Source organism: Lissotriton helveticus, unplaced genomic scaffold, assembly GCF_964261635.1.
Source record: "Lissotriton helveticus unplaced genomic scaffold, aLisHel1.1 SCAFFOLD_693, whole genome shotgun sequence".
In the NCBI taxonomy this organism is placed as follows: Eukaryota; Metazoa; Chordata; class Amphibia; order Caudata; family Salamandridae; genus Lissotriton; species Lissotriton helveticus.
Window position 1 is genome coordinate 276,723 of NW_027611774.1, and position 72,089 is coordinate 348,811.

Consider the following 72,089-nt stretch of genomic DNA (forward strand, 5'->3'; position numbering starts at 1 on the left):
GCCTGATGATCGGGTAGAGTCCTCTTGGACAAGCGTTGCAGTCTTCCTCCTTGTGCTACGGAGAGAGGCACAAGTTACAAACTTGATGTACGTCGGTGCGAGGGTACTTGGCGTGGCACCCAGGACAGAAATAGAATGAAGTCCATTCCATTTGCAGATGCCTGGCCCAAAGCAGCAAGGCCCGACGGTTGCCCACATGGTTTTCTATTGAAAATGGAGAGTTTGTCGATCTATTTGAAACGCGGAGAACAGGGAAACGGGTACTGAAACAATACCGTTGAGGGTAGAGTGGACTGCGGGGAACCCAAAGAGAGGTTTTGGAGCCCAGCAATACACATCCGAACCCGTTTGGGGTAAAAAACAATCTAACAGTGGAGTCGATGCCCATGCGCACTATCACCGAAAGGTGGAGTCAGCTTACCTCGTGACTGGAAAGACTTCTTCAAAGAAAAACAACTTGCAAACATCCGGACCCAACACAAGATGGCAGAAGTATGCAAAGCATGTGCATCTACAGCACACATGCCCCGAACAGAGGATTAATGGCCCCAAATCCCTGCCGTGGTATCTTGTCATGTTGTGGATGAGTGTGCCATTAGATGTGATGTGGCAGGCTATAATGCTTGGTGTGATTTGGTCTTTTTTGACAAGGTGGAGTGCTGAATAGTTAGGCAATTTTTGATTTTCTTTGTTTTTGGGATCGTGTGATATAGTGCGGTACCTACCGTATGATGTAAATAAATGACATTGCTAATATACCATAAGGATGTGGGGTGAGTGTTATTAGGGCCGAAGCCTTGCTGATTATATGCAGAATAACAGGTCTGGGAGGTCACTACTGTCTAGAGCAGGTTAGCAGCTGCACAGGCCTTGGGCATTGATCCTATTGAGGATAATATGTGGCGGGCCACTGGTGACTGGAGCGGGCTAGCAACAACGCTAGCCTCTGGTATTCATTACAGGCAGGGTAACAATACATGTCAATATTGACTGGAACTGGTTGGCAGTAGAATTGACCTCTGGTTTTGTAGATTAGCAGAATTTAATGTACAGGGGTCACTACTGACTGGAGTTACTAAGCAGGATAATAGGTCTCAGGGGGCCAATACTGACTGAAGCTGGTTAGTATGATCACTAGTCCCAAGGTGCTACTAATGACTCAGGTTGGCTAGAATGATAACAGGTCCCAGGGGCCAGTACTAACAGGAGCTGGCTAGTAGGCTTACATACAGGCCCGAGGGGCCACTACTGACTGGAGCTGGCTAAAAGAACAACAGGCCCAAGGGTGGTGGGGTGCGAGTGGCACCAGTGACCGGAGTTGGCTAGAAGCATTGACGACCTTTGGTATTGATTAAATGCAGGATTACCGGTCACAGGAGGCACCGCTGAATACAGCTGGATAGCAGCAGTGGTGGCCTCTAGGAAGAAGGAATTGAGAAAGCATAACTGGATATACTGGTTTCTTTAATACCGATAATTGGTTACACATGAATGCCACAACGTGCATTGATATATTACATTACCAAATTACAATATTCTTATATTAATTTGATGTGACTGTTCGCCTTAATATGCCTGCAAAGTTACATGAATCTATTAGGGCCCAGAACCATTTTATTTACTGATGTCCATCTGCACACTTTCCTGCATCTTGTAGTAAATTGAATATTGACAAACAAGTGTTATTTTCAGAAACAGTGAATTCTGCAGCTTGTCTGTGTATCTTTTATCTGCACCTCGCGGACTCCTCACATTCCTCTCGAGAGAAGATCCTGCCTCCTACTCATTAGTGTCGTTTCAGTAACTGTTTCTATCACGTGTTCATGTTTCATTGACTTGTATTAGGAGAAAAGTGTATAAAATACATTGTGTAGCATTAGCATTATATACCCCAACTTGCTTTAGGGTGGATGCTCTCGTCCATTGCAAAGACAATTGTCACTTGTTAGTTTGCTTGGCCTTTTGGTATTTTTGCATTACATTTATGATAGATTTGTTGGCTTCCCGGTGTGTTGTGTTTTATTTTACATAGGACAAGAGATGACGAGGAAAATGACAGTCTAGTATACACATTCTTCATATAAATCAACTCACAGTATACTGTTCTGGAGGTTCAGTCCTACAGACATTATCTCTAACTGAACGCAGGCACCCTAAGTAGCATGTGCTTTTCAAACCAGTTGCCTCTCTGATGCGGCGTCCTCGCTATTGGATAAGTCAATATGTCCTGAATTTTAGGAGGGTTACCGTATCTAGTGCACCCTGTTAGGCAGTGCTCACCTGTGGTAGTAAGATGTTAATAGGCACCTTATCACCTATGCACGGTGCAGGGCTTTGAGTTACAGAGCTCCTCACGCTGTGGAGAAGATTAGGTCACATTACCCATTATCCCATATTTGGTCCTGGTGAAATGCCAACAGATTGCTCCATGACTACACAAGGCATGAAAAAGGTTGACCTGAAGTATAGACCCCAGCTTACCAGCAGGTCCAAAGGTGATCGACACTATGACACAGTGATAGGGGCCATTAGTTCCTCAATTTCTCTGCCACTGTTTTTAATCTCAACATGGACCAGGAAGATCACATTAACTATATTGTGGCAACTGGTCGATAGTTGAACTTATATTTAGACTTTCACCAATCTCACATCTTATGACACAATATCCTCTGTCCTGCTATGCTCATCCGGCGTACTTAATAAAAGATCTACGACAAAGTGCCCTCTTGTGGTGCCCGCCAGGCATTGTAGCGTCGGCCTGGTGAGGAGTATAGCCCAATGATGAAGCATGTCACCTTCAGGTGAGTGAACGCAACGTGTCTTAAAAGCACATGCTTCCTAGGGTGTCTGCGTTCAGTTACAGATGACTCTGGGACTGAACCTCCGGAACAGTATACTGTGATTTGACTGTTTTATTTTAACAAATGTATATAGCAGATATTGCCCCTTCCTTGTTTCACAAACATGATCGGATACCTGCCTCGGAGCGCACTTCTTACAGACGAGTATGGGGTTATCATGTTGCTGCTACAAGCACCTTACCTTTGCGAGTTATCGGGAACGATGCAGGGGGCAGACGCAAACCAGCCACACGTGGAGATCAATGACAAGTACTGAAGAATTAACAGAGCCTCCAAGCTGGTGACCATTACTTAATTGACCCTGAAAATAAAAGACGTATTTAGTATTCTGGTGACTCATGACCATAAAAACAAACGTTATAAATTCAATATTATGTCAAATACTTAAAAAATGGAACTGGATGTGCTGAATCGATGTTGCCCCAGGTCATGCGTGACACCTTCCACCACTATTGCTTATGGGACTTGTAGTTTTGTTTTTCTCATTAAAAGGATGGGTTCTAAAGTCCCAGTGTTCTAAGCGATGTTAGTTAAAATCAGAGGCCTGAGTGAGGGTGAAGCATGACACTGCTCTGCTTAGCAGTGAGATGAATGACAGTTCCCCAGCCCTTCCATTCTCTGACAGACAGAGGCTCGTCAGACGTTCCTATTTTATTGTAACGAGAAAGAAACTTTCATTGCAGCTTCTGTCAACTGAAGAGATAAAAAGCCTGGACGTGTTTCATTAACTACTGACAAACATGAACAATCAAGAACATGTGTTTCTGGAAAACTATCAAGCACCCAATCAGAATCAGCCGCCCTTCACACCCAGGAATTCTTGAGGCTTTGGAGAGGGTGAATTGCACGTGGTATAAGAGGAACATTACATGACTCAAAGCTCACTTCTCAGGGATGTACTGAACTGCCAGCCTCATGGCACACTTAGCCAGCTCTTCACCTCCTCCTCCTCAAACTGTTGACCAGCTATCAGGGCAAATGAGCCTGCAGCAAAGCATCGCTGGCTTGGTTCCACACCGGACCAGGCAATGCGGTCAACTCCATACTCCTCCAACTCAGCATGCTCTCTGGTCGAGGCAGTCCTAACCCCACATGGATGTTCCCCATCACAGCTATTTTAATGGTACTAAGTTATGTTTCTGCTAAATGTAGGAGTCAAAAAGTGAAAGATTTTACTAGGAAGTACTGAAAGAGAAATCATGAAGTTTTTCAATATTTCTGAGTCTGCCACAGTACACAGGAGCATTATTTCCTACAGCAGCAAATCGTGTATGTGCCCTGTAGAAAGCTTGTTTGAATGAAACATGGAATTTATTGCAGCCTACAATTCATGCAACAACATAGAGTGCAAGATAACTTGTGTTATTATTCCAGCAGAACGAAATGCCATTCCTAATGTGTACGTCATTTTAAAGACAAACCCAGAAAAATGTGTGGTCAGTGTTGTTCTTCTGCCTGTTAAAAGACAATCTCCATTAATGTGTCAGTAATTAAAACACTATGAGAAACCCTACTCTATGGCAGGGTGCTGCCTGCCACTATATTGCAGGTTACTTCCAACATAATCTGATTTATACATACATACTCCAGGGTTCTGCCAGCTATCGGGTCTGCACACAGCAGTCTGGAGCCACTCAGGAAGGAGGTAAGCTCTTCATTTCATCTTAAGCCCTTAGGTTACATTCACAGCCTGATGGGTCCGGAGAACTTTATCCTCGCTCTAACTGCGCCGACGTAGCCCAACATAGTCTGTGTTGTGTGCTGGGTGATGACTGGCATCTTATTATCGTTGGCAGATGGATGAAGCTCTGATAAGAGCTACTACAAGAAGAGCAGAGAAACAGGACCACAGAGTGATAACTGCCCAGAAGCTGAAGAAAGAACTATGGAACAGCAAACCTCCTACACCCTGGAGATTCTCCAGAGTAAGCAAATGATGGTAATGAAATGCAAATTGCAGCATTAAGGTCACTGTAACACTGGGCAGGGGACGGGAGGAAAAGAACCGGATAATGTTGAGTGGTGGCGTAGTGAACTGACGTCCTCCCCCTCTCTGCCTCATTATCAGCATGACTGGAACAGGGGAGAAGCCTGTTCCTGGGAACTAGCCGACGAATTGGATGACGGCCCTTTAACTGGAAGACACACGAGTACGCAGCTCCGCCCCCTGATGACGGCGCGGGATTCCTAGTGGGTAAAAACGCGGAAGAATATGTCCTGGCGTGCGACGTCACCGACCGAGGATCGAGAGTGGGAGAGTGGCCCGGAGCAGCAGAGAACGGAGCTTTTGGAGGCGAACCAGAGGACGACAGGAGTAAGCCAGGAGGCGACTGGATCCATGAATCGCTTTGCCACACTCCCGAGGGAGGAGTGTGGCTACAACAGGAACGGTGGCATTTGGCGGGCAGGGTAGGAAGACGGGGTTCTTCTAAACCGTAGCCGCGTGTGTGCCAGAATATCTGCCCAACCTTTCTTTGTCCTCACCGTGTAAATATACCCCTCCTCACCAGTTATCACGCCTCTGCACCCTCGCACCCTCGCACATTTAATAAAGTGTTTAGCACCTTAGCACGGGTGTCCCCTGCACTTGTCCGGTTCCCTGTGGGAGAGTCCAGATAGAGTACATATCCTGACGATCTGTACCTGTTTCTTTTCCCTGGCGGAGTCCAACTAGGAGTTAGGAAGAACGGAAAATCCCCTGAAGTCTGCTTCTTAACCATCTGGAAACAAGACCATAACCAGACGCTAACACGGACCCGAGAGCTTTTCAGAGAGACACCTTGACAACCCGACATAAAAAGACGTTTTCCAAAATAAAACCTTACCTACCCCGAACTGGTCTTAGGTCTCTTCTTGATCCCACGCCACAACTGGTGTCAGAAGTGGGATATCCCCCTTCCATCCCACAACAGAAGATGGACCAAATCATACAACACCTTATAAAGGGACAAGAAAAGTTAGAATGGGCGCTAGAAAGACAAATGACGTCGGCTCAAGCAGACAGGGAAGTTTTCAAGAACACCATTACAACCCAAATTGAAGGCTTAAATAAGGCGGTCCAACAACCCAGTGCTTTACCCGGTGGGAAACGAAGAGCCACCCCGACGCATCCCTCGGGAGTATCATTACAAAAATACAACGCAGGGGAGGATCCAGATGCCTTTCTGACTAACTTTGAAAGAGCAGCCCAGGCCTGTGGTTGGGAAGAAGAAAAATGGCCCTTCTTTCTGGCCCCATTGTTAACCGGGGAAGCTCAGGCTGCATACCAGGTGGCCAATGCCAGAGGGAATACGCCATATCAAGAGATCAAAGAAATAATCCTGGACCACTTAGGATTAGATTCAGAGGCCTATCGTGTATGGTTCAGGAAAGAAAAAGGAATTCCTGGTGAAAACCCCAAGACTCTATATCTCTGGTTAAAAATGACAGCCGATAAGTGGCTGAAACCCGAGAGCAGGTCCAAAGAAGAGATAATGACTAGTATATACTTGGAACAGTTTCTGGAAGCGTTACCATACGGAAGCCAACGTTGGCTTAAGCAACATTCTGGCTTCACTGCCCAACAAGCCGTAGAGATGGCCACCAATTGTTCCCGAGCGCAGCCTAGGTCGTTCCCTTGGGACCAAGAAAAAACTACAAAGATGTCCGCAGTACCAAAACCCGAGAGGAAGTTCAAAGTCGGCCCAGAGCAGCCAAAAGTGAAACCCATAAGAAAGGAACCAGTTTTCAAAGGCCCCCAGTGCTTCGAGTGCGGCGAATGGGGCCATATCGCTAGACTGTGTCCCAGAAGAAAGGCCCCTGAAGAACCAATGGAGGTGGGGTACATACCTAAGGCCGTAATGGACACCGCTGAGATGGGACCATCGTTCTATGTAAGGGTAACGGAAAATCAACGACAAATAAGGGCGCTGTTGGATTCAGGATGCAGGCAGTCCGTGATCTAAAAGAAACTAGTGCTACCCCAACAGCTCACTGCAAAAGGACATTCCTATGCCCTGGTCCTAGTGGACTACACAACTAGGTTTCCGGAGGCCTTTCCCTTAAGAATCCCCAATGCTAAGAACATAGCCGAGAAATTGATAGGGGGAGCGTTTCAAGTGATACGGGGGCACCTACCTGGAACTCTTGCTGCCACTTCGCCCCATAGCTTTCTTCTTGGGTTCCCCTCACCGCCGCAACCTTCAAAACCTCAGCGCGGCCGCCGAGCAGGGCGAGAACCACAATACCCAGGATCCTCGGCTCCAGGAAGCCGACCGAGGACACGCCCACAACGTGCTGAAAAGACCGAGAGCCTTCCCGCGACGTGGGAGTGCCGGGAGAAGCCCGGGAGTGCCGGGAGAAGCCCGGGACAAGGGCGGGGCAGTCTGGGCAGTCTAGGCAGTCTGGGCAGTCTGGGCAGAACGAGGCAGGGCAGGGCCACCCCCCTGAAAAGTAAGACTTTTACGATTATATGGCATATTGTATTACAGTTCATGTTTTTCAACTCTATTAAGGAAGTACATGTAACGTTATAGATTTTGGACCTTGTGTACATAGTCATACCTAGACGTGGTCTAAAAGATACAAGCCTTCCAGGGATCAGTACTTGGTTGCTATTGATGGCAAAGTCCAAAGGAACTATGGATAACTATCTAGTCAAAATGGGGAGTAAAATCAACAACGACAGAAGGAAATCACTGGGACGGGACAATATGCCTGGGATACCAAATACTCCCATTGATGACTGTAGTGATCTAAACCCAGCCCCCTTCTCTTCCACTGATGTCACTATTGATGCCCCTATAGTGGAAACCCCTGATATGCTTGTGGTTGATCAGGACATAACAGACGAGGATTCACCAGATAAATCTATGGATGCTTCAATACGACGCTCACCACCTAAGAGAGCGGTGAGGAAATGTAGGAAAATAACAACTAAGCGGGGAGGAACACATCATAAGAAAATGCCCGACATAGCGCAGAAGAGTACTGTTGGCCACAAAGAGACTATGACTATGACTATGATTACAAATAGTGGCACTAATACGGACTCTGATCTTTTGGACCTTATTGCTAAGATGCTTGAGGCTAAATTAGAATCTACTGTCAAGCCTCTAGTGGCAAAAATAGATGTCTTGACAGCTGAAGTATCTAGATTAGGTGGCCTTTTAAACCAGCTATCCAACGCTGACAGCCCAAAATTGAGGGTAAAGGATGTTCAACCAGCTAATGCTGCACATAAGATACAGGTGGGAAGGGCAAGTGCGGCCGAACATAGGGAGATGAGCCAATTGGATGGCCAGTGTACACAGATCAAAACGGCTCCAGTAACCATAGGGGGCCTACCGATCCCAGTAAAGAAAATCCGCCCAATTAATCTCCCACCAGATGGTGAACCATATGTGGTCGTACTCTCCAATGTCCCACCTCTAGACCCTATAGAGTCCATTTCCTGCCAGGAATCTCACGATTCACTTAAACATAAAACTGTCTCCTGGCTGAACAAGAATTGTGGATTTCCGATAAACTACTCGGACCAGATATTGACAACTAGACGGGTTCCGTGGATCGGAAATGCCAGGAAAACCTGTAGGGGTGATTGTGTCATCATTAATTTTAGGAACCCACAGCATGTTGCGACTGTGCTTCTTAGAGCAGCATCTTTGAGGCAGAGTGAGAATAGTGTGGGCGTGCACCCTTTGGAATACTTTTATAGCCATCTAGCTAAGGTCCCTCAATATAACACACCATCTAGGCCTTTTAGCTTTGACAAAAGTCCAGTCTTTGAGATAACAACGCACAACAGGTATCAGGCACTGAGTGCGTTGGATCAGAATGATTGACTTGCATTGACCGAGAGCTCTGGGTTGGGACCACCTTTAATTACACAAGTAGATAAACCTAATACAATTAATTTAGAGCTCGAGTTTGCACAGATAGTAATGCCCTTATTGAATCATGATGATAAGTCTGTATTAGGCTGTATTCCAATGGCTTTAGCAAGGGAAACGTTTCTTAATTGTGCTAGTGATAATATTGGTACCTTAGGAAAGGCCAGTACATGTCGTATTGATAGGACTGTGTCTGAGAGACCAATTTCCAGAAACACCTCACTGGAAGTACTAAATATCGCATCCGTTTCACTGGATGATAATTCCACACAAGAGGAACTACTGAATGTATCCCTATCTGGTCCCAAAGATAATTTATCAGTAAGACTAATATCATGGAACATAGCAGGGCTAGCTAGGAATCTTCGTGATCTAGTTTGGTGTACCTACATTGAGGACTACGATATTATCCTCCATCTAGAGACCTGGACTCTAGAAACCCCCCACAGACTTGGGTACAAAACCTTCTATTGTGACGCAATTCCCTCAGTAAGAGGGAGGGCGTCAGGGGGTCTGGTGATATGGGTTAGAATAAATTTAGAAATAGAAATTACCCCATTGATAACCCATTCCCCTGATCTACTGGGGTTAAAAGTGGTGACAAGGGAAAAAGAAATTCTATATTTAATAAACATTTACAATAGGCCGTACCCAGTAAATAAAGAATCTACGGTTATAGAACATCTAGATTCCCTCTTAGATTCTCTAGGTCCAAATGCCCAAGTAGTAGTAGGAGGGGATTTTAATTGCAAATATGAACCTGTGTTGGGCTTTGACAACTTAATTGAAGAACAAGATATGGCTAATGATATTCCAAATCTGGATTCTACTGGGTCTGTTAAATGTACTGTAGCTGTAACCCAAATTTTGCAGTTGACAATAGGTCATGATCTTAGGGCATGTAATGGCCGCTTGCAGTCCGATAGACCAGCAGCCCCAACATTTCTTAAAGGCAACTGTAAGTCACATATAGACTTTATATTGGTCTCCTTGAGTCTATGGTATTTACTCATTGATCTCAAAATAGATGTTAGGACAGAGAGTGACCATCTTCCACTCCAATTATGGCTACATCCTCAACCGTTTTTAGTTAAACAGGACGAATAGGTTACAACAAATAGTTCACTTGGAGAGTTGCAGATAACTAACAATAGACGTGCACTGAGATGGCCTTATATCCTAGCTAAGGATGAGACAATGTTAAATATTTATAATACCTTTCCCGACACTATTGGGTCGTGTAAGGAGCCCCTAATAGGCAGCCAGGGTGTTCTAGATCTACATTATAAATTGGTTGACGCTTTAATTCCCTTTCTGAGCAAAAATTGCAAAAGGGACAAGAACCCAAGCGAAGGCCATCTACAGTTGGCTAACCCTTGGTATAATAAAGAATGCCGTTTAGCGAAGCACCATCTGATCCAGACTGTCAAATCTAAAAACTTCCATTCTATAAAAGAAAGTAGACATGCATATAATAAAATCTTGACTCAGGAGAAAAAAGCATGGGATGATGCCCTATGGGACGACTTACTAACAGCAGCCAAATTGAGAGATCAGGGTACCTTTTGGAGTTTAATAGCCAAAGGCAACAGAAAGGGTAGATCATCCAAGGATCTTTACGTAGACGAACAAACTTGGTGCGACCATTTTACCAAACTCTATTCCTATGATGAACAGGGGTCGCCCTTACATAATAAAGAGAGTAATCTAGAATTGAGTATTACACCACTATGTTTTAGTAGAGAGGAAACTACCCAGGCACTACAAGCAATCAAAGTGGGTAAAGCCCCAGGACCGGACAAGATTCCTGGAGATTTACTTAAACATGATGTAGAAGTATGGGGGCCATACATTCATTTTCTATGTAATTCTATAGTGGCTGGAACACCAATCCCCGACAGTTGGAAAGGGGCAGAAATTTTAACGATTTTCAAAAAAGGGGATCGTTATGATCCGGGCAATTACCGCCCAATTAGTTTAATTGACCTTTTATAGAAGGTTTTTGCCAGGCACATTTTAAATAGACTCACAGAATGGATGGAGGGGACGCAGATATTGTCTAAATTCCAAGCAGGGTTTAGACCAAAAACTAGTACATTGGACCAAGTGTTCAGGTTCACGTGCATTTGCTGGAAGTATATCAATATAAGAAAGGGCAGTTTGTACTTGGCATTTATAGACTTGAGGGCTGCCTTCGATCTCGTTCCACGGAATCTTCTGTGGGTCACATTAAGAGATATGGGGGTCCTCGGCGAGCTACTTAAAGAACTTATTAGATTACACACAGGGAATTATGCCAAAGTTAGATGGGGGAAGGGAGGTGAACTTTCAAAGCCCATTCTGGTGAGTCGTGGCGTGCGTCAAGGCTGTGTGCTGGCGCCCACGCTCTTCTCACTATATGTTAATGATATACCTGTTTACCTAAGGGACTGTGATCATGACTCCCCGAAGCTAGGAGATGAGGTGATTACGGCATTACTTTTTGCCGATGATACAATTCTCATCCACAGACTCCGAGGGGTCTTCAAAACCTGGTGAATTCATTTTATGGTTACTGTGTAAAGAAGGGGTTAGAAATAAACTCATCTAAAACAAAATATATGTCCATAAATCCGCAAAAGTCCTTTAGAAAGAATTTGGTTCTAAATAACCAAAAATTGGAATATGTGGGGAGCTTTAATTACTTAGGCATTATGTTGGATAGTAATCTCTCATGGAAGGGACATCTAGCAAAGAGTGAGCTATCTTTTAAGCAGAATTCGATGCCCATCCTAAAAGTGCACGGAGCTAGTTATTCTAAAGCCATTACACCGGCACTTGAAGTATTTAAGGCAAAGGCCCAATCAGCGGCACTTTACGGTGCCGAGGTTTGGGGACATCATTGTAAACGCAATTTTGAAAAGGAAGAGAACCATTTTTTGCGTAGATTACTTAAACTACCAACTAGAACTCCCTTAGTTCCAATGCTTTTAGATTTGGATCTTAAAAGGACGGATTATCAAGCAGCTCTTAGACCTTTGCTGTACTGGATAAGATTGTGGACAACCCCGGAGTTGTGTAACTATAAAAGTGGTCTGATAGAAATTATTCAGATTGATGAATACAAGAAAATCGCCTGGCTAAAACATGTTTCCCTTTGGTGTACCAGGTTAGGGCTGTCCCATTTTTGGGACGAACCCCAGAATATGACACCGGTGTGTAAAAAGCTCCTTAAGTCAACTTACTAGTCCAACGTCAATGATGAGCTATTTCATAGCCCATCTACTGGCATATTGACCCAGGAATTTATGATTATAATAGATAATGCTGCATTCGAACCATTTATAGATGAAATAGGACCACCAATAGCAAAAACCTTATATTTGCAATTTAGATATGGGGTATTACAGATAAATGCTAAAACATGCAATTGGGGAGGTAACAACGATAATGGCCTCTGTTCCCTTTGCTCATTAAAGGCAAAGGAAGATGATGTCCATTTACTGCTTTTTTGTCCAGCATATAAATCACCTAGGTACCGCTGGATTAGACCCCTTTGTAAAAACATGGGTGTCAGATCATACAAAGAGGCAGAGCGCATCATTAAGTCTAATACCTCACAACTGGTTGTCTTTTGCATAAGTAGGTTTCTGTTTAATGTGTATCTCATCAGGAAACGGCTTGGATACAAGCTGTAATGTAACAATGGCGTACATAGCCACCCAGTATTAGCCAATGCAGAATGCACTGAGTTCATCCCTTGCAAGACGTGTGGTTCTAGTGGTTTTAAAGGTTTCAAATTTTGGTTTTTAGTCTGGCTTTTTAATCGTGGAGAAAACCTTTTTTACTTAAATTATTTAGATTTTTAACGTAGTATTGTGAATTTACCCGTTTTGAATTAATTGTTACCTAGTCCCATTTTTACCAACTGCCATCTGTGTATGTCATAAATTGTTGATGAGAGCGCTGCAAATAATTGTCTGTAAATGTTTTTTATGTCTGTAAATGTTTTTTTCTTGTCCGTGTACTCTTGCTTTTATGGCTATATTAGCCGAAATAAAGTTGAACTGAACTGATAGAATTATTCTCGAGGGTGGGATTTCCAAAGGAAATCTTAACAGACCAGGGGACCCCGTTCGTCTCCAGACTGATGAAGGAAGTCTGTAAATTGCTAGATTTGTCTCACATAAAAACCTCAGCCTACCACCCCCAAATAGATGGGTTGGTAGAAAGGTACAACAGGACCTTGAAAACAACCCTAAAAAAATGCTCTCCATTGAACACACAGACTGGGACCAAGTCCTACCGTTAGCACTATATGTACTGAGGGCCCAGGTACAAAGTAGTTTAGGTTGCTCAGCCTTATAACTGCTGTACGGCCGACAACACCACAAACAGAAAACCCTACTACAGTATACTCAACAGCTGTAGTACTAGCTCAGCAAACAGAGAGATTTGGCATACTCTTCCTTAGAAAATAGCCAGAACAGGCAAAAGAAATATTATGACAAAGGCAAGAAATGGAGAACCCTAGAAAAGGGAGACTGGGTTTTAGTGTTGTTACCCTCCTCCACTAATAAATTCAGGAGTGAATGGCTGGGTCCCTATCCCATAGTAGACACCATAGGGAGAACCACTTACAGGGTCCAGATCTCCCCTTCGAGGAGGCAGACCTTTCACATCAAGCTATTGAAAAAATGGATAGGTCCGATACCCAAGGTAGCTCAATTCGGAATCCCTACTGGGTCAGAGCAGAGCACCTTAGAACAACTGCCTGTTAATGAAGAACTTACATACGCCCAGAAAACTGAGCTCCAAAACACCTTACATCCTTTCTCTGCAATGTTTTCGGACCTGCCAGGATGAACACATTTGATAGAGCACAAAATAGAAACGGAACCAGGGAAATGTGTTAAACAAAAACCCTACAGGGTGCCGGCAGCATGACGACAGGATATAAAAAGGGAAGTACAGGACATGCTCAAGTTGGGAGTTATCCGTCCATCAAGAAGTATCTGGTCGTCCCCTATTGTAATGATTCCTAAACCGGACGGGACGACCCGGTTCTGTATGGACATTAGAGCTTTAAATAACATTTCCTCCTTTGATGCCTATCCCATTCCCCGGGTGGGTGATTTAATAGAAAGGATAGTCGAAGCCAAGTTTATTACCATGCTAGACTTCACTAAGGGGTACTGCCAGGTACCCCTTAGGGAAGAAAATAAACAAAAGACTGCCTTTGCAACAGAGGAGGGCCTATATGAGTTCAACGTCTTGCCCTTTGGGCTGCATGGGGCACCTGCGACCTTCCAGAGGTTGATGAATACCATCCTACACCCCTATTCCTCCTTCTGTTCCGTCTATCTTGACGACATTGTAATTTTCAGCAATACCTGGTCAGACCAGTTAACACACTTAACAGCTATTCTGGAAGCTCTACAGAAGGCAGGGTTACACATTAACCCAAAAAAATCTAGACAGGCATACTCCAAGGTTAAATACCTGGGGTATATGTTGGGGGAAGGTGTTATAGCCCCTCAAGAGGAAAAAGTAAAAGTCATCAGGAATACTCCCTTCACCAAAACAAAGAGAGAGATACAAGCCTTTCTAGGCCTTGTAGGCCATTACAGGAGATTTATAGACAACTTTGCGGTGACAGCAGCTCCGCTCACAGACCTTTTAAGAAAGGATATTAAACCCTCCTCCATTCTAAATACTTCGGAGGAGGCTAAACAAGCCTTTAAGATCCTTACAGTGGCCATCACTACAAGCCCAATTTTGATACCTCCCAACTTCAGTAAACCTTTCTCTTTAGCCACGGATGCTTCGGACATGGGCTTAGGAGCTGTATTGTCCCAAATAGGAGAGGACGGTTTAGAACATCCGATCCTCTACATTAGCCGGACACTAAATCCTAGGGAGTGCAAATATCCCACGATCGAAAGAGAATGCCTGGCGATAAGGTGGGCGGTACAGAATTTAAAGTACTACCTAGAAGGCAAGCCTTTTGTACTTTATACAGATCACGCCCCGCTACAATGGATGAACAGGACCAAAGCCCATAACCCTAGAGTACTCAGGTGGTTCCTTTTTCTACAACCATTTTCTTTTTCAATACAACATCGAAAGGGCACTGAGAATGGAAACGCTGATTTCCTATCCAGACAATTCATTCTTCCCAATCGGCAGAAACCAGGGGGGGAGGAATGTAACACTGGGCAGGGGACGGGAGGAAAAGAACCGGATAATGTTGAGTGGTGGCGTAGTGAACTGACTTCCTCCCCCTCTCTGCTTCATTATCAGCATGACTGGAACAGGGGAGAAGCCTGTTCCTGGGAACTAGCGGACGAATTGGATGACGGCCCCTTTAACTGGAAGACACACGAGTATGCAGCTCCGGCCCCTGATGACGACGCGGGATTCCTAGTGGGTAAAAACGCGGAAGAAGATGTCCTGGCATGTGATGCCACCGACCGAGGATCGCCAGTGGGAGAGCGGCACAGAGGAGCAGAGAACGGAGCTTTTGGAGGCAAACCCGAGGACGACAGGAGTAAGCCAGCAGGCCACCGGATCCGTGGAAGACGGGGTTCTTGTAAACCGTAGCCACGTGTCTGCCACAATATGTGCCCAACCTTTCTTTGTCCTCACCGTGTAAATATACCCCTTCTCACCAGTAATCACGCCTCTGCACCTTTGCACGTTTAATAAAGTGTTTAGCACCTTAGCACGGGTGTCCCCTGCACTTGCCCGGTTCCCTGTGGGAGAGTCCAGATAGAGTACATATCCTGACAATCTGTACCTTTTTCTTTTCCCTGGCGGAGTCCAACGAGGAGTTAGGAAGAACGGAAAATCCCCTGAAGCCTGCTTCTTAACCATCTGGAAACAAGACCATAACCAGACGCCATCACGGACCCCGGGCTTTTCAGAGAGACATCTCGGCAACCTGACATAAAAAGACATTTTCCAAAATAAAACCTTACCTACCCCGAACTGGTCTTAGGTCTCTTCTTGATCCCACGCCACAGTCACACAATACAACATCTTTCCCTTTAAACCGAAGATAACAGCCTACAATAAAAAACTAACCAAAAAGCAACAAAACTAGAAAATGCATTTCCAAAAGCTGCAAAAGAGAAACTGTTAATACAAATGAACAATATTAAACGTTGTTGTTACCTTAGTAATGTGCTTACTTCTGGACTTCACTCCATCTGCAGCAATAACGCTCTGAAAGGAGAAATTACTGCTGTGAGTCTCAGAGTCTTCAGTATTACTGGTCTCAGTCACGAAGACTGTGGTGTCGGAAGATAACTTTCTCTTATTTGGCTTCATAGATCCACCAGTCACGCCATCGCTATTAGCAGACAGGCCACTGTCAGCAGCATCATAACTTCAGGCAGACCAGCAAAGCGGATCTCACCACTCACATTGGGTGGACAGACTCGTCTCTGCTACATACATCCACTCTGTTCTCAAATTTGCTTGGGGCTGCCAAAATGCAAAGAGCTGCAATATATTCGCCACACTTTCCTGACTACCTTGTTTTAAAAAGTTGTGACATTCAAGCGTGATTCTTGATTCATCACCAAGCTGAATTTTTTTAGAGGTTCTATTGCCACACAATACTATTCCCATATTCCAGTTTGTCCACAGGGTGCTTCAAGCCTGGTAGGTTGTCTCCTGCCTGTTTTGCAGATAATTTCAGATAGTTTCTGTAAGAAACTGAATTATTATTTACGGTAGATGAGGAACAATCACAACCGTTGTCAGAATGAACTTTCAAAGCCATTCAATTAACCTAGGATCAACCCCCTGGTACCTAAGCACGGAACAGGCAGGCTTAACTTAAGGTAATATGTAAACTATTTATGCAGAAACCAAAAAAGTAAAAGTCAAAATGCAAAACAATAAAAAACCCAAACCAAAATAGAAAAAAAAAAGTTAAATGTATTGAACAAAATAACACTAAAATGACAAAATCCAATAAGGGGAATGAGATATGAACTGTAACGCTGTAAGAATCACAAGGTGCCAATGGATGAGGGGCCCGGGCATGGATTAGTCTCTCTGGAGCTGACTGCCAAGTCTGAGTGAACTTGTTCTCCCAGTTCAGCAGGAAATCACTATACTGGAGAAAGGGCTTTAAGTGGAATGAAAAACCTTGTGATGGCTCCCAGAGGGACGTGGTCGATGTAATGAAGGGCATGGCTTAAAAACCCAAACTGAAAATACATGCTCGGCATAGTGTCTCGCCCCACTGGTATTTTGCTGCTTCGCCATTCCATCCATATATAACAAGTAACATTACATCTACTACAAGCCAGGACTATTGGCTTTGTCAATGGTTGTTAGTTGCATAAGATAAATATGCAACAGCAATGGCTTCAAAGCTTGAGGGGGGCAGCTAAGGGTGAGAGGGGGCTGCGAGAGGTGAGAGAACTGTAGCTGGTGTGAGAGCGGCGCTGCAAGAGTGCAATGGGTGCTGCGAGGGTGTGATGGGTGCTGCGAGGGTGTAATGGGTGCTGCGAGGGTGTGATGGGCGCTGCGAGGGTGTGATGGGCGCTGCGAGGATGTGAGAGGCGCTGTGGGGTGGTGAGAGGACGCTCTGAGGGGTGCTGCTGGGGATGAGAGTGGCGCTACTAAGGGTGAGAGGGGCTCTGCTAGAAGTGAGAAAGAACTCCAGGTGGTGTGAAAGCTGCACTGCTTGAGCCTGGTGGGGGTAACAGATGTGCTGAAGAGGGAGCGAAAGGGCACTGTAGTAGACACGCAGTAATTCGGGGGTTAGAAGGGTAACACAGGGTTCGGGGACGGGGGCTGTAGGGGGCAAGGGATGCCCTGCAAGGGGGGAGAGGGGACATTGCTGGTGGGAGAAGGGCACTTACGTGTACCTGGGAGCTGTGCACGAGAGTGGGTCGCTGCAGACTTGATCGAGGGCATTGAAGAGGGGAGGCTGGGGGCACTACCACAGTGAGGAGTGCCATGGCAGTGGCTAACAACAACAAAAGGATGGAGCAGATAGTGTGATAAGTGTGTAAACGGGCGCCCCTCTGGTGTGAGATTGAATGCCCCACGGAGGGAGGCCGATCAGCGCGTCACTGGTTGAAGGTGTAACTCGGGGGAGTGATCAGAGGTGCGCGTCTGGTAGTGAGCCGTCACAGGGAGATCTTGAAAGGAGTGAGTTTGTATGGGAGGGGAAGACCCTGTCTACTGGGACTGTGTGTGCACGCGTGTGGTTGAGGTGTGAATAGGGCGCACACTGCAAGAAGTCACTGTGGGGAGAGTGGATGTGTGCACAGGTGATAGTGAGTGTATGGAATCACCGTGTGAAGGTTGCATCCGTGCAGGTGGTGAGGAAGCAAGGAGAGGGTGAACCAGTGTGTGTAATGACTGTCTGCTGGAGGGCTGTTTGCAGCGATGAAGGGCTGCTCGTTGAAGGTGTGTGCAGCGTGATTGTGAGGGGACTGTGAGTGCAGGTAGTGTCTGAGAACAACTGTCTGCCAGCAGTGCGTGATACGTCACCGATGCCCTGAAAACGCGCTGGCAGTATATATATCGCTGTGACACCCCTCATGGAAAGTGCGTGCAAGGTGCTTGTCTACAGAGAAATGTGTGCACCGGGAACCATTGTGCAGACGTTATATCAGAGGGAGTGTGTCAGTGAGATTGTGCATAGAGAGGCTTCTTGCAGAAAGTCACTACAACAAAGTGTGTGCAGGGGGAGTGCGTGTATGGGGGTCACCAGTTAGGAAGTCACCACAGCCGATTAGGAAGTCACTGCAAGAAAAGTGTGTGCAAAGGGGGTCACCAGCTAGGTAGCCACTAGCCACTGCAGGGAGAGCGCGTGCAGGGTGAGTGCGTGCATGGTGAATACCAGCTAGGAAGTCACCGCAAGGAAAGTGTGTGCAAGGTAAGTGCGTGCATGGGGGGTCACTGGCTAGGACGTTATTGCAACAAAAGTGTGTGCAGGGCGAAGGCATGCATGGAGGTCACAAGCTAGGAAGTCGCTTTAAGGAAAATGTTTGCAGGGTGAGTGCATGCATGCGGGTCACCAGCTAGGAAGTCGCTTTAAGGAAAGTGTGTGCAGGATGATTTCATGCATGGGGGGGTTACTGGCTTGAAAGTTATGTGGCCTACACTGTCATCCACTCGAAAGGGTGCTCTGTTCTGTATTATTATATGTGTGGTATACGAGGCACCATGTCCACCACCACCACGACACCCACCTCCACCACCACGTCAACCAGCACCACACCAACCACCACCACGTCCACCACCACTACCACCACCACCACATCCACCACCACCACGTCCGTCATCACATCCACTACCACCACATCCACTACCATCACCACATCCACCACTACCACGTCCACCACCACCACCACGTCGACCACCACCATGTCCACCACCATCACGTCCACCACCACCACGTCCACCACCACCACGTCCATCACCTCTATGTCCACCACCACTATGTCCACCACCACCGCATCCACCACCACCGCGTCCACCACCACCACTACATCTACCACCACCACGTCCACCACCACCATGTCCACCACATCCACCACCACGTCCACCACAACCACTAACAACACCATGTCCACCACCACGTCCACCACTACATCCACCACCATCACGTCCACCACCATAACATCCACCACCACCACGTCCACAACAACCACATCCACCACCACCACATCCACCACTACCACGTCCACAACCACCACCTCCACCACCACCATGTCCACCACGACCACCACGTTCACCACGAGGCCACCACCACGTCTACCACCACCACGTCCATCACCACCACATCCACCATGTCCACCACCACGTCCACCACCACGTCCACCCCCACATCCACCACCACCACACCACCACCACCACGTCCACAACCACCACCACCGCGTCCACCACCACTGTGTCCAACACCACCGTGTCCATCACCACCTCGTCAATCACCACCACGTCCACCACCACCATGTCCACCACAATGTCCACCACCACCAGCATATCCACCACCACCACGTCCAGCACCACCAAGTCTACCACCACCACATCCACCACCACCACCATGTCCACCACCACCGCATCCACCACCACCATGTCCACCACCTTAATTTCCTATGCAATGAATAACGTTAACAGATTTTTCAGGGCGCATCTGCAGAAAAGTCCTCTTTCTGTTGGAAATTAAGAGAAACTTAACCCCTCACCCAAACAATACATTTACGAAAAAAATTGACCGAATGAGAGCCGTGGCCTGCGGCCTTGGTGCTACAGTAATATTACACCTGGAGGCCAAGAAACCAAGCGTAGAAGCCCTGAGAGCACGGCCGCCGCGCCGCAAATGCACACACCGCAGATGCACACACCGCGGCGGCCTTCTGTGGGTTCTGCCCCGGTAGCTCGCGTGGTTTGAGGTAACAGGCCATTGGCTTTGAATAGATCCCACGGGCTTCCCAGGGGCGGGATACACTTACAGGGGCAGATTTAATCTTCCATGAAAAATCAGTGGGATGCCAGTGGAGCATGGGACAAAGAGGCGCGAGTGTTTTATAGCCGCTGCCAAAAGGACCACTGGACATAACTTCTTCAAACAGTATATGTCCATCTTCACCATTGACCCAGTAATGCACACCAGAATCGGAGTCCTCAAGGACAACTGTGGCAATCAAACCACACACACAGGTATCTAGGTAATCCATACGATTGCTTCTGTTGTGGGGTGGGCAGGGGGAATTCCATAAATCTAATGCCATTTGAATATAATTAAATTGGGGACTTTACTGTAAGGAAAATAGTACTTCAAGGAAGTAAGCGGCCACTAAGGCATTTATGCCACACACATGTTTATTTGTTGACAGGAAAAACACTATGCAAAATGTTTCAGTAACTGACAGCTTTTGGTTAAACCTGGGCAGAATCATTCAAATTCAAACTTTGTTGACAACAAATTAGAAATGTATGGTTGTGTGTACAGTGCGCTAGGCCATAAGAGCCCACACAAAATCTTCAAATTTAAGTTTTCTAATGTTACTAAAAAGACCATGAGACTGAAGATAACAAGCATTTGCAATGCAACAGGTAGCGCATTTACACGAGTTTAAGCTATTGGGATTGTAAATGACAAAGCATTTTATTTATGTTTTGAAACCCAAAACATAAATAAAAGGCATTGTCATTTACAATGCCAATAGCTCAAACTTGCGTAAATGTGAGACCAATTGCTTTGCAAATGCTTGTTCCAGTTTGTTGTGGGTCCAAACACCCATTTGGTAGCAAGTAGCAGGTTTACCCCAACTGCCTGGTATTTAGTAAACATCAAATGAATTGCTAGTGAGCTGCCAACTATCAGGGTCGCACTGAGATAGAGAATATTTACGGGCACCAAAATAAAAATGCTCACCATTAGTGAATAGCTGAAGAAGTGGCATCTATAAGCTAACTGTAATGCACAATTATCATGCAAAAGGAAATTAATAATAGACTACTGCGTAGAATATCTATGCAATGCAGTAAAAAAAAGTACATAGATATGCAAGTCAGATTCAGAGAGCACTATATTCATTCTATATCATGCATTACAATATTTTAGCTTTTTCCCACTGGAAACTTGCTCTGCCCAATAAAAGTCAATGTTAACATGTTCCCCCACGTTTCATTAAAACTCTCCCACATTGTTGTACCAAAATACATTTAAGCCTTCTTTATTTATGTACATGAGGGTATACACTGCTCAAGTGCGTGCTTATATTACGTGAATCACGGTTCATTACCATTAAAGAGAGGCATATTAGACTTGCAATGTCCTCTGAAACCTATTTTTTGTTTTGTTTAGGACTCGTGCCCCCTGTACTTTTCATTTTTGTACTTGCGGTTTGCTGTTTTCAGTATCTGTATGGACTTAAATATACAAAAGTGATGTTATTACAATCCTTAAAATAGCAAATGTGTCACAAATTGTGGCTTACGTGAGGAGGGAGGGACAGGAGATTGATTAGTTAAGTGGTGAATAAATACACCAGTATCGTCGCACTCACACTTCCTTGAAGACTTGACAAGCCTGTCTGCTCAACTGCGACCCCTTTTCGAAGAACATGGAAATACACATGTAGCTGGGGTGGTCGCCGGGAGGATCTAGATCAGTGATACTCAAAGTACGGCCCAGGGGCCGCATAAAGCCCTTCAGGTCTTTACTTGAAGACCCCTGGGCAGCAGCAGCACTGGACTGCTGTTTACTCGAGTCAGAACTAACATGAACAAGAAACGTACATATACAGCAAACACTTATTTAAAGGTTAATTGCAGTTAGGAAAAGGAAGTGACTAGGCCTTTAACTTTAGGAACACCTTCATTCTTAAAGGCAGCCACTAGATATACATGCTTTGTTTCCCCATCCCAGACTTTACACCCCGCTGGCATCAGTGCGGCCCTCGGTCACACCATAGACCAAACGTTGCGCCCCCCCGGGAAAATGTTTGTGAGTACCCATGACCTAGATCAACAAAATGCGGGAGTAGTTAGACACGAGGACGAAACAAAAGCATGCATCTCTAAAAGACTCAAACAGGAACCAATAAAAACAAGCATTGGCATAGCCAATAGGTCGCGCCTTTGGGACCGTATAAGTGTTTAACCATGCAACAGTTGATGTTGTTGCCCCAAGGATATTGTGCTGGATAACTAAAACGTATAAGGTCCCAGAGGCGAGACCTACTGGCGATGCCAATGCTTGTTTACCTGATGGGCATTGGTTGACCGCTGCCTGGTTACTGAGGGCCTAGTGAGGTTGAGACATATTTGGGGAGTTTTAGCCTCATCAGATGATGCTGTGCAGGCCCAGGCCAGGTGCAATGAGGCGCAGTCGGTGCTGGCTGGGAGTGTGTTCTTTCACTTTCGATTGACGGGGCGGCCCCCCTTCACTCTGGTGAAAGACACAAACGGACCCTCCAGCTCCAGACAGTTTTTGTATCTCTTGACCTCACCTGGGGTTTCATGTGGGTGCTGTGGGCCCTGCTGGGGTCGGGTTAAAAGAGGGCATGTGGATGAACAACTGCGCATGCGCTGGTGACAGGCACGGCTTCCCACAATGCGGGTTAAAGGCGCCTTAGATGAACTGCGCATGCCCTAAGGACAGACACTGCTTCCTGCAGCGGCACGCGGGTTAAAGAGGGCCTTAGATGAACTGCGCATGCGCTGGGGACAGACACCGCTGTTAAGACAATCGAACTCCAGCAGTCGTTGCAAGAAAGATTTCTTTAATTAGTTCACAGCACAGGCGCAGTAAAGGGCTACACCTGTGACTCATCAGCTGACACCTCAGTGTCAGTACAGGTGGGACGGGGTCCTCGCAGGGACACAAAGAAGCACAAGAATAACTGTGTCCGCGCGGGGGCCCAATGAATGAGAGACAACAACTGCTTCCCGCCGGTTAGCACGAGGCGCCTCGCGCCGCAGCACAGGGTGAGAGGTATTGCCCCGGTTACTTACCGGTAATCTTCATTACTCCGAGTCCATGTCTTCCTCGCCACAGTAATAAACATATGAGCCTCCGGCTCCACACAGAACTCCAAGTAAATTAAAAGAGCAGCGCTCTAGTCTCCCCTCCCTCCTCCAATATGGCCCCAGAGGCTTCCACCAATCATATAAAAGGACACATAGCAAGCATCACAGCCTGAAAAACCAAGCCGCATGCAATGAAGCCACCACCAGGGCCGGGAGGGAAGGGAAACTATACTGTGGCGAGGAAGACATGGACTCGGAGTAATGAAGATTACCGGTAAGTAACCGGGGCATTACCTCCTCGTCCAGTCTTCCTCGCCACAGTAATAAACATATGAGCCGATACCAAAGCAAACAGCTTCATGTAAGGAAACAGACCACACCATCAGTGCAGCGAAAACATATTTTAATATACAGAGGCATAACAACCCAAAAAATGGACAACCTCTTAAGGCACCCCAGCAGTCAAAACAGAGGAGGCAAACGAAACAGAACCCCCACCCCCAATCTGGAGGCGGTAATGGGACATAAAGGTATGCGGAGAGGACCACGTAGCAGCCCTACAAACATCCTCCATAGACACCCCTTTGAAAGAAGCCCAGGAAACAGCCACCGACCTGGTGGAACGACCCTGAACAGGAAGGGATGGAACCTCAGACACCGAAGCATAAGCCAAGAGAATGGCTTCCTTGATCCACCGACTGATCGTGGACAGGGAGGGCTTCATACCCTGACGCGACAAACCATAATTCACAAACAAGCAGTCAACCTTACAGAAGGGAGAAGTGCGAGAAATGTAAATCAGCAAGGCACGCCTAACATCTAAGAGGTGCAAAAGCGACTCCTCAGCCGAGGAGGGATCAGGACACAGAACCGGAAGAACCACCTCGGCAGACCGGTGAAAAAAAGAATCCACTTTAGGAACAAAAGTGGGATGAGGGCGCAAGACCACCCGGTCCGCCAAAACCAACAAAAACGGGGCAGAACGAAGGAAAGCACCCAACTCCCCCATACGCCTGGCAGAGGCAATCGCCACCAGAAACACCACCTTGAGAGTCAAAAACTTCAGGTCCACAGACTCCAAAGGCTCGAAAGGAGCCAACTGCAAGGAACGCAAAACCAAAGGAAGGTCCCAAGGAGGAGGACACATGATAGGACGTGACCGCTGGAAAGAAAGAGACTTAAAAAGCCGAGCAACCAACGGAGAAATGGAAACCAAAGGCAGTACATGAAATGCCCGAATGGCGGCCCACTGAGCCCGAAGGGTCGAAATGGCCAATCCCAACACAAACCCATCGTTCAGAAAGTCCAGAACGCGAGCCGGATCCAAAGCATCCAACGTCAGCCCACGAGCAACACACCAAGAAGCAAAATGATCCCAATGCTTGGCGTAAGACTTAAGCGTAGAAGGCCTCCGGGACTGTTGAATGACACCAGCCACAGCCACCGAACAACCTTCACGCATCAGAGACTCCCTCTCAAGAGCCAGGCCCGCAGACCCAGGGAACGGAACACAGGCAGAGGAAGAAGAGGACCCATCAGAGGATACGGCACGAACGGCAAGGGCCAACCTGGAGACACAGCCAATTCCCTCAGAAGGGGAAACCAAGGGCGACGCTTCCAACAAGGCGCAATCAGAAGCACCAGCGACCCCTCCCTCTTGATCTTCAGTAACACCGCCGGAAGCAGGGGAACAGGGGGAAAAGCATACAGCAGACCTTCCGGCCAAGGGAACGAAAGGGCGTCCACCCTCCAGGCGTCCCGGCAAGGCATAATCGTGCAAAAACAACGGGTCTGGGCATTGTCCTGGGACGCAATCAGGTCCACAATCGGACAACCAAACATCATCTGCAACCTCCTGAACACCCACTTCGTGAGAGACAAGGAACCCATGGAAGGAAACACCCGGCTCAGACAATCCGCCACAGTGTTCTCCGCACCCGGCAGGTAGATGGCAGACAGGGACTCCAGATGCACCTCCGCCCAAGAACCAATCCGACGAGCCAGGCAACTGAGGGAGCGCACCTTGCACCCCCCTTGATGGTTCACATAAGACATCACAACCTGATTGTCCGTCCGGATCTGCACGTGGTGACCCCGAACAAGATCCGAGAATTCCAACAGACCCAGAAGGACGGCCTTCAGTTCCTTGTAGTTGGAGGAACATGACAAAACCGACTGAGGCCAAATCCCTTGAGTCGTCGAAACCCCCAGAGTAGCACCCCATCCCAGCAGGCTGGCATCGGTAGTGACCACGCGGGTGGGAACAATCAGAAAAGGGCGGCCCTTGGACAGATGACTCTCGTCCAACCACCAACCCAGGACCACCCGAATCTCCTCCGACATAGGAACCAGAACATCCATATCGAGGGAACAGGGGTCCCAATGCGACAAAATGTGGGACACCACCGGGTACATATGGAGGCGAGCCCACGGCACCGTCAACAATGAAGCCGACATCAGACCCTGAACACGTAACCACAGGCTCACAGGATGAGAAACCCCCACCAACAGGGAACGAACAGCAGACATCAGGGACAAAACACGGGGGAGGGGGCAGGAACACCATCCCCAACTGAGTCCTGAACAGAGCCCCAATGAAAGTCAATTCTTGTGCAGGAACCAGAGAGGACTTCGGCACATTCACGAGGAACCCATGATGCGTGAGGACATGGCACACCTTCTGGACATGCAACTCCGCCTTAGGAAGAGAAGAAGCAGAAATTAGAATGTCGTCCAGATAAGGAAAAACACTAACTCCCTCTCCATGCAAATGTCCAATAAGAGGAGCCAGAACCTTAGTAAAGATCCGGGGAGCAGAGCAGAGCCCAAAAGGCAATACCTGGAATTGGTAATGACGACCCTGCACACAAAACCGGAAAAACTTCTGAAAGTCCGGATGAAGAGGAACATGAAGGTAAGCATCCCTCAGGTCGATCGATGCAAGGAAATCCCCCTGAGCGATCAGAGGAAGGATCAAAGGCAGGGAAACCATCTTGAACCCCTGGTGAGGGACGAAAGTATTCACCCACTTCAGGTCCATCACCGGCCGAAGATCCCCGATGCGCTTGGACACTAGGAAAAGGATCGAATACACCCCTTGCCCCAACTGATCGCTGGGCACAGGAACGATCGCCTTCTTGACCAACAGGGACGCAATGCCGTCCAAAATCGCCAATCGTTTCACAGGATCTCTCGGACAAGGAGTGGCCCTGAAACAGTCTGGGGGTGTCCGGGCAAATCCAATGCGCAAACCCTCCGAGATCACCTGAAGCACCCATTGGTCCGACACAGTCTCTCGCCAAGATTCCAGGAAGCAAGTGAGCCGACCCCCAACCGGACCCACACCAGGAGCGATCCAGTCATGATTTGGAAGCGGGAGCGGAGGAGGCAGAAGCTCCGGAGAACCGGGACTTATCAAAGGAGGGAGCACCCCGGCCACGCCCCCGTCCCCGAAAGGGCTGACCTGCCCGACCCCTCTTCGAGGCACCAAAAAACTGCTGAGAACCAAAGGCACGGAACCTGCCAGGACGGTCCGGAGCAAGCAGTTTACGGTCCTCCGCCGTCTTCTTCACCATGTCGTCAAGAGAGGAACCATAAAGTTTAACCCCCGAAAAAGGGATTTTCATAAGCAAGTTTTTCTGGGCAGCATCAGCCTTCCATGAGCGGAGCCACAACTGACGCCTCGCAGCCACAGAGGATCCGGCCGCAGAAGCAGCAGCCCCCAGCGAATCAAAGGAGACATCGGATAGTAGACGAACCTGTTGCTCCATCATCGCCAGGGTAGAAGAAACATCCTCCCCCTGGTCCAACAATTCCGACAGAGACTGAAAATCCTTGAGCAAGGACTGGATCGTGTAAGACGAATAGGCCGCAGCCCTGATAGAAAAATTGGCAGCCGCAAAAGTGCGTTTCACAGCACCATCCACCTTACGGTCAACTGGGTCAGCAGGAGAAGAGTCCTCCGAGACAACGGACCCATGCGAAGACATGCTCGCCAACAAGGAGTCAACCTTCACGGAGGCAGGGTACTTCACCGCAAAATCCTGAAGAGGGTACCTCTTACCCAAGAAACGAGGAAAGGAACCCTTGTCCACATCCTTCCATTCATTCTCCAGGACCTTCAAGACAGAGGAATGGAGAGGCAAAGAATCAGGCTCGGGACGCCGATATTGTGAAAACAGATCGTCATCCAGAGGCACCACAGAAGCAGGGAACACCAAGTTTTCGCGAATGTGGCCCAGCACCTCCTTCAGGTCGGCACCCTGCACAAAGCGACCCCTGACATCAACCTCCTCCTCAGTATCAGAATTTGCATCAGCAGCAGCGCCATCAACCCTCGCCTTTTTAGGAGGAGGGATAGGACTACGATCCTGCAAAGCAGCAGAAACAGCAGTATTAATCATCTGCTGCAAAAGTTCCATAGAGGGAACATGCACCCCCGAACCGGAAGCCACATCCAAAGGAACAGGAATATTCATGTTAGAAGAATCCATGACCGACAGCCAAGTGAAATCATACCAACCCAGGCATCACGGAGAACAGCCAGGTAAATAGGACCCCAGGTTGCTAGGCAACGTAAGAAACCCCACCCGGACTGAAGCCGAAGGAAATAAAGCAACCGGAAGAGCCGCGCGCCGCAGTAGGAGGAGGCCCAGACCGCAGCGCGCCAAGCTCAATCAGCCCCAAACACGCCTCCCGCTCAGCAGGAGAGGAAGAGGCAAGAATAACGCCGCCGCCGTGAAGACCGGCATCAGGTAAGGCATTAGAAGGGAAATTTCATTCACGGAAGCCCTCGGCCCCCACAGATCCCGCACCCGGCCGTGCAACGTCCGCTCAGCAGGACGCGCGGCCGGGAAAGGAAAAACAAACGTGAAACGGCAATTAGGAAAACATCCCGCATAGGCGAAAAGACAAACAAACCCAGCCGAGAAACCAAACCACGGAAGTCCGCTGAAGCAGGACACGAGGTAGCCAGGTAATAGCAGGGGGAAACAAAACATTAAAAAAACGAATGTGACAAAGTATGTAAAACCAACATCAGGCAGCACACAGCAAACTAACAACCCCCAACTAGATACCACAGGACAAGGGGAACCGCTAAAGCAGGAACCCCGTCCCACTCACCTGACCAGCAGGGAAACCACAGCACTCGGAGAAGTGCAGAAAAAAAGAACAGGCTGTGATGCTTGCTATGTGTCCTTTTATATGATTGGTGGAAGCCTCTGGGGCCATATTGGAGGAGGGAGGGGAGACTAGAGCGCTGCTCTTTTAATTTACTTGGAGTTCTGTGTGGAGCCGGAGGCTCATATGTTTATTACTGTGGCGAGGAAGACTGGACGAGGAGGTAATGAAGTGCAGAGCTCAGTTCGGCTCCTCTATGTGGGGGTGTTTTTCCTCTGCGCAGGCGCAGTGAGACTGAGTGTTCTCTGTTCAGGGCAGTTCAGTCTATCCCGTGCAAGGTCCCAACTCGGCGATAGAGAAGAGTGTCTTAGCTCCGCACATGCGCAGCTGTGGCGCGCGGTCTTGCGCGTGCGCAGCTGTGATGGCTGTTTTGTTCGCGCGTGCTATGTTGGCTGGGGGGGGGGAATAACACACCGGGCCCAACTCCTCACGGGCAGCCGGGCCCCCGGTGCGCCCCCCCCTCTCCCAGGCCCTGCAGCCAGGCGTGCAACACCCATTGCCCCCCCCCCGTCCGTCACTGTGTCTATAGTCGAATACACAGTTACCATAAATGACCTCACGGGCACTTTACTTTATAATAAAGACTACGGTAGCAAAGACCACCTTATGCTAAGAATTGGATAGACTTTCTACACAAGGACACCATTATGTGACGTTTTCCGATCAATTTTGAAACTAGCCACGAGAATTCACAAGAATATCTCTCATAGTTAATACACATTACGCAATATTGATTTTTATTATAACATGCCTGCACTCCAACGTGCATCTTTTGTACACGCCACCCTTTTAATTATCTAAATAGTATTTTAGAGATTCCATTTATGAGAAGTAGGTGAGGCTACAGAACACGAGCATTTGACAGATTCACCATTCCAAGATGGCGCCCGTTTCCATTGCCGTAGTCCTTCGTTTTTTGTTATGTCGGGATACCGGAAGTCACCCCAAGCGACGGGCTGCGGGTTTGGATACAGCGGCTCCTCTGCTGCTTTGGATCCTCGGCTGGACTCTGCGGCGATAGGAAGGTGAGACCGAGATCACAGGGTTCATGTCGGTTGATAGCTTCCGGGTCATCACGCACGAGTGAGACATGAGGATGAACGTTTTGATGAATGTTTAATACCAGAATGAACGGCTCCCTGTGGGTCTCGAGGTGAGATCCGCGCTGACCATAGACCCGAGCGCCCTTCCTTCATACAGAGCAGGCGCAGCTCACTGTCAGCGTTTGCATCAAGAGTGAGGCCTTGAGAGACTTCAACAGTGTGTGGCCGGGCTCGGGTAAACACGGCTTTGAAAGGAGGTTTCTTTGAAATATCCATCACTCTGGGACTTGACAGAGATGGATTTTCAGACATTTAAAAATACCCCTTCTTTATTTACAGAAAGTTATACTGGGACGGTAGAGGTGTTTATTTCTCACCTTCATGCTTGGTACACTTGGGGCTCTAAGGTTTGGGACTTATGACCCCTAGACTAGAGCACACGACATGATTGCCATCACTCGGACCCAACCACAGACACGGGTTTTCACACTTGAAATTACCAAGGATTTTGTGCACCAGGGCTATAAGGAGGTCATTTTGCCATTGGAGTTTTATCTGGATTCGCTCTCTCCATCGTATACTTATCTTCGAATGCTTTTTTTACATGTGTCTTCTCAACAAGGTTAGGTTACTATTGTTTGTATACCCAACATAGACAACCCCCTTAGTTTATATGCACTGTGGCCATATTTAATTTACAAAAAATAATACCAATGCCTGAGAAGGATGTGACTTCTATTTAGACCATGGTTCTGTACCTTTATTTTTTACACAGCCTTGAGAAAGTCGCGGGATCACCCCCTGTAGCGACAAAACACGTGTTGGTTGTGGCCGAGAACACCAGAATGAAACGCGAACAAGACATAAGAAAGAAAGAATTGTGTATATTCTGTGACTTTTTTTTAACTTAGAGGGAAACCACATCTTACTTAAATACGTGTGCAGGGGAGTTGATTTTCTCATGGGTGCAGAGGAGGTGAGGCCTGTCCAGGGTTGCAGAGGAGGAGAGGCCTGTCCAGGGGTACAGAGGAGAGGTGAGGCCTGTTCAGGGGTGCAGAGGAGGTGAGGCCTGTCCAGGGGTGCAGAGGAAGTGAGGCCTATCCAGGGGATACAGGGGAGGTGAAGCTTGTACAAAGGGTGCAAAGGAGGTGAGGCATGTCCTTTTCGTGGTGGTTGCAATAAGTTATTACAAAGTCATAATTGGCGAAATACACGGACCACCTAAGTTGAACGTTCTGACAGACTTCAGAAACTGAAGATTTCGGTGATCGGTGAATACCGTCACCACATGTTTTGCTCTGACAAGGTAATGTCGCCATTCTTGGAAGACATCTTTGAAAGCGAGTAGTTCTTTTTCTGAAATAGTATCAGTTGCAATTTTCTAGAGTAATATGCCACCGGATGCAACTGTTCGGTCTCTTTGTGTCTCTCTGAAAGCACCTCTCCGATGGCCTGTTCAGAAGCATCAGTCTCCAGGTAAAACGGTTGAATAGGATGCGCATGCAGCAGAATTGGTGCAGTGGTAAAACTCTTCTTCAAGAACTGGAAAGCATCTTCTGCCTCAGCAGATGATTGAAAAGGTACTCCTTTCCGTAGCAATTTAGTAATTGGTGGTACCTTCAGGGAAAAATCTTGAATGAATCTGCGATAGAAATTTGCAAACCCGATGAAGCTCTGTATTTCTTTCACAGAGGTTGGAGGAGGCCAATTTAAGACCGCCTCAATGTTTTTAACATCCATGGTAAGACCTTCTGGAACAATTACAAATCCCAAGAAATCCATGTGTTTCACTCCAAAAGGGCATTTTTCAAGTTTTATGTAAAGCTTGCTTTCCTTCAGGCTATGCAAAACTCTTTTGACCTGTTGCTGATCTTCTTCTGATGAGGAATAATTGAAATTGTTGTCGATGTAAACAATCGTGCATTGATCAATGAACTCCTTCAGGACATCATTAATGAAGTACTGGAAGGCTGCAGGAGCGTTGCTCAAACTGTAGGGCATCACTTGGTACTCATATAATCCATACTTTGTTCTGAATGCTGTTTTCCATTCCGCTCCACTTCTCACTCAAATTAAATGGCACTCCCCATGTAAATCTAACTTCATGAAGATTTTGGCATCTTTTAGTTGATCTAGAAGAACTGAAATCAGGGGAAGAGGATAACGATTCTTTATTGTAATCTTGTTCAAGGCACGATAATCTATACACATTCTCAGAAAACCATCACGTTGCGGAATGACAGTGAAGAAACGTCGGACTGTGATGGTCGTATGAACCCGTTTTCTAAGTATTTCTGAATGTAATCTTTAGGCTGACGGTTTTCAGCTTCAGTAAGCGCATACAAGCGCAAGGAAGGTTAGATCCAGGTTCCAAATCAAATTTTGCAGTCATACCAATGATGTGGGGGCAACTTTTTTGATTCCAATTCACTGAAAACTTCAGCAAACTATTGCTATTCTACCAGAAGACTCAGTTTGTACCTCACACACCATCATCTTTTGCTTGCATAATAAAGCTGCTAGATTTCCATCTTGCTCGTTCTGCTTTTCTCCGAAGCAATTCTCCAACCAATAACTTGGTTGTGTTCAGTTAACCAAGGCAAACCCAGGATGATTCCAAACTGCGGAGCATCGATCAAGTTAAATTGAATCTCTTCCTTCTGACGTTCAACAGAGACAAGTTCCACAACTTCTCTGTGACTGGTTATTGGGCCAGAAGATCCATTTGTACCCTGAACAGCCCTAGGCGCCTCACTTCTCTCTTTAGGTAATGCCTCAGACAAATTTTCGAGGCATATTTGAGGTCACAAAAGTTCCCCATAGCACCGGAGTCCAGCATCACGGCCACTCCTGAAATCTTATGGTCCTCGTCAGAATACGGTGTGGAGCGGAAGATTGTAGAATATTGGCCACTTGATGAGAAATTGGAGTTGTATCCTTGTTAGAAACCAGCCGCCCAACTCCTTCTACTAGTGGTGCAGAGTTTTCCTTCTTGAAGGTTTTTGGCTTCTTGGGACATTTCTTTACAAAATGTTCACTGATACCACAATAAAGCCATAGATTATTCTGTCAACGCTTTGCTTTCCCTTCTTTGGAAAGGGGTCCTCTAATAGTTCCAATTTGCATAGGTTTGACTCCATGTTCTTTATCATCAGATTTAACAACCTCTGTGCTGACCCGGTCAAAGCGTGGTACACTGGGCCGAAATTTGCATTGTCTTTCACCCCTTCTTTCCGTTTGTCGATAGTCTATCTCAAAAACGAGATCAATCAAAGCTGAAACTTCTGTAGGTCAGTACATAATATAAGTGGTCCGAGTTCGGAAATGATAGATTTACAAGTTATTCTGTATTACTCCATACAGACAAATGCCACACATTTGTTTTGCTAAACATTATTATATAGTTTTAAGAAATGAGATATGCAACTTTCAAATTCAAATTGCATTTATTTCTGCAATCGATTGTATCTGTGGTTTGTTCAAGATATTGAATCACATATTTTCAACAGTATTCAAAGTAATAGTAAATTCATTACATTTTAGGTGCTCTCAGTGAAAAGGAAGAGGGAGTGCAAGAAGGAGTGAGGGACTGGGTAAATGTGGTGTGGAATTGGCAACATCACGTTAAAATCAAAAACGCCTTTACAAACAAGATATTGTCAAAGTTCCCGAATTGCATCACACATAGGCTAGGTACATTCTTTTCTTTAAATCCTATGGTGTGTTTCAGTTGGCGTAGTCTAAGTTTCGACCCCCATGTGTTCTTAAGGGTTATTGATGCCTCATGCTGGGGTCTTCGTCAGGACAAAGGGAAGAGAGCCTATGAAATAATGTGTACGCTAAAATTAGATTACTGTGTGTTACACTGTCGGACATTAAAGAGCGCACCATGGCCCAAGATATGACGGTACAGACGTTGACCGTCATCTGATGTAGGTATCCCCTGCATTTCAGTCTTTAATGTCCGACAGTGTAACACACAGTAATCTAATTTTAGCGTTCACATTATTTCATAGGCTCTCTTCCCTTTGTCCTGACGAAGACCCCAGCATGAGGCATCAATAACCCTTAAGAACACATGGGGGTCGAAACGTAGACTACGCCAACTGAAACACACCATAGGATTTAAAGAAAAGAATGTACCTAGCCTATGTGTGATGCAATTCGTGAACTTTGACAATATCTTGTTTGTAAAGGCGTTTTTGATTTTAACGTGATGTTGCCAATTCCACACCACCTTTACCCAGTCCCTCACTCCTTCTTGCACTCCCTCTTCCTTTTCACTGAGAGCACCTAAAATGTAATGAATTTACAATTACTTTGAATACTGTTGAAAATATGTGATTCAATATCTTGAACAAACCACAGATACAATCGATTGCAGAAATAAATGCAATTTGAATTTGAAAGTTGCATATCTCATTTCTTAAAACTGTTTAGTAATGTTTAGCAAAACAAATGTGTGGCATTTGTCTGTATGGAGTAATACAGAATAACTTGTAAATCTATCATTTCCGAACTCGGACCACTTATATTATGTACTTATCTAATGACCCAGGTCTAGGAGTTCTAAGGGCACACCCCTTTACAACTCACACAGAAACTTCTGTAGGGCGATTTGGGATTTGTGACACAGCATCCTTTAAGTCACCTTTCAAACCCCAATAGAACAAGGCTGCCCATTTGGCCTCTGGCCATTCAGTTTCTACAACAAGTTTGTTAAATTGGGCCAGGTAAGTTACAAGCTCTCGATTCCCTTGCCTCAACTCCAGTAATTCATTGTCCGACGATCAAAAATTCACAAAAACTCTTTCTTGAATTCCTCGAAGTTATATAAAATTGGGGAGTCTTGGGTGACCAGGGGCATTGACCACAAAGCTGCGTCTCTATTGAGATACGACAAGATGGAAGCTCTACAAGATTGTGCATCTGGGAAGACAGTGGGCCGACACATGAAGTACAATGAGCACGGAGTTAAGAAATGTGGGCCTTCATTTAAAATTTGATTACCTTATTTTTTTCCCTGACTCCTATCAGCTGTTGTTGAATCTCCTTAAGAATATTTCCTAATTTTTTTTAATTGAACCCTTTAGCCATTCTGCTCAGGTGAGTATTGACGTGGGCACTTCACTCTGTTAAGGGTCATGGTTACTCACAGTGCCACACTCCCAGGAGCAGAACTATGAGATTTTCCAACTTGGGAGCAGAACTATGAGATTTTCTAATTTCCACCACTGGTTTTCCCACAGCCACCAACTGAAGAGTTTACTAGTGGCCGTGTGAACCCAGCTGGGGAAAAGGGGAATGGAACAGAGAAGAGACTGCCTGACCATCTGGCTCTTCCACTCTACTTCTTCCTTTCTGCCGTACTCCGTTTTATGCCTTTCTTACTCCCTCTCTTTCTTCAAGCAAGAGTGGAAATCGATGTAACAGAAAAGCACACATTACTAAATTTCTTCAATTCCTTCTCCACCTTCTTACTCTCTCACTCTCTCTATATATATATATATATTTCCTTACCCAGAGAGCCTATGGCTTTTGCTCCTAATCTATTCTTCAATATAAGTATTTTATTCATTGGTAACCTGCATTATAAACAAAATTTTCGCACCCTTTAACTCTGTGAGTTTATTTATTCTTTTTCACTCATTCGTTCATTCACTCACTGCCTTACTTTCTTATCTTCTGAATTCTTCTTACTTCTCCCTTAGAAACCTTCTGGAGCCTCCGTCATCAACCAAGCAACGAAGAAATCAGGAACTGAAGTATTCAATGGGTAAGTGTTAATTCTTCTCTTTATATTTCTTTTTTCCAATTCACTTTAAATTGGTTTTTCTCTCTAGTTCTAAATTACCGAACTAACTAACCGATGCACGAAGCGCTCGAACATGCGCCTAAGCCTGGCAAAAAATTGCGCTATTTCTATCTAACTAGACTACAGAAAGAACATCACTAATCTCTAAAAAATCCATTGGTGCCTCGGTTCTAAAATCAACCGGCGCACTTCACAGCTGGTCTAGACTTCGCGTCCGTGTCCAGGAACTCAGGACTAGACCGGCAACTTCCACCGCGGTCCTCCCTGTTGGTAGTATAGGGGAGAATGCCCGGTTCCGCGCTATAATCGCCTGCGACCTTTTGCGAGCGGGTGATCTTTGCAATGCTGGTTCAATGGCAGATACTGCGAGACAAAGATGAGCTTTAATTATTACTTTTTGATGCACCCTGACACCTGTCCAGGGGGTGCAGAAGAGGCGAGGTCTGTACTGTGCTAAGGAGGAGAGACCTGTCCTGGGCTGGGGGTGCAGTGGAGGTGCGGCCTATCCAGTGTAGAAGTAAACCTCAGCTAGGCCTACCAGTGCAAGGGGTTCGCCCTTCCCTGCACAAAGTCCTCAGACCATAGGAAGAAGTTGGCACAGAAACTGGAAAATAGAAAAGTATAGTTTTTTAACCTTCGGAGGTGGTGGTACGGTCCACACAACACCCTTCAGTATTGTATGGAGTAGCACACCGAACTAAAGCACATGGCCCCTTTTATACACAAAGAGGGGGCTCAAAGAAGGCGGTACAAAACACAAGAATGAGTTTTATGTACATAGGAGGACATTTTAGAAGCTCAATCTGAGTGGGCGGAGTTAACGGTTCTCGAGACCTTCGAAAACACATTCCTATCTGGAACTAATTACTAACAGCTGCAGACTCTACTGGGCATGCGCTAAAACAGGAGATACTAAATATAGCCTGTTGCTGGGCAGATTTCGAGCGCAGTTAACAAGGAAGTAGGACAAAACACACGATGAGCACATGGCAGCATATGACAGACAAAATGGCTGCCGCGAATACAAAATGGAGTCGACTGAATTGTTACGATAGTTGCCAAATACAGCATGTCTTCTGCTAATGCTTAATCTAATCGCTGTTAAATTACAACAGACGACCCTTTCAGCATTAGCTGAAGACATTCGACTACCTGGGATAGTCTAAATATTCATCCTGTATATCAATTTTCAGCGTTTCAGCTACTTCTTTGTCTAAAATACTTTGTACTTTTATAGCTGCAGTATTTCTCCTAGCTGGTATACAGGCAGTAATGCACATAGAGCATATTATTGGACCACATTGCACACATATACAACATGTAAAGATTATTGCAATTATGATACACAGGACAGTCAATATTTTCCAGCCCCAAGCAGAAACTAGAGTCCAAAACCATCCCGCAAAAGTCCAAGTACCATTTTCTGTATGAATTTCTGAAGCAATCTTATGGAGTTTATTTATCGCATTATACACTGACGGTGTGTGATCAGGGATGAACACACAACAACTACTACCAATGATGCGACATGTACCACCTCGGTCAGCAAGCATAACATCTAGCACCATCCTGTTCTGGAGTGCTACAACCCTAGCAATTTTCAGTTCTTCAGTAATATTTCCAAGTGCTATAGCTGCCTGATTTGTAACAGCTTCCACAATCCTAGTCAATCGTCACATTTTCCTACTATTTAATGCAGCACCTACAAAAAAGAACAGTCCTAGATTAAAGTCCACATATTGCTGTAAAGTAGTATCTGTTTCATCTAGATCATCTGTACTTAAATGTCCTTTTATACCGATTCATAGTAATATTATTAAACAATTCAAGATCTTGATGATATGATGCAGGTGCTAAAAATACAGGGGGCAATAAAAACAATACATAACATACACCCGACCACCCAGCTGGTAGTCGGTAATACCCATAGCTGCCACATACAAAGTATGTGTTATGTGAAGCTAGGAAAGAACTATTATTTATTCCATCTATATTCAAAACGGTAATGCAGTCACTTATTCCAACAGGAACCTGTCCAACACTTTGTACACATGTTTGCTTTAGTCTTTGTAACAGAAATCACAAAGCTTTCACTTTCGGCAGAGTCTCTTGTGTTGGTGAAGACATATGGCGTTGAAATATTGTTCGGTCGGTATCCCTCCCATTCCCATTTAGTTCCATTAGCTTGAGGATACCCATCTTTGTCTTGATAACACTCTTTATTCATTCAAACGGAAAAGAAGTCCACCTACTATAGTCTTTCTGGTTGCAAACAAGAGAGTGAACCAGGCTCGACAAGAGCCATTATGTGAGAAAGGAAGAGGTATAAAAGGTGTTCCTCCTTTCTTTTGATGAGCAGGCATCATCCCACATACCCAACAATTGGTTGCGTTTGTAGCATTATGAGTATGATGCAGCATCTGAATAAAAGTGTTGAGATAAGATTGACGATGCTTCTGTTCCTGATATGGGAGCGTAAAGAAGTGCTCCTCCGGTATTGGTGTAGTGGTAACAAACAACTCACGAGCAGGAGTTGTCTTCTCAACAGACCAAGTGATTGTCGACATAATCACTAAAGCAGCAATAAACCCAATAGCACAAAAAATAAATCTTCTTTCTCTCCATTTCAATAACAGCACTAGACAATTCTTCCAGAAACTAAAGTAGTCGTCAGAGCTCTTACCCCTGGGTAGCCGTTGATTTCTTCACCACGGGCCAAGACTGGTGTCACTACTCTAATGCATGGCTGATCCCCCCCCCTTGCCACATCGGCTCTCCGTTTCACTGACCCAAGGAATGCTCAGACAACTTTCACAGGTACTGCAAACTCCTTCCTCGGCCTCAAATTATATCTCGGTGCTCCAGGGATTGTCGGATTCGGGAAGAACTCCTTCGATCCGTCAGGTGTCACGGCGTGGCCTTTCTCCGCAGTCAAAACCTCTCGATGGTCGGTCAACACAGCAGGCTCCACCAAGGCAGGAAGTACTCTCCGGCAGCGAGTACTGTGGATCCAGTTCTTCCGATTCGTGACTCGAACCGCTGTCATCGTAGCAAGTAATACTTGCTCTGGTCCGCACCACCTCGGCTCCAGACTGCTCAACCTCTCGAATGACTTCACCATGACGAAGTCAGTCGGAGTTCATGGCCTTCACCTGTAGATCTATCAGGAAGTGCTTCTCAAACCTGTTAATAAATAGAAACCAAGCGATCAGTTAATTGTGCCAAATAGTCATTCATTAAGACACAAGGTACGTCATATACAGAACTTGGGTTAGGAACTCCCGAGATATTCATTGGACTCCCGAACACAATCTCGTAGGGAGTGAGACCTGTCCGGGAATGCGGCACTGATCTAATAGACAACAATGCCAGTGGCAACGCATCTGGCCAAGTCAAAAAAGTAGAAGTCTGTATTTTCGCTAATTTCAACTTCAGAGTAGCATTGTATCTTTCCACTAATCCTGCTGATTGCGGGTGGAACACCGCATGGAACTTCTGTTTGATCCCTAATCCTTTCAGGACATACTTGATAACATTCCCTATAAAGTGAGGTCCGTTATCACTTCACAAAAGTCTACAAACACCATATCTAGGAAAGAATTCCTTCAAAAGCACCTTTGCCGTAGTAATAGCAGTGTTGTCCTTTGTGGGGTACGCCTCAATCCACTTACTAAAGGCACATACCACCACCAAGACATACTTCAGATTATTGCAGCGTTCAAGCTGAATATAACCCATTTGCAAAAAAAAGGTGCAGTTGGTGTAGCAAACCCTCCTGCAGGAGTTCGTGTCCCTTTTCCAGGATTAAATTGCAAACAAATCATACATGATTGTACTACTCTCTTAGCTGTGCTAGCAATTTCTGGATGCTCCCAAACTTGCGTAAGCAATTTCACTATTGCTGAAGCTCCAACATGTGCCATCTGAACCATAGGTTGTACAAAAGCTATGGGCAGCTTCCATTTATCCATTTGCTTATTTTGCCAACAACCTTCATCATCCAACTCTCCATCTTTAGACCATTGCTCCCGTTCTTTCTCAGAAGCGGCTCTCTGTAACTTTAATACTTCTTGCCTAGCATTGTGTCACCGCTCAGCTTGCGACTTCACTTCATACATGGAAGTAGTGCTAGGCTGCATCGCAGTCTCACGTGCCACTCGATCTGCAAAGGCATTTCCTTGTCCCACCTTATCTGTAACTTTCCTGTGAGCACTACATTTCACAATAGCTATTCTTTTTGGGTATGTCAACGCAGTCAAAGGGTTATACACTAATTCTCCGTGCATTATCTGCATCCCATGTGATGTCAGAAAGCCTCTTTCCTTCCAGAGCAGGCCAAAATCATGCGCCACTCCAAAAGCATAGCGGTTATCTGTATAAATGTTCACACACAAATCAGTACTAAGCTCACATGCTCGTGTCAAAGCTATTAGTTCCGCTGCTTGAGCTGACTTCTGTGGTATGCGAGCTGTCTCCACTATTGTGTGAAGTGTGGTAATTGGGTATGCGGCTGAAGTTGTACCATCAGGCAACTTCAGACAAGACCCATCAACCCACAGTTCTCCATCTACATCTCGAAGGTGCGTATCTTGTAAATCAATACGACTCTTTGTCTGTTCTTCAGTCAGGAATATACAATCATGTGTTGTGAAATGGCAACAACGTGGCTGGGTTTAGTGTTGCACATCTCTTCAGTGTAATGTGAGGAGCTAACAGCGTCAGCTCTTATCCTGTCAGACGAGCACAAGTTAAATGCTGCGTCTTTGTTTGATTCAAAAGGGCATCAACAGCATGGGGTTCCAGCACCAACAGTTTGTGACAAAACTATGCCTTCACTCTGGCGTATTGACACAGCTATTGCCGCTACTGAGCAAAAAACATCCAGGCAACGCTCGAGCAACAGGATCAAGTACTGCTGAAAAATATGCACACGGTATTGGTGTGTCTAAAATTGCCTGAATACGATCTGATGTGAGTGCACGTCCCTCCTTAGACAAAAGGTGACCTAAATAGGTTACCTTTGGTCTACAATATTGCAATTTCTTTCATGATACTTTATGATGATGTGAAGCAAGGAAGGAAAGCAAAGACAGAGTGCATTTTTCACATTGCTCAGGGGTATCGGCTGCCAACAAGATATCATCGACATATTGTAAGAGCGCCACACCTTCAGGCAGAACAAAAGAATCTAGTTGTCATTTCAATGCTTGGCTGTAAATACTAGCACTCTGGTATAGCCTTGGGGAACTCTACAAAATCTATACGATCGATTATTCAAAGTGAAACCGAACAAATATACGATCGATTATTCAAAGTGAAACCGAACAAATATCGGCTATCAGGATGAATAGGGATCGAAAAGAAAGCGCTCTTCAAGTCTATAACAGAGAACGTACTTGCAGTTGGAGGAACTAGAGTAAGAAGTGTTGTGATGTCAGAAACCACTGGGTATTGTGGTACCACTATCTTATTCACTTCTCGCAAATCAATTATGAATCGATAAATTCTAGTGTCAGTATCTTTTTTCAAAATAGGGAGAATCGGACTGTTGCAGACAGTAAATGGCAACTACCCCAACTTCAATAAGATCCTGTACTATTTGTGTGAGTGCTTCCTCACCCTCCTGTGAAATTCTATATTGAGGCAAACGTGGTAACACAGCTCCCTCCTTTACACTAATATGCACCAGTGGAATAACCATCTGTACCACATCAGTATCTGAAGTAGCCCTCAAAGTTTCAAGGAGGGAAGCTAATGAGTTGTCTTCTTTAACAAGGCAAGCTCTTTCCATTACAGGGTAATTATCATTCAAGAACTCACATCCTCCTTCAGGGGAACATCGTATTGTAGCTCTGAAATACTTGAGCATATCAAGACCCACAATATTATCTGGTGTATTCGGGGAAAAGCAGAAACAGACATGGAGCAATGAATTTATCAACATGAAATGCAAGTGGTTGCGACAATGGGCTAAGGGAAGGTGTTCCATCGAACCCTATCGATGTGATCGTTAAGCCAGACAGGGGAGCCCTTGGAACCAATTGTTTAGACAGAGCGCTACGAGTGACTCCTGTATCACCAGAAACTGATCAGTAGAACCCAAAACATGTGCTGTAACATAAGGACCCCTCTGATCTACTGGAACTTCAACTGATTCCATACCCCATCCTAGGCAATCCTATGCATAAGCAGAATCATGTAAATCAGGCTGCGCATAATCAGACATTTGATATTGATTACGTCTGTCAAAAGTATTGAACCCGTTCTGTATTCATGCATTAGAATCAAATCTAGCGCGATCATTCGTATTTCCCCTAGGCCCTGAATATTCCTCGTGATTTCTCATTTGTCCCCGACCACTTGTACACTGCTGTGAGCGCAATGCTGGACACTCAGCTGCCCAATGCTCAAATTTCCTACAATACGCACATTGATCAACGACCAAATTCGAGCGCAAGAACAACCATAAGAACCACGTCCAACTCTATCGTTATCCCTAGAAGGCGGACCATATACTTGGGCTAACATGACCTTTGTTTTTAACTCCTTAGACTTCTTATCCTCACTACCCTTCGCTTCTAATTCCTGACGCTCGTAATATTGAGCCATCGTCAAGAGAGATGCCGGTGAAGAGGTAGTCCAAGAGCTTTCAAACGACTAGCCACTCCTGGTAATAAATTTGAGACATATTTATCTACCAACCAATGTCGGCCCATATCGTCCATTAGCAACTGCCCACTAAAATCATGAAAGGCTTCCTCAAAGCGCGTAAAGAAATCTGAAACCGATTCATCTACCTTCTGCTTACACGATGCTAGAACAGTCCAATCAATCTTTTTAGGGGGGACAATCGTTTTTAACTTAGGTAATATCGCGGCGGGAAGATCTAATATTAATCGACATTGGGTTTTCGCAGGTTCCCTTTCCTCGTCCTCTTGTTCTATCTCCTTCCATAATGCCCCAAAAAACTGCACGCTCATAATTTTTACGCATAGACCTCCACATATCAGGCGGTAATATGAACTCGAAAAATAAATCAATGTCAGCCAAAGTCGTAGTACAAGAGTTAATAGCACCCTGAAACTTCCTCATAGAAAGCGGCTGGATTTTTCCGCGGGTCAGGTAATGCTGCTTTAAGTGCCATTACCTCTGCCCTATTCCAGGGAGTGTATGCCCAATTATAAATAAAATAGCCTTTAGCATCAGCAGAACTCTTATCATCACTTGTACCCGTTCCTTTAGGAAGAACATATATAGGCGCTGCCTCTCGCATAGGATTCGCGTGCTCTATCATGGTCTTATCTGTTTCAAAGATAGATGATTGCTTTCCGTCAGCCGAAACCATCCGTGCAGCTGCATCTGCTTTCATTTTCTCCTCTCGCATACGAATCGCATCAGTTCGTACTTTGAACAACCGCCTTATCTCATCAGCCACCTAGGGGAGAGTAAAAAGAGCATCACGCATTTGCTTACAATCGGCTGCTACATCATCAGGTTCTAAAATATCAGAAACTTTCCGAAACATCTCAGCAACTTCTCTAGCAAACGACCCAGTAAAATATAACTGTTCCTTTACCTGCCACCCCTCTAAGCTGTCTAAAATGTTAGAAACAGAAACAGTATCACGAAGTGTCAAAAACCACTTTATTCGACTATTGAAAATCATAAATATGATCACGAAGTGCTTGATGAGCGATCTTTCTGAGCTCGGACGCACGATCGACCTACAGCATAGAGCGAGTGACTCGTTTCTTTTGGTCCGAATCGGAATCCTCATCTTCGCCAGACGGAGCGGACGGAATGGCATACAGAGGCGGAAGACGATCTAATAACAAAAAATCATCTTGTGGTTTATTAAGGACAGGATAGGGAGGTTGCCGTACAGCATATTGGCCAGATATCTGTAATCTGCGTTCCTTCTCATGTCTCTCTTCCAATTCTTTCACTTCTTTCTTTCTCAACTCCTGTGCTTTCTCATACACACTCACTCTTCCACTGCTCTTTCTTAATCAACGCTTGCTCACGCCTCTCTCGTTCACGTACTTCTTTCACCCACATTCGTATACATTCAAACATATCTTGTCTGGATTTCCGCTCAAACATACACTGTTCCACGTACTCAATCTTTCGCAAATCAAATGACCCATGCATTAGCCAACGTAACTCTGGATCCGCACGAGTGTTTTTATTCCATAATGTGTTGTACATTATAGAAGAAAGACCATATTTAATATACATATCCCTATTAGGCGTCCCCTCTGGTGGAGCCGGTTGCGATTCCTCAAGTCTTAACCGGTTATCACTACAAAAGCAGCACATCCTACGAAGTGCGCTAAAAGCAGGCATGCCAAAAATAGTGCAAAATATGCAGTATTATCATCAAAGTAGCACTTAAGGTATCTTTAATACATTGTGCCGTTCAAATCAAAATCGCAATTTGGAGAAAAGTCTCCTCATTACCTGCCTATATGGTTTGCAACGCATATATCAATCATACCAATCATGACTAGTCTCCCAAATCAAATTGCCACAGCAAACGTTCCTAAAACTACCTTGCCACTCCCAGGCTTCCAAAACCCACAGCAAGTACAGCACAACGGTTCTTACCAGGGCTCGAGTCGGGGTACCACGCAGGTGGACGGCGTCCCCCCACTTATTTTACCAGGAGTTCGATTACTGAAGCAAATGGAGCCACACACGCACTCTGGCCTCTCTGGGGCGAGATCGCGGCTCATTCAGAACGCTGCTCACGTGCTGGCTTCTCTGATGCAATCGCATCTGAGGGGTGAGCGAGGGGAGGCAATGAGTCTGATGGTGCAAGCCACCCTTCGTGACCTCACTTCCTGTTGTGACGTCAGCGTCCTCCCACTTATTTTTTTACGGCTTGTGCCCTGGTTCTTACCAATCACAGGGCGTCCAGATTCCAACTGCCAAGTTCTAAATTCGACCAAACGATCACTGCACGGCAATTCAACAGAAGAGATCTCAGTCGAGGACCGTCGCCACCTGGATGGTCAGATCGGAAAGAAAGGAAAAACGCAGTGGGTGCCAAGACTCGGGTATCTTCTGGCATGCGATCGTGTCCGCAGCGAGATTCCAATCCTTCGTCACGACCACTCCTTCGGGCATCCGAGTCGCCGATGAGCCCCACGTGTGGGGCGCCAGTTTGTAGAAGTAAACCTCATCAAGGCCTACCAGTGCAAGGGGTTCGCCCTTCTCTGCACAAAGTCCTCAGACCATAGGAAGAAGTTGGCACAGAAACTGGAAAATAGAAAAGTATAGTTTATTAACCTCCGGAGGTGGTACTACAGTCCACACAACACCCTTCAGTATTGTATGAAGTAGCACACGGAACTCAGGCACATGGCCCCTTTTATACACAAAGCGGGGGCTCAAAGAAGGCGGTACAAAACACAAGAATGAGTTTTATGTGCATATAAGGACATTTTAGAAGCACAATCGACGAGTGGGCGGAGTTAACGGTTCTCAAGACCTTCAAAAACACATTCCTATCTGGAACTAATTACTAACAGCTGCAGACTCTACTGGGCATGCGCTGAAACAGGAGATACTAAATATAGCCTGTTGCTGGGCAGATTTCGAGCACAGTTAACAAGGAAGTAGGACAAAACACACGGTGAGCACATGGCAGCATATGACAGACAAAATGGCTGCCACAAATACAAAATGGAGTCGACTGAATTGTTACGATAGTTGCCAAATACAGCTTGTCTTCTGCTAATGCTTAATCTAATCGCTGTCAAATTACAACACCAGGAGGGGTACAGAGGAAGTGAGGCCTGTCCAGGAGAGGGGGGGGGGCAGAGGAGGTGAGGCCTGTCCAGGGGGTGCAGGAGAGGTAAGGCCTGTACTGTGCTGAGGGGGTGAGGTCTATCCAGGGTGTGCAGAGGAGAGGAGGTGAGGTCTATCCAGGGTGTGCAGAGGAGTTGAGGCCTATCCAGGGGGTTGCAGAGGAGATGAGGTGTATATAGGGGTGCAGTTGAAATGAGATCTGTCCAAGGGGTGCAGAGCAGGTGAGGCCTGCCCAGGGGTCTGGTGGCTCAGGTGACTAATGCGTCCATTGCAGGGGTCTGTGTTCAACCTCATATTCACAGGTTCAAATCTCGGCGGGCCCACTCAGCATTTCATACATCGGATGTCGATAACTTGAGTACCATTGAGTTGGGTAACAATGAACATCTGTTTTTCAGCGCCAAGAGACCTATTGGTGAATGTGCGGTTTACAAATACACCTGTTATGTTATGTTACAGAGAAAGTGAGGCCTGTCCTGAAGGGGGGGGGGGTGCAGAACAGGCTGTGGGTAATGCAAAGGAGGTGAGGCCTATCCAGGGGATACAGTGGAGGTGAGGCCTGTCCAAGGGATGCAGAGGAGGTGAGGCCTGTCCAAGCAATGCAGAGGAGGTGAGGCCTGTCCAGGGGTTACAGTGGAGGTGAGTCCTGTCCACGGGCTGCAGAGGAGGCGAGGCCTGTCCAGGGAGGTGCAGAGGAGATTAGGCCTGTCCAAGGGGGTGCAGAGGAGGCGAGGCCTGTCCAGGGGTGCAGAGGCAGTGAGGCTTGTCCAGGGGAATGCAGAGGAGGTGAAGCCTGTCCTACGCGGGTAGGAGGAGATGCCTGTCTTGTCTTGGTGGGGTGATGCAAAGGAGGTGAGGCCTGTCCTGTGCTGTTATGAAACCTGCCATGGTGGGGTCGGAGGAGATGCCTGTCCTGGTTTGTCCTCTGGGTATGAGTGTTGTAATTTGACAGCGATCGATGTTAGCATTTAGCTGAAGCCATCTTGTTTCCGGCATTCATCTTATCTGCCATGTGCTTACCATGTGCTCTGTCCGTCTTTACTGTCATTGACCCTTGTACTCTGCTTATGGACTGGCTATATTTAGGCTTTGCTACTCTGCACATGCGCAGAAGAAACTGTACCTGTTCATACACATGTTCTAGTCTGTAACTGTCAGGTTATTTTTACTGGAGTCCGCAAACTGCTAGCTCCTCCTTACTGTTGACTGTGCATATCTGTATGACCATTTATGTATGTGAACTCTCCACTGTGAACTTGTACCGCCTCCTTTTGAGCCCTTGTGTGGGTATAAAAGACCCATGGTCCTTCTACTCTTTGTGCTACTTCATACACTACCAAAGGGTGGTGTTGTGTGAATGTAGTTCCACCTCATGAGGTTAATAAAGCTTTTGTTTTATATTCCAGTTTCCGTGCCAACTTCTATTCTATTGGTTTGAGGACTTGTGCAAAGCAGGGCAAACCCCTAGCCGTGGTAGGCCTAGCTGAGGCTCAGCACAACATGAGGAGTGTCGACCACCTCAGCCACTGCTCTCACCAGCCAGAGATGCTCCTTTAGAGGCATATAATTTTATTTTAAGAGTTCATTGTCATACCTGGAACCATTTGGTGTGGGTCTCCCTTCCACTTTTGCTGTCGCCTCATGTATTTTTGCTGGTGTTAGATGCTTTGGGCACTGTACCACTGCTGTCCAGTGCCACAGTGCAAGTGCTCCCTATTGTAAATTGATGTATGAATCAGTGGTTCCATGTTTGGCTATTTGGTGCCCAGGGAGTGTAAATTCAAATGCTGCTGGCGGGCTTGTAGCACTGGTTTTGCCACCCAGGGAAGCAGCCGTGTAAAATGTGCCTAATGTCTACCTTTGCAGAGCCTGCGTGCAGTCTGGCACTGCCATGCTGACTGGGCAAGTGCACCCACTTCTCAGTCCCTAAACCTTCCCTTTTCTTCATATCAGTCACCCTTATGGTAGGCCCAAGAGCAGAGTGCATTGTAAGTATATGGTAGGAACAGCCTTGATGTGTGTGGCATGTCCTAATAGTGAATTACAGCCATTTTCGTTTTTACACTATTGCATGGCTATCTGTTCTCCGTAGGCCAGAATGGGCTGTTTGTTATTACATTTTATAATCCTAACAGACTCAGAGAACATGGTATAAATTTGAGTTTGGTATGCCTGAACTCAGAATAATAAAATACATCGTTTTGTGAAGTTTATTTTAATATTCTGTGTTTGCAAATACCACTTTTAGAAAGTAGGTGTTTGCTTGTCTAACCATTCAAACCTGCCTCTGCTAGGTTGTGTATTCCTATGTCTGCTTTTGTGAGTGGCAGGGCTAGGGAATTCCATGAGACAGGCTGAGTCACCCAGTGGTGCATAGAGAGATCTGCATCTAGATGGGAGGGAGGAGTTGCACCTGAACCTTGAATAGGGCTGTGCCTGCCTTCCACAATGCTGGCTCCACCCCCTAGGGTGCGGCTGAAGTCTCTGCCCTGCACACTGAAAGAAGAGAAGGAGTCCTGTAAACAAAGTGCTCCAGGACTGTACTTGCCTTCCATAATGCTGGCTCCACCTCCTGTGGGGCGTCTGATATGCCTGCACTGTGAAAGGAAAGGAGAAGTCTGGTTAACAGAGTGCTTCAGAACTGGTTTTGACTGGGCAAAGGCCCCTCTCCCCTCAGAGAACAAAGAATTTTAGGGTATAAATATTGGGACCCTGATCTCATGAAATTAGATCACTTTGGACTACAAGAAGAAACCTTTACTGAGGAGATGAACCTAAAGAAACTGAGGAGAGACTATTCCCAAGCTGAAGTGCTGCTTGGGGGATTGGCCTGCCGTGGTTGCCTTACTGCCAAAGGACGGAGAAAGGAACTTTGTGTACTTTGCTTTCAACTTGTGAAGGATCTCCAAGGTCTTGGAAAATAGCTTGCCTCCTGCTGAAGTCTCATGGACAATAGACTTCACCCCCCCAGCTCCCCAGAGTTCTTTAGGAAGTGCCTGCTGCTGTTTTGGGCCTTCTGAAGAACTGCGTGTCGCAGGGAGCTGGAAGCGCGACTCAACGAGAAGAAGCATGTCGCTGGGCCTGCCGTTGCAACTCCGAAGGAGGGTGTCACCGCTGGAACTGTCGCACTGCACCGCATTAGAGAGAAGCATGCCGCAACGAAGAGGAAGCATGTCGCCGTCGCTGCCCTCACAACTCCGAAGGAGGGTGTCGCCGCTGTAGTTGTCGCACTGAACCGCATCAGGAGAAGAATCTCGCAACGAGGTCGGAGCGTGTCGCCGTCGCTGTGCCTGCCGTCGCAACTCCGAAGGATGGTGTCGCCGCTGGAACTGTTGATTTGTACCGCATTGACCAAGAGCACCTCGCATCCCTGAGAAGCGCTGCCGTCGCATCTTGGATGTCGCCGCTGTAGTTGTCGCATCAAGCGGAAGCTTCACGCATCATGGGAGAAGAGCGTCGCCGCTGGAGCTGTTGCCGTCGTATCATAAGGGTGTCACCGCTACAGTCCACGCATCGAACCGAGGACTTCTCATCCCCGAGAAGTGTGCCGCATCTGGGAGATCTTCACGTCTTTATTTCTTTGTATCTGAACTTTGCCGCATTTCCCATCGCTGCGACATTGCTTGTTGTGGAAGCGCAACGCAACCTAAGGTACATTGACGAATCTAAGAACTGAACTGAACTAAGCTTAAATCTAGTGTTAGATTTGGGGGTCTCTGGTTGGCACAGGTAAGTACTTGTGACAGCAGGGACCCTCTCCTCTAGTCAGGATAAGGGGATTACCCTCTTAAAATAACCTCTGCTCACCCTCTAGGTAGCTTGGCGCGAGCAGACAAGACTTATTTCAGAGGCTTTGCAAGTTAAGCATTTGTGACCACATACAGTAAACCAGTGACAACACTACAAATGGACACCACACTAGTATTATATCAAAAATAGTTATCTTTATATAGAGACATAGCACAAGACCAAATAACGACAAAAATGAGCCACAATACTATTAGCAATAAAGAGTTCTTGTTGAAATGCGTATTTTAGAGTTCTGTGCGCTTCGTACCCTTCGTCCGGCTCTCAAGGTGATGAAAATACCCAGAAAGAGTCTAACAAACGCAGCGGACACTCTTGTCCGATGCGTACCAAAATGCGGTGCAAGTCGTACATAGTACCTTTGCTTTGATTAGTTTGTCACGGACGATGCGGTGAAAAAAAAACGTACGCGGCGATGTCCTCCTGCCGCGGTGCGAGCCTGTGCGTTTCTTGAGGGGACTGTGCCTTGTGCGGTGCGAACTATTCCGTTGCGACGTACGAGCCGTACTTTGGGAGCTGGGGTCGTACAGTCCTTGAAAGCGGTGCGAGTCGGCGACTGAAAACAGTGTTTCCAGAGGTGGTTTGCGAGGTGGATGAAGTCCAATGGTCCTGGGACTTCGTTCAGGGGGCAAGCTCACTCACAGGCCCTTGGAGATCTTTTGCACAAGTTGGGAAATAAAGTCTTTGTAGTCTTTCTCCTCTCCTTCAGCAGCAAGGCAACCACTGCAGGCCAATCCCCCAAGTCAGAGGCAGTACTCCTCCTTCAGCTTTCCCAGTTCCTTCTCGTCGGGCAGAGGTTTCTTCTTGTCAAAGCAGGATCTAATTTCTTGGGAGCAGGGTCCTGATACTTATACACCTAATTCCTTTGTTCCTCTGGGGGTGAGGGCCCTTTGCCTAGCCTGAACCAGTTCTTGAGCGCTTTGTTGACATGACTCTTGACTTTTCATTCACGGAGCAGGGCAGAGACATCAGACGCTCCACAGGAGGTGGAGTCAGCATTGTGGTGGAAAGGCACAGTCCTATGCAGAGTCCAGGTGCACTCTTCCCACCCATCTGGATGTAAATCTCTCTATTCACCACCGGGCTGCCTCAGCCTCTCTCCTGGAATCCTCCAGCCCTGTCACTCACAGAAGCCAGACAGCAGATACACATCCTAGCAGAGACGGGCTGAAATGGTTAGGCAAGAGGGCACCTACTTTCAAAAAGTGGTATTTGCAAACACAGAATATTAAAATAAACTTTACTAAAAGATGTATTTTATTATTCTGAGTTCAGGCATACTAAACTCGAATTTCTACCGTGTTCCCAGAGTATGTTAGGATCATAGAATTTAACAATTCCAACAGCCCATTCTGGCCTATGAGAACAGGTAGCCTTGCAATAGTGAAAAACGAAAATGGCTGTAATTCACTATTAGTACATGCCACACAGGGCTTGTCCCACCTTATACTTAATGCACCCTGCCCATGGGCCTACCATAGGGGTGACTGATATGAAGCAAAGGAAAGGTTTAGGGACTGGCAAGTGGGTGCACTTGCCCAGATAGCATGACAGTACCAGACTGCACGCAGGTTCTGCACTGGCAGACCGTAGACACATTTTACAAGGCTGCTTCTGTGGGTGGCACAACCAGTGCTGCAGGCCCACAAGCAGCATTTGGATTTTCAAGCCCTGGGCACTCCTGGTGCACTGTACTGGGGTCTGACAGTAAACCAAATAAGCCAATCATGGAGTCCAATCAATATCTACATTTTATACAGGGAGCACTTGCACTGTGGCACTGGTTGGCAAGTGCTCTGAGCAGCTAACACAAGCAAAACACACGAGGCACAGCAACAAAAAGTGGAAGGGAGACTCCCGCCAAGGTGCCAGGTCTAACATCTACCATCTTAAAGTAATCATAGTGTGTATTTTTTTGTCATTGATGGTCTTGTGGTAACTCTATATAAAGTCTACTTATGTTTGATAGAAAACCTGTGTGGTGTCCATTTGTAGTGTTGTCACTGGGTTACTGTATGTGGTCTCAACTGCTTAACTTACAACGCCTCTGAAGTAAAGCCCTACTGCTCATGCCAAACTACCAATTGGGTGAGCAGGGGTTATTTTGGGAGTGTAATCCCCTTATCCTGACTAGAGGAGAGGGGCCCTATTTGTCACTAGTACCTACCTGTGCCAACTAGAGACCCCCAAATCCAACACTCATAATCTGAGTTTTTGAAAAGTATCCGGAGTTACCATTGAGCCTCAGATGGCTCATGACAGAGGCACACATCTTCAAGCAAGGAGTTTATTTTTTAACCCTTTTTTAGTGAAGTAACGGAGACTACAACTCCCAGAATGCACTTACGTATTACATGAAAGTACAGGCATGAATATTTGGGGGATCACTCTACGGAAATATTTGGTACATCCCAGGGCATTGTGGCAGAAAAGAGTAGAACAGATAATGTGCAAGGACTTTCATTCTCAGCCTCTTTCTGCAGATTGTGAGTCCAGTGAGATCTAGGGAATCTGAATCTCTCTCAAGGAGATTTCACACAGTTTTATCAGTTTCATGGAGAAATGCAATGAAAAACAGGGGGTGCAAGTCCAGCGCCCCAGTCTCTGATGTCCTTGGATCTCTGTACTGGCCCTTGCCTGGTCCTGAAAGAGAGGACGAACCGGGTGTTTAGTCGGGCCTCTCAAAGAGAGCGAGAGTGGGCTCAGTATCCTGGTCCACCAGGCCCTGGCTCAACATCCTGGTCCTCACCTTACTCCGGCTCATGTCCTGGTCCTCCCCATACTCCGGCTCATGTCCTGGTCCTCACCAGTCTCCGGCTCACATCCTGGTCCTCACAAAGCCCCGGCTCATGTCCTGGTCCTCACCAGGCTCCGGCTCATATCCTGGTCTTCACAAGGCCCTGTTACATGTCCTGGTCCACCAGCCACTGGCTCAGCCTCCTGGTCCACCACAGGCCCCAGCTCACATTTGGTCCACCAGGCCCTGGCTCACATCCAGGTCCCCACCAGACCCCGGCTCACCCAGGTCACGTCCTGGTCCACACCAGGCCCCGGCTCACGTCCTAGTCCTCACAAGGCCCCGGCCCATGTTCTGGTCCTCACAAGGCCCCGGCTCCTATCCTTGTCTTCACCATACCCCGGCTCACATCCTGGCCCACCAGACCCTGGCTCACGTCGTGGTATTCACAAGGCCCCAGCTCACATCCTGGTCCACCAGGCCCCGGCTCATGTCCTGGTCATCACAAGGCCCCAGCTCACATCCTGGTCCTCACAAGCACCTGGCTCACATCCTGGTCCTCACTAGAGTCCGGCTCAAATCCTGGTCTATAACAAGCCCTGCCCACATGCTAGTCCTCACTAGACTCCGGCTCACATCCTGGTCCCAACCAGGCCAAGCTGCAGAGGGAGATCAACTGGTTTTTGACCCACAATGCCACCTCAAACAGGAAGCAGACATATGCAAATCAGCTTTAGACTTCTTCCAATAGGGCAGTCCAGCCTGAAGAGCCAATCCAGATTCTTTCTGAACCGGAACAGAAGCAACCCAAGACTGGTTTTAGCCTATTTGGGCCTCGACTGTAGGGTGCGACTTCATTCCAGCGGTGCAGCACGCACGGGACCCACATCTGGGCTCTGACTGTAGGGTGCCGCTTGATTCCAGTGGTGCAGCGAGCTCGGGACCCACTTCTGGGCCCTGACTGTAGGGTTCGGCTTGATTTCAACGGTGCAGCAAGCACAGGACCCACATCTGGGCACACCTGTCGTGTTTAGAAATAAGCAAAATGATGGGTGGAATGTTTGAGTTCATCCCAGGCTCTGGTTATTACTCTGGGACACATCCCAGCCCATCCTTCTTGTTCTTGCCCTCCGTTGCACCCCAGCCTGCAGCCAATCAGAGTGCTTTAGACAACATTACTTCCAGATGTCTACTCCAGTAGTCACAGCAGTTCTAACTCTAAGGATTGGCATGTCTCTCTGTTCCTGATGTTCACCAAACTAACTGAGGCCACGGTGAACAAGCAGCTCACCAAATACCTTGAGTCCCACCAACTACTGTACAAAGTCTATCCAGGCCTCCAAAAGAGCTAAAGCCACGTGGGATATTAGAGACATTATGTATGGGGATGGGGAGGTGGGGGCTCCGATCTGATTAGCTCTGTCAGCAGCCTTTGACACCATCTCCCACTCCACTTTCCTCCAGAGATTGGAGATGGTGGGTCTTTGGGGAAAGTGCCTGCTTGGTTCTTATCCTTTTTGATAGATCTGACCCAAGCGGTGGCCTCAGCTCACTTCAGATCAACCCCTAAGACAATTCCCCCTCCCCCGGCTGGTTTTGAGCCGCAATCTTTTGAATCTTTACATGGCCCACTTGGCCAGCCTGATCGAGTCATACGATATCACCTCTACTCAAATATACACAAATCATTAGATTAGAATTAAATACAGATAAAATGTCCAGTAATTTCAGGAGCTGCCGCCAGCAAGTCGCTGATTGGATGAGCTCAAATCCCTGGCGCTGAACAGTGAAAAAAATGGAAATAGTGGTATTTGGGTCTAGAGCTTCATGGCACAAGGGTGGAGGCCGTTGTCGTTGGGAGCTCTGTCCACCCCATTCCATCAAGTCAGCAAACTGGGAGTTTGGGTGAATTCGCATCTGTTCTTAAAAGGATACATTAATATCATCTGCTATTCAAGCTTCTGACTGCTGAAAGTTATCAGAAAAATACTTCCGTTCATCCCTGCTTTATCTAGGAAGGACCTGGTTCTGGTTCTGATTCTATCGAGAAGGAATTTCTGCTCTCTTTATACGTAGACATATCTAAATATCGCCTTCATAGATTGCTGCTGCTACAAATACAGCAGCTGGGCTGGTTCTGAGGTTAAAAAAAACAACGTCGCTCTCCAACAAACTGGCCAAATTGTACTGACTTCCTGTCCTGAAAAGATGTCAATTTAAAGCACTTTGGGGCATATGTATCAAGCCCTTTTCCCATTCGCCTTTTCCCGGCCCGTTTGTGAACGGGAAAAGGCCTTTTGGGATGTATCATCCCAAAAGGGCATCGCAAATTAGAAAATTGCAAAATTTGCGGTTCTCTATTTTGCAATTGCATTTAAGGAATCGCAAATTGCAAAACCTTAAATGCAATGTATGAAGCATGGTAAAAGTGCAATTTGGCCTTAAGAAATCGCAAATTACCACCAACTTCAAGTTGGTGGTAATTTGCGATTTCTTTGAAAAATGCACTTTTTTGAATTTTGAAAGTGCCATGTGGCGCACATACATATTTCAGGGGTGCAACAGGGTATCCTTTTGACACCCTGGCACCCTTGAAATTACATTCTCAATTTTCGATTCTCTAATTGCGAATCGCAAATTGAGAATGTCTTCCAATCCATTCCCATGGGCCTCCTAGCGCATAGGAATGAATGGGAAGATATTCCTTAATTGTGAATCGCGATTCGCAATTAACCCCTTCCATGCTGATGACGAGCTGAGCTCGTCATGAATCGCGGTAATTTGAAAACTGCTGCATACAGCGGGAAAAACGGCCGCACGCATGCGGTTAAGGAATCGCAATCATTATTGCGATTCCTACATACATAGCATTTTGCGATTCCGTAATAGCAATTCGCTAAAAATCGCAATTAAGGAATCGCAGAAGGGCTTGTTCATACATATGCCCCTAAATGTCATAAACGCTCTACCGTCAGAGGGTTCATTCTTATTTGTCCTTTCTTTTTGCCTGGTATCAGCTGGCCGAGGGGTGAGATCCCATCATGCTTTGCTGCATAAAGTCTCTAAGTTTATAAAAATCTGAATAGATGGCTGCTCTCTGCCTGTGGTGACTGCAGGTACCTGGAATGGAATGCCCTCCCACCTGCCCTGTGCTACCAAGAAAACATGAGTTCTTTCAGGAAATAAATCAAAACCTTTCTGTTCATGTTCAGGGGCTGTGGGATTTTGATACTTATGTGCTTATACTAGCGCCAGGACACTTCTTTCCCGAACTAGCTGTGCAGCGCTATATAAATTGGCTCTCACATCCAGTCATAAGCCATCGCTCTCTGTGCCACAGATTGTTGCCGCTATAGACGCCCTAGGAGGAGGAAAGGCTCTGGGATCTGAAGGTTTGGTGTAGAGTTTTACAAACAAATACCAGCCACATACCTGCTGGAGGTGTATGCCGAGGCATTGAAGGGCGGTGTGTCGCTGGTGCCTATAAGTGATGCAGTCATATCAGTGCCCCCTAAGCCTGGAAAAGACCCTTTAAGTGATTATCTTATTGCCCTCTGCCACTGGGTAATAATGACAATAAATTTCTGCCTGAGGTGATGCGACACGGCTATCCCTCCTACTAGAGAAAATAGTCTCTCCTTTAAAGTCGGGATTTGTCCGATGTAGATCTACAGCGGTTCATCTACAGACTGTAATCGCAGTGCTGCATCGGGTAAACCCAGACATGAAGTCAGCTGATGCCGATAAGGCGTTTGACTCCCTGGAGTAGCCTTTTATGATCGAAACGTTTAGGCGGCTTGCTATGTCAGGGAGTTTGAGATCAGGTATGAAGCTGCTGGACACCCAGCCTATGGCCTGCGTTTACGTAAATGGGCTCAACTCAGACGCTATTCAGATCGCCTGGGGCACTGGGCTTAGTGTTATAATTTCTGATGTCTTTGTCTCAAAGTGGAGAGTTGCTAATTTGAATCCTGGTTGGTGCACAAGGGAATAGTGACTTGTATATTTACAGTGCTATGACGTCCCTGCCCATGACAGACAGCACTTTGAATATGAAAGCCAATAGTTTAAAGAAAGAATTAAACAAAATATACAATACGCTACACAAATTATAGGATGAGCTGTACAGAGTAAGATCAGTCGAGCATAATTTGCAAAAAGAGAGAACGTGTAAATGCTTACTGTGCTATCAGATGTTACATTTTTAGTATCCACAATCATACTGTAGCTAGAGTTAACCTTTTTTAAGGTTTCCATGAAAATACTGCATTAAAGAAGTACTGGGAACACCCTCACAGTAATCTTAAAAATAATTGCTCTTTGTTATTGTGATTCTTCAGGTTTGTCGCGCCCTTGGGTGGTCTGCTCCATTGCCTGCACTCATTTAGTGCAGCTCGGTGATGCCAGCACAACTGGAACAGCCTGGAGGGCGCACACAGCTCAGCTATAAAAGTCCTGCTTGTTTGGTGCTGGGTGGCAGGAGCTGCCCGGCAGCAAGGATCGCGAAGTGAGTGTCCACATGCCAGTTTGTGGATCGTGTTCGCAACCCAACCATTTCAGCATACTACGAATCTTTGCTGCCACCACACAAGCAAACTGACCCAGGAGTTACAAGTTAGCCAAGGCGGCTCTGGGCCATTGCTTACATTTATGGCCCCACCCAGGTCTCTGGCCCTCTGGACAGCTATCTAAACAGAGGACATGCCCTTTTGAGAAGCTGGTAACCCCAGTGCTTCTTCGAACAGTTTTTATCGTAGCGCTCCATTTTACGCGACCCACTCTCACCCCAATGGCCTCCTCAACATGGTGTGATATTTGGGTGACATTCGTTCCACAAAGTCCTGATGCGTGCATAAAGCACAAGCCCGAAACCCATCAACCTATATCTTCCAGGATCAACACCTAACGAGAAGAACAAACGCAGAACTCAAATGTTTTGAAAGACCAATGTCATAGTCACAGTTTGATGCACTGTAGTCGATCACCGTATTAGCAGGTCTTTTATAATTAGGCGATCCTACCTGGAGACGGTTGTTATGTGGTCACTATTAATAAGGGTTTATTGTCCGTCATTGTGGATATACTGTCTACCTTGATACTTCTGCTTTTCCTTAACCTTTGTGTTCTAAAAGTACCAGTAACCTTTATAAGGAAAGCTTTATAATGTGGTCTATCAGTTGTCATTGTATCCCCTTCTTGTAAAATATGCAAGCCAAACTTGAAATAAGTACACTTTGTTGTGAGAATAGCTATTGTTGCCGCTGATTTCTTTTATTGCAGCACAGCAATGTGTCTCTTCTAAATCGAACCTTGATTATTCGAATAGTATTGATTTAATTCCAGAGTGATTTTTGCACCATTAAGGCGATAAATAATACGTTGACCTCATATTTGTGTTGGATTGGTTTATCCTGTTGTCCTGTCCTTCGTCGTCGTTTTCTAATGAGCGGCCTAGGCTCTATAGGATCATACGGGCTCTCTCCCTCCCTTTGCTTCAACAGTGTTTGCCTTTAGAGATGCTGATATGGAGTGTGGAGACCTGCAGTTAAGCAGCTCTGAACGAGTGAATGAAATCCATGCTGGTGGTTGGTGCTGGGAACGTGCCTTTCATGTTTGTCTTCCATCCAGCTAAGGGGACAGAGGCACAGAAAGAGTAGGATTCGCCTAGTACTAAACAGTTTAAGTTGGATGAACACAGAACTACTTTTTCCAAAGGTTATTACTTGGACACGTTACATTCTGGTGAATAGTCCATGAGAGTGGGCGATGTGTACCCTTCCCCCACCCACCCAGGCAATGTCTATGTGGTAATCAAACTCTCGTGTCATCGGTAGGTTAAGGGTAAGATTTATTCACCACTCACCCAACTGCACAAGGAACATAACTGTCGGGAACACTCCTGGCAGCGCATCAACACTCCTGGCAATGCATCGACAACATTCCAGGAGCCGCTGGAAGGAATCTTTAGTTAAAGACGCATCACCACAGTCTGGGTCGATTTTTAAAAGCACAGTTTTACTTACAACTTTAGGATGTTTGTAAATACCCCCGATCTTGGACAAAAATGGGAAGAGAAGCATAAATTTACTTAGTGATTCCCGAAGCGCACTATTTCACAAATTGGTAGGTCAGGTTTAAACACAGAGTCTCCTGGTTGCACAGTTTCCTAGTGCAGTAAACCACACTTGGGGTGTTGGAGATTGTGAGGGAGCAGCTGAGGGACTACTATCCCAGGATAATGGCCTGTACAGTGGCCCTGTTGAGCAGTACCATTTGGTGTTTATTTCCAGCATCTTTAGGTAAAGTGGTAAAGCCGGGATTAGATGTTATGTCTAGTGGTGGTGTGTGCACACACCAGTGAATTGCCTACCTCGTTAAGAGTTGTGTCAAGGTTTTATTTACACCATTTGGTAGATGTATTGAGCATATTTATAAGTGACTGTCTACCAATATTTTCATGTAAGAAGGTTGAGACCTTTTCCTTTTGTCGTGGGGCAAAGCTGCTTGTTGTAGGGGACTACTGTCTCCACAACCAGTCCATGACACTACTAACTAGAGTAGTCAGTTTCCAGTAACGTGTCCCTGAACACCTACTAGCTCTTCCTTCTATGTTTGTGTTCTGAGCCCCTCCTCCTCCAGTCGGACCCATCAAGGATGATTGGTCTCTGTGTAAATGCGCTTTCGTGTACTGGATTCATGTGAGGTGCAGAGCCCATTTCAGGTGTCTCCCTTGTATCTACGTAGCCTCTAAAGCTGTGTGCTGTTCCATAATGTTAGTGAAAATCTGCGTTCTCTCCTCTCACTGCATGTCCCGCCGCTGCTTTTTAGAGTCACTCCTCGTATTGAAATTCTTTGTAAAGCAGATGACCCTTGTAGGGAAGATTATAATCTCTCTGACACTCCTTGGTACGTAATATCCCAAACTTGGACCCCCAAAAAAACAAATGACTGACTGCATGATTTACTATATGGTGATACTTCCTTGAAATATTGCTCATTTTGCCCATGCTTCAGTCCATTTAAAACTAGTCTTTACTTTCCCACCCTCTTGCCCACACAGTACCCTGGAACCTGTCAGCTATTACATGCTCACCTGTCAAGAGAACTTACAGACAGAATAAAAGTTTTTCTGCTAGTAGACATTGAACACTTTCTATTAGTAACTCCACTGGGTGCAAACCCATTGGTGCTTGTCCTGTGTTATTGCATTGTTTGCATTAGATTCTCCTTGTGCCTGGCCTTGGTTATTGCATTGTTTTCATCAGGTTCTCCTCGTGCCTGGCCTGTGTTATTGCATTGTTTGCCTCAGATTCTCCTCGTGCCTGGCCTGTTATTGCAATGTTTGCATCAGATTCTCCTCGTGCCTGGTCCGTGTTATTGCATTGTTCGACTTAGATTCTCCTGTGCCTGGACTGTGTTATTGCATTGTTTGCATCAGAGTCTCCTCGTGCCTGTCCTTTGTTATTGCATCATTTGCATCAGATTCTCCTCGTGCCTGGCCTGTTATTGCAATGTTTGCATCAGATTCTCCTCGTGCCTGGCCCGTGTTATTGCATTGTTTGCATTAGATTCTCCTCGTGCCTGGCCTGTGTTATTGCAGTGTTTCGTCAGACTCTACTAGTGCCTGCTCTGCGTTATTGCATTGTTTTCATCAGATTCTCCTTGTGCCTGGCCTGTGTTATTGCATTGTTTGCCTCAGATTCTCCTTGTGCCTGGCCTGTGTTATTGCATTGTTTGCCTCAGATTCTCCTCGTGCCTGGCCTGTGTTATTGTAATTTAAATTTGTAACGCGCATTATCACCCAGAGGTCTCTAAGTGCTGTCAGAGGGCACACATGGACTAGGTGGAGAGAGGGGAGGGAAGGCTGCTAAGTCGTACCCCATGCTTCCAGGAAGAGCACGGTTTTGAGCTTCTTCCTGAAGGGAAGGAGATTCAATTCCTTGTGTAGGCTCACTGGAAGGCTATTCCAGGACAGGGGGATTGCGGTTGAGAACGCTCGTCCTTCCACGGAGGACAGTTTGAAGCGGGGGCAGACCAAAAGGGTGGCCTCTCCTGACCGCAGTGTCCTACTGGGGAACTAGGGGACAATGCGGTCCTTGCTATAACTTGAGGCTTTGCCGTACAGGGTTTTGTGTGTAATGCAGAGACCCTTAAATTTTATTATCTGCCTGATTAGGAGCCAATGGAGATCGCGTAGCAGGGGTGTGGCGTGCGTCCATCTTGGTTTTTGAAAAATTAGTCTTGCTGTGTCGTTCATGACAATTTGTAGTCTGTCCAACTGTTGTTTGGGGTACAGGGAGTTGCCGTAGTTCAGATGCGACAGGATCATTGCTGAGACCGCTTGTCTGAGCGTGGCCAAGGTGAGGAGTGGAGACAGTTTTCGCAGTTGTCTCCGGAGGCCAACACAAGTACCTACGACTGCTGAGACTTCTTGTGTCATAGAAAGTTTGGCATTGATTTTGATTCCCAGGCTTTTCACGGCCACTGCCGGTACAGGAAAAGGCCCAAGTTCTTTTGGCCAGAAGAGGTCATTCCATGGACTGGAAGCTGAGGTAACCTCCAGTACCTCTGTTTTATCAGGGTTTATTTTTAATGAGTTGGCTGACATCCAATTAACCATGAATTTTAGTATGTTTTGCATTCTTACATGTGCTGTCGGAGAGCTGTCGATTTGGATATTGATTTGAGTGTCGTCGGCATAGTTGTAGATCCGACACTCCATCTGGGTTTCCAGAGAGCGATTACGTCTTCATCGATTCCTGGAAGGCCATCTTGAAAATCTTGGGTGGGCAGGGATCCACTGGTGACCCTGATTTCACCGCCCTGGTCAGGACTGCCAGGGACTCCTTAGTGAGTAGTGGCAAGGTGGTTAAAGGATGGGCAATCATAGGGGGTGTGGGGTTGGGGCTTGTGGGACAGGGGAGGCTTGGGGTGCGATGAACTTCCAACAGGAGATCCTTTATTTTCTTAGTAAAAAAAGACTGAACTGTGTGGCAGTCTTCCTGGGTAAAGGAGGGTTTTTGCCCCTCATTTTTCCTTAACTCATTCAGGACCGTAAAAGTTTCTTTCTGGGGTTTGCTAGCAGCAGCAATTCTGTCCTCATAGAATTCAGCCTTCCGTAACATGATGGCCTGTTTATAGGCGGCGAACGCTGTTGCGTAGGCAATCTGGGTGCTAGGTTCATAATCTTTACGCCAGGCTCTCTCGCTCTGGCGGAGAGATTGTTTCAGTAACCTAAGAGCATCATTGAACCAAGGAGCACCTTTGCCCTTGTCCAAGATTCTCACCTTACGTGCGTTCTTGCATTGTTTGCATCAGATTCTCCTCGTGCCTGGCCTGTGGTATTGCATTTTTTTATCAGATTCTTTTTGTGCCTGGCCTGTGCTAATGCATTGTTTGCATCAGATTCTCCTCATGCCTGGCCCGTGTTCTTGCATTGTTTGTGTCAGATTCTCCTAGTGCCTTGCCTGCGTTATTGCGTTGTTTGCGTCAGATTCTCCCCATACCTGGCCTGTTATTGCATTGTTTACATCAGATTCTCCTTGTGCCCGGCCTATGTTATTGCATTGTTTGCGTCAGATTCTCCTCGTTCCTGACCTGTGTTATTGCATTGTTTGCGTCAGTTTCTCCCAACGCCTGGCCTGTGTTATTGCATGGTTTACATCAGATTCTCCTCGTGCCTGGCCTGTGTTATTGCATTGTTTACATCAGATTCTCCTCGTGCCTGGCCTGTGTTATTGCAGTGTTTGCGTCAGATTCACCTAGTGTCTGACCTGTTATTGCATTGTTTGCGTCAGTTCTCCCAACGCCTGGCCTGTGTTATTGCATTGTTTATTTATTTTATTTATTTGCAAAGTTTTATAGAGCGCGAACAAGATCCTTACGGATATCAGAGCGCTTTACACACAGATGGAATACCAAGAACTGAGGAATAATAATTAAACAAGTCAATTTGTGCAAAGATGAGCAAATGGTTAACAATAGAGTCAACGCAAGGTAGTACCGATGCATAGGTGATCAGTCTGGACATAGTCATGCGAGGAAAAATAATGAGTCTCGAGATTTCTTTAGTCTATATTCGGGTGAGTTTAGCTAAGAGGAGTGATTTGGTTCTTTTTTGAAGGATGCCGTGGATGAGATAAGTCTGATTTCTGGAGGGAGGGCGTTCCAGATCCTGGGCGCCATCCCTGAGAAGGAGCGTTTATATGTATTTTTCTTGTGGAATCTTTGAGGTTTCAAAAGAAGATTTTCTGTGCTTCTCGTGGTTCTTGAGCCACCCGAGATTGTCAGTTTCCGAGCGAGGTAACTGGGTGAGTTGTGGTGTATAGCCTTGTGTGTCATGCATGCGATTTTCAGGTGTATTCTAGCTTCGTATGGCAGCCAGTTCAAGGATTTTCGGTCGGGAGTGATGTGAGAGCGTTTTTTTGAGCCAGTGATTAGTCTCGCTGCAGCATTAATAGAGGCCCTTAGGGGTGCGGTTGTCGATGTAGGGAGGCCACAGAGGGCGACACCTCCATAATCTACTCGAGGGATAATTATGGCTTGGACTGCAGTCCTGAAGTCATTGACTGGAAGGAAGAGTTTCAGCTTCCTCAATGTGTTGATTTGGAAATTAGCTACCTTCGTTGCAATGCTGATATGATGCTACATATTGAGATTGCAGTCGAGGGGTATGCCTAAAGATTTCGCTGAGTCCACGATGGTAGGTTGCACGTTGAATGCAGTGAGATGATTCAGGACAGTACACCTACAGTAAGAACCCTTCACATCCTCCCACCCATCACCCCATCCGCCACCCTCCAATCCCGTCAGCATTATAAAGCCATCGGCCATTACAAGGATTGCGTCTTTCATGGGCTGCTCTCCGGTGTGTGTTCTGTACGTGGCGGCTCACATAAGTTCCCCCTGGCTTCATTCCACTTCCCCCACGCCCGCATCCACTTTCTTGGGCAGCCCCTATGCGTGTAAACCGCCTTCTCGGCTATCATAGCAATGTTCATATCCTCTTCCCACTGTGGTTGTGAGGGTGTCACCCCGGAGCCCCAGTTCCGTGCTATATTCCGTTTTGCCAGGGCCATACCCAATGTCGCCCACGTTTTCTGTGCCACATTAAGATCTGTAGGTTGCCATATGTTCAAGATACAACGAGGATCTGCCAGTACCTCCACCCCACTCACTTCCGAGAGTTGCTCCAGCACGTATTCCCAGTATGATTGTATTTTGGGGCACGTCCATAACGTATGGTAGTAAGTACCGGCTTGACCACATCCCCTGAGGCAGAGTGGATCAGGCACCCGCCCTATTTTGTGTATCACTGTGCGGGAGTAGTAGACCGGGTGCAGGATTTTAAGCTGCACCAATCTCAAACGGGAGGGGATTGCGGCCTCTCTCGCTGATGCAAGTGTCTCCATCCAGTCCGAGTCGTCTATGTCCCCCAGTTCAATCTCCCACTTGCCACTAGGAGAATCTGATGCAATCAATGCAAGAACGCACGTAAGGTGAGAATCTTGGACAAGGGCAAAGGTGCTCCTTGGTTCAATGATGCTCTTCGGTTACTGAAACAATCTCTCCGCCAGAGCGAGAGAGCCTGGCGTAAAGATTACACACCCATCTTCTGGGGTGTGTATTTTAAGGTAGAGTTGGGTATCGTCTGCGTACATGTGAAATTGCACATTAGATGCTTGAAGTAGTGCGGTGAGTGGTTCCATGACTAGGTTGAACAATGTTTGGGATAGGGAGGATCCTTGTGGAACACCTAGTGTTACTGGAACGGGTGTGGACATGGTATTGTTAATCTTAAATTTCTGAGTCCGATTATGTAGAAAGGAGGTATACCACTTGAGTACTGTCCCTGATAGACCCATTCTGAGACTCAGCAGATCGAGTAAGTTCTAGTGTTTGACCGTATCAAAGGCTGATGAGAGGTAGAGTAGGATGAGGAGGCAAGTACCCTTCTGATCAAGAATTTGAAGCGCGTCATCAATTATGAGTGTCATTGCTGATTCCGTACTGTGGCCTGATCGGAAGCCTGATTCCTGCGCAGCACCACTGTAGGGTCAGGTAGGTTGTTGACCAGTTGTTTCCGGTACGTAGTGAAATGGCTTTCTTATCTAAATGATCTGTGAGGAGCCTGTCCTCCAGTGGGGAGGCGTCCACCAACGTGGTTTCGGGGGTAATGGCACCCCGGAGTGTGTGCCTGATTTGGGAGTAGCGGTACAACTCCGTGTCAGCCATGCCGTATTTTTCTTTGAGCGCAGCGAAGGAGAGGATTTCCCCCCGAACCCATAAGTCCCCAATGTTTGATACCTATGAGGTCCCAGTGTCTAAACCCTTTGGTGTTTGCTAAGGTGCCAAGCGTCTTGTTTCCCAGAGTGGAGTAGCCAGCGTGAGCACTCCCTGTAATGCCTTCTGGCCCGTGTGCGATATACGAATCGTGTGGGCCGTGGGGCCAGTCAGCGCCAGGCGTCTCTTAGTGGTGTATAAAGCCCTCTTCAGGTGGTCAGCCGGTAGTACCTCCCTATCCAGTCTGTAAGCTGGGTCGTCGTGGGGTGCATGCAACCACTGATGGATTACCACTAGTTGAGCCGCCCAGTAATACAGTTTGACACTTGGAACTGCTATACCCCCATCATACCAGCTCCGAGACAGTTTGGGGTGCGCTATTCGGGCCGGGCGTCCATCCCACAGTAAAGTCGCCACTTCGGCATTGATAGATTGGAAATATGAGAGCGGGACCGGGAAAGGCGTGTTTTGTAGTGCATAGAGAAATATGGGAAGCGCCAACATTTTAAAGAGCCGCTCTACCTAGCAGGGTAAGCAGGAGAGACCGCCAGTGGGATACATCTGATTTTAGTCTATGGAGTGGCTTCAATAGGTTCTCCGCCATAAAAGTGGTGGCCTGAGGTGTAATGTAGATTCCCAGATATTTAAATCCCCTGGTCGCTATTTGTACTGAGTAAATAAAAGGAGGACCCCTCTCAGATATGATCTGGGACCAGGGGAATGACAGTAGAAAATACTGGGATGTCCCAATACAGGGTTGTTGGTGGATACCCCAAGGATTGTTGGTTTGGGCTAAGGGTACTATGCTCTGGTGGTGTATGTACTAGGTCGTTGTGACGAGATTATCTAGCGGAAAAGCTATTTGTACTGGGCAGTCTGGGGGCAGGGTAGGAGTCGGGCCGCGCAATATGTAGAGCAATGATTTAGACCAGTTAATCATGTAGCCGGATTGCTCCCCGAAGCCGGTCAGTATATCCAGAAGGGTCTGCAGGGATGCTGTTGGGGATTTCATGTAGAGCAACAAATCATCGGTATACAAGGAGATACGGTCTTCCCAGCCCACCTCCCATGTTATCCCATGATATAGTGGTGTTGTGCGTGTCAAGGCAGCCATTGGTTCCAAGATTAAGGCAAAGAGGAGATCACTGGGACTTTAGAACCCATCCTTTTAATGAGAAGAACAAAACTACAAGTCCCATAAGCAATAGTGGTGAAAGGTGTCATGCATGACCTGGGGCAACATCTGATTCAGCACACCCAGTTCCATTTTTTAAGTATTTGACACAATATTGAATTTATAACCTTTGTGTTTTATGGTCATGAGTCACCAGAATACTAAAAACGTTTCTTTTATTGTCAGGGTCAATTAAGTAATGGTCACCAGCTTGGAAGCTCTGTTAATCTTCAGTATTTGTCATTGATCTCCATGTGTGGCTGGTTTCGGTCTTCTCCCTGCATCAATCCTGATAACTCACACAGGTAAGGAGCTTGTAGCAGCAACATGATAACCCCATACTCGTCTGTAAGAAGTGCGCTCGGAGGCAGGTATCCCATCATTTTTGTGAAACCAGGAACGGCCAATATCTGCTATGTACATTTGTTAAAATAAAACACAATCAAATCACAGTATACTGTTCCGGAGGTTCAGTCCCAGAGACATTATCTGTAACTGAACGCATGCACCCTAGGAAGCATGTGCTTTTAAGGCAAGTTGTGTTCACTCACCTGAAGGTGATATGCTTCATCATTGGGCTATACTCCTCACCAGGCAGGTGCTACAATGCCTGGCGGGCACCACCAGAGGGCACTTTGTTGGAGATCTTTTATTAAGTATGCCGGATGAGCATAGTAGGACAGAGGATGTTGTGTCATAAGATGTGAGATTGGTGAAGGCTAAATATAAGATCAACTATCGACCAGTTGCTACAATATAGTTAATGTAATCTTCCTGGTCCATGTTGAGATTAAAAACAGTGGCAGAGAAATTGAGGAACTAATGGCCCCTATCACTGTGTGAAAGTATTGATCACCTATGGGCCTGCTGGTAAGCTGGGGTCTATACGTCAGGTCCACATTTTTCATGCCTTGTGTAGTCATGGAGCAATCTGTTGGCATTTCATCAGGACCAAATATGGGAAAACGGGTAAATGTGACCTAATCTTCTCCACAGCGTGAGGAGCTCTGTAACTCAAAGCCCTGTACCGTGCATAGGTGATAAGGTGCCTATTACCATCTTACTACCACAGGTGAGCGCTGTCTAACAGAGTGCACTAGATACGGTAACCCTCCTAAAATTCAGGACAAACTGACTTATCCAATAGCGAGGACGCCGCTCCAGAGGGCAACTGGTTTGAAAAGCACATGCTTCCTAGGGTGTTCAGTTAGAGATAATGTCTGTGGGACTGAACCTCCAGAACAGTATACTGTTAGTTGATTTATATGAAGAATGTGTATACTGGACTGTCATTTTCCTCTTCATCTCTTATGATATGTAAAATAAAACACAACACACCTGGAGGCCAACAAATCTATCATACATTTAATGCAAAAATAGCAAAAGGCCAAGCAAATTAACATGTGACAATTGTCTTTGCAATGGACGAGAGCATCCACCCTAAAGCAAGTTGGAGTATATAATGCTAATGCTCCCCATGTATTTTTATACACTTTTCTCCTAATACAAGTCAATTAAACATGAACACGTGATAGAAACAGTTACTAAAACAACACTAATGAGTAGGAGGCAGGATCTTCTTTCGAGAGGAATGTGAGGAGTCCGTAAGGTGCAGATAAAAGATACACAAGCTGCAGAATTCACTGTTTCTGGAAATAACACTTCTGTTTGTCAATATTCAATTTACTACACGATGCAGGAAAGTGTGCAGATGGACTTCACTAAATAAATGGTTCTGGGCCCTAATAGAATCATATAACTTTGCAGGCATATTAAGGCGAACAGACACATCAAATTATATAAGAATATTGTAATTTGGTAATGTAATATATCAATGCACGTTGTGGCATTGATGTGTATGATGTGTAAACAATTATCGGTATTAAAGAAACCAGTATATCCAGTTATGCTTTCTCAATTCCTTCTTCCTAGAGGCCACCACTGCTACTATCCAGCTGTATTCAGCAGTGCCTCCTGTGACCTGGAATCCTGCATTTAATCAATACCAAAGGTTGTCAATACTTCTAGCCAACTCCGGTCACTGGTGCCACTCGCACCCCCACCACCCTTGGGCCTGTTATTCTTTTAGCTAGCTCCAGTCAGTAGTGGCCCCTTGGACCTGTATGAAAGCCTACTAGCCAGCTCGTGTTAGTACTGGCCCCTGGGACCTGTTATCATTCTAGCCAACTTGAGTCATTCGTAGCACCTTGGGACTAGTGATCATACTAACCAGCTTCAGTCAGTATTGGCTCCCAGAGACCTATTATCCTGCTAAGTAACTCCAGTCAGTAGTGACCCCTGTACCTTAAATCCTGCAAATATTCAAATCCAGAGGTTAACTCTACTGCCAACCAGTTCCAGTCAATATTGACATGCATTGTTACCCTGCTTGTAATGAATACCAGAGGCCAGCGTTGTTGCTAGCCAGCTCCAGTCACCAGTGGCCCGTCACATATTATCCTCAATAGGATCAATGCCCAAGGCCTGTGCAGCTGCTAACCTGCCCTAGTCGGTAGTGACCTCCCAGATCTGTTATTCTGCATATAATCAGCAAGGCTTCGCCCCTAATAACACTCACCCTACATCCGTATAGTATATTAGCGATGTAATTTATTTACATCATACAGTAGGTACCGCACTACACGATCCCAAAAACAAAGAAATTCAAAATTTGCCTAACCGTTCAGCACGCCGCCTTGTCAAAAATGACCAAATCACACCAAGCACTATAGCCTGCCACATCACATGGCACATTCAGCCACAACATGACCAGATACCACGGCAGGGATTTGGGGCCATTAATCCTCTGTTCGATGCATGTATGCTGTAGATGCACATGCTTTGAATACTCCTGCCATCTTGTGTTGGGTCCGGATGTTTGCAAGTTGTTTCATTATTACCCCTCGATTTATATTCCGGCGTAAAAATTACCTGCACCACTTAACAAATCTCTATTCGTTTCATCCCACCGCCAGAACCAACCTACACGAAGGGATGAAAGACGTAGCCGAGTGGATGATGAACAGCCGCCTGAAACTGAACTCAGACAAGAGGGAAGTCCTCATCCTTGGATCATCACCCTCTGCCTGGGACGACTCCTGGTAGCCCCCTGCCCTGGGCAGAGCACCCAAACCAACGGAGCACGCACGCAACCTGGGCTTCATCCTGGACTCCTCCCTCTCGATGACCAGACAAGTCAGCGCCGACTCATCTTCATGTTTCAACATCCTATGCATGCTCCGAAAGATCTTCCGATGGATCCCCACCGAAACCAGGAAGACGGTAACCCAGGCACTCGTCACCAGCCGACTGGACTGCAGAAACACACTCTACGCCGGAACCACAGCCAAACTACAGAAAAGACTCCAACGCATCCAGAACGCCTCCGCACGACTCATCCTGGACATCCCCAGACACAGCCACATCTCCGGACACCTGAGAGACCTGCACTGGCTCCCCGTCAGCAAGAGAATCATGTTCCGACTCATCACCCACGCACACAAGGCCCTCCACGACCTGGGCCCCAGGTACCTCAACAACCGCCTGACCTTCTACACTCCCACCCGTCAACTACGATCGACCAGCCACGCCCTCGCCGCCGTTCCACGCATCCGAAGAGCCAACATGGGAGGAAGATCCTTCTTCTACCTGGCTGCCAAGACGTGAACTCCCTCCCCATCCACCTCCGCCTGACCTAAGATCACCTCTCCTTCAGGAAGCAACTCAAGACCTGGCTGTTCGAGCAGTAGCAGACCCCCCTCCCCCAGCGCCTTAAGACCCTCCGGGTGAGTAGCGCGCTATACAAATGCTTGATTGATTGATTGATTGATTGATTGATTGATCCCCTCTGATACTCTCCCTCTTTGCTCTATTTGTTTCCAATTGTGATGTCTTATTTTGCACCTGTTTATTACTTTCCTCCACTTGCAGCATTTCTAAGGACTGAATTTTCCCATTCTCTATCATTTTTATACTATCAGCTTGATTGTTTAGGCATTTATTTTTCATAACTGCTTGTACCTCCGATAGATCCTTATTAAATAGAGGGTAGAAGGGTTTTGTTGGAGACATTTGTTTACCCTCACCTTCACAATATGATATTTGGTCATCGTTGTTTCCAGTGTTCAATCTCACTATATCTGATGTGTAGGAGAGTAGGGTCTGCTATCCTATGGTCACCCCAAATTTTTGCTTCACTGGTTTTCGACTACTGAGGCTGTGGGCCTGCTAATCAGACCCCCAGCCTGCTGTTCTCTCACTAAATTAATGACACATGTGCTATAGGCACATACCAATTGGAAATGGACTCCTTGTCAGCCCCTGTAGAATGCACTATAGGTGCACAGGGCATAGGGGCCACCAAGGCCTACCAGGGGCTGCAGCATATCTTTTGCCACCCCTGGCTGGTTCTTAAATTGACACAACTGGCTGATCACTCAGCTGGGGTAAGGTGGTGTAAACACCCCTTGCTTAGGTATAGTATATCTATATCTAAACCTATATCTGGACACATGTAAACCTGTGAGCCACTCCTATAGTAGGCCTCATCAATCCTGGAGGCTGAGTGCGTGGTTTTATGTGAGATGGAGCTCTAGCATGAGCTGAGCCTGTCTGCAGCTGTCGGGAACAAATCCCTAAGCTGTTTCAGGATAATGCCATACCATATACTATTAAGTGCCTTATAATCCTCGCGGTTATTTAGCAACTTTGGTTTGGCTTTATCAAAACATGTCGTGTAAGGTGTCATACGATTTGGAATACCATCCCCTCGCCAGTTCTGGCGACGGGGATGGCATTCCACCCCTCTAGAGGGGTAAGACATGTTACTTTACTTTAATGCGGTTAATTTCTCCAAAGACCTTAAGATCCACAAAATGGATGCCTCTGCCACAGACAAATGTCTGGACCCCTGCAGTTGACCGAAACTCGACCAAATGGGTCCTGGACAAAGGGTTTCCTGTCACAGGAGGGTGTCACCGCCCTCCAGACAGGAGATAGTGTATTGTAGCAGGGAGGTTTGAAAGAAACCAGACACTGCCTGGGGCGCACAAGGCTGCCCCTTGCATAATCCGGCCAAACCGGTTCTGGGGCACTCCAGCCCTCATGCCAGGGCGGCCTGGATCAAAGGAAGGGGGTGTATCCACCCACTTCCTGGGTCCCACCCATAGGAGGGGACCTAGCAGGTAATCACGCCCCCCAGATTGGAATAAGAGTGGGAGCAGTGCCAATGCACATCAGATTTCCTGGAAGAAACATTTGAAACGCAATTCTGGACCCTTCGCCCTCCATCTCATCGTGGAAGCCCGAAGAATCTCCCTTGTGGTCAAGAAGTGACCACCCTGCAGCAGCAGGCACCATCCAGCCCTCGACGTCTACTTAGTTGCAGTTCCCGCCGGAACTCGAGCGACTGAGATCGACGAGATCAAGCTTGCCTGCCTTCCAACAGCCCGATCCACAGTCCCTGCAGAGCTGAGACCCGTGGAGGCGACCGGAAGCGTGGGGCACGCCATCTTGAATTGACCACGAGACGCTGACCGTGCAGCCCACGAGTGACCCTCGAAGCTGTGCACCGGGGTTTGAGAAGCCCCCACCCTGAGCTGCTCCTGAGCCGAAGTTCAGCCCTCCACACTCGACGAGTGCTGCGTGGGGCCCTTTGGCTCTATTTGGCTCAACGCGTTGGCCCGGTCACTTGCCAGCTGGCTAGTGGTCCCTGTGCCGACGAACTACCTAAGAAGACTCGTGAATCTGGTTGCTCCAGATCCACACCAGCTCCCCTGAAAAGGAGCCCCGACTCTGACCTTCCTGGTCCGAGTGAGAAGCAATCTTCCGATCCCGCGTGGATTGCTCTTGCCAAGGCTTGGTTGCTCCAAACTTGAAGCCGACTGCACCGACGGTGAGAGCCTGCGTGGGACAGATCGTGACCTGCTCCTGGACGTCGCAGATGCCCCAGAGCCCACGTGACAGCGGAGAGAAGCTCCTCGACGACCACCTGATTGCGCCCGACATTGCCTGGTTCCGTCCTGGTTCCACCCTGGTCACTGCTGAGTGACCCAGACTCTGTCCCCTCTGCTTTCAGGTACTCTACAACTTGAGTCCACCCTTGGACTCCACCGGACACTTCATCTTTAACCCGCCTGCAGCCCTTTCAGCTTCAAGCACCAAGAGCCTGCGTGTCAAAACCCGACGCCACTTCGACCCTGTGCACCCACTTCCTGTGGGTGAGGTAACTTTGCTCCGCCGGTGTTCCCACACTGGTGCACACCTCTAGGGTCTGTGTGTTAAGTTTTGTTCCTCTAGGTTCAGCGGAAGTGTCCTTAAACTTTAATTCTATGACTTTTACGCACCATTGGTTAACATTGGTGCATGCGTGCGCTTTCCGCACATCTCCCGAATCCCGAGGGTCATTCCCGACTTCAGCATTGCTTGTCCTGACTGCTCCCAGCGATTCCCTAGGCCCTAGGCCTAACCACTGTTCGAGTGGCCTCTCTTATACCACTTGTTTAGTATATGGTTTGAGTGGCCACCCGCCCTCATCCATAATTGTGCAACTTGTATGTTTAAACAGTGCTTTTGATTTAACGCTTGTGCCCCTTTATTCATAAAGAGTACTGGGGATTGTTTTTAGTAATAAACACATATATTTTTATAATATATACTTGTGTGGTGTCCTTTCATTTGGTATTACAGGATTGTATGTGGTACAACAGCTCGCTTAACACGACCTCTTAAGTTAAGCCTTTAGGCTGCTTAGTCCATGCTACCCCTAGGATAGCTTGTCTAATAAGGTTGACTTACAACCAGACACCATAAGGGATTGTTTGGTCAGGTAGTAGGTGGTTCCAGAATTGGAAACATCCCCTACCAGGCCAACTTCTCACATGATGCATTTGTATTTTTTATACTTTTAGAAGCTTATTTCTTGCTTTCCGTTGTTTTTTCCTCTGTCTTTTTGATAGATGAACGTCCGGAGCTGCATCTGTCATTGTTGATTGTGTCGAGCATAGTTTTATCACTTC

The 72,089-nt window shown here is 46.7% G+C and overlaps 1 long non-coding RNA gene across 1 annotated transcript; it reads right to left on the reverse strand.

The window, feature by feature from the left end:
• Positions 1-3,053: 3,053 nt before the first annotated feature.
• On the reverse strand, positions 3,054-22,774 carry LOC144806670 (uncharacterized). Its single transcript, XR_013605871.1, has 3 exons — positions 22,702-22,774; positions 15,887-15,937; positions 3,054-3,162 (listed from the first exon to the last, which is right to left on the reverse strand). It is a non-coding gene; the product is annotated as an uncharacterized LOC144806670 (long non-coding RNA).
• Between the last annotated feature and the right edge of the window lie 49,315 nt (positions 22,775-72,089).